Source organism: Ornithodoros turicata, chromosome 6 (assembly GCF_037126465.1).
Source record: "Ornithodoros turicata isolate Travis chromosome 6, ASM3712646v1, whole genome shotgun sequence".
In the NCBI taxonomy this organism is placed as follows: Eukaryota; Metazoa; Arthropoda; class Arachnida; order Ixodida; family Argasidae; genus Ornithodoros; species Ornithodoros turicata.
The window spans coordinates 18,526,939-18,598,742 of record NC_088206.1 but is presented as its reverse complement, the minus strand read 5'-3'; the positions used below and the strand labels follow the sequence as shown (position 1 = coordinate 18,598,742).

The 71,804-nt window shown below is 48.3% G+C and overlaps 4 protein-coding genes and 1 long non-coding RNA gene across 5 annotated transcripts; 1 reads left to right on the top strand and 4 right to left on the bottom strand.

Moving 5' to 3' along the window:
- Positions 1–29,165: 29,165 nt before the first annotated feature.
- Positions 29,166–31,205, bottom strand: LOC135397683 (uncharacterized). The gene is made up of 2 exons (XR_010423695.1): positions 31,053–31,205; positions 29,166–29,349 (listed from the first exon to the last, which is right to left on the bottom strand). It is a non-coding gene; the product is annotated as an uncharacterized LOC135397683 (long non-coding RNA).
- Positions 31,206–34,514: 3,309 nt separating this feature from the next.
- Positions 34,515–35,297, top strand: LOC135397514 (uncharacterized). Its single transcript, XM_064629118.1, has one exon. It carries the CDS (start codon positions 34,515–34,517, stop codon positions 35,295–35,297), a length of 783 nt encoding a protein of 260 aa, XP_064485188.1.
- Positions 35,298–64,951: 29,654 nt separating this feature from the next.
- Positions 64,952–66,589, bottom strand: LOC135397513 (uncharacterized). Its single transcript, XM_064629117.1, has 2 exons — positions 65,649–66,589; positions 64,952–65,285 (listed from the first exon to the last, which is right to left on the bottom strand). The coding sequence occupies exons 1-2, from the start codon at positions 66,587–66,589 to the stop codon at positions 64,952–64,954; spliced, it is 1,275 nt and encodes a 424-aa protein (XP_064485187.1).
- Positions 66,590–66,640: 51 nt separating this feature from the next.
- On the bottom strand, positions 66,641–67,939 carry LOC135397512 (uncharacterized). Its single transcript, XM_064629116.1, has one exon. It carries the CDS (start codon positions 67,937–67,939, stop codon positions 66,641–66,643), a length of 1,299 nt encoding a protein of 432 aa, XP_064485186.1.
- Positions 67,940–68,060: 121 nt separating this feature from the next.
- Positions 68,061–68,703, bottom strand: LOC135397511 (uncharacterized). Its single transcript, XM_064629115.1, has 2 exons — positions 68,466–68,703; positions 68,061–68,401 (listed from the first exon to the last, which is right to left on the bottom strand). Exons 1-2 carry the CDS (start codon positions 68,701–68,703, stop codon positions 68,061–68,063), a joined length of 579 nt encoding a protein of 192 aa, XP_064485185.1.
- Between the last annotated feature and the right edge of the window lie 3,101 nt (positions 68,704–71,804).

Below are 71,804 nucleotides of genomic sequence, written 5' to 3'. Positions count from 1 at the left end.
TGCCCACCTGAATAGACAGTATACAGGGTGTCCACACTAAGTGTGAATAGATTTTTTAAAAATATATATAACACTTTTTCCAAGATGAAATCAATTGCAATATAGCATATGCTGAAGGGCACTCCCTAGCAGGGCATTAGAAAAGTCCAAAGGCAATGTCTTAATTAACTTTCATTAATTAACTTTTTAATTATAAAAGCTACAATGTTGTCTCAATGAGAACATCTGTTCCTTTCGGTCACCTGATATCGTAGCCGTTTTCAGAACAAAAATCCGTTCGATAGATCGCCCGCAAAAAATTCGTGAAGGAACGCCATTTTTTTCTTTATTTTGTTCATTACGCTTCTTAGAAGACGCATATTTCCTTCATCCCCAACGGGAGAGGAGGAAGGAGCCCAGTGCCGCCTCATGCGTCGAAGATGAGCTTTAACTTGCGGAAACAAAACAAACACAAGTGTATCGGGTGACTCTATCGGAACTGGCCTTATCTCGGGTGGCATTTTGTTTCCTATTAATCTTTTTCCAGGACGCGAGAGGCGATAGTGTGCTCTTTCTTCCTCTCCCATTGGGGGTGAAGGAAAGACGCGTCTTCTAAGAAGCGCAATGAACAAAATAAAGGAAAAAATGGCGTTCCTTCACGAATTTTTTGCGGGCGATCTATCGAACGGATTTTTGTTCTGAAAACGACTACGATATCAGGTGACCGAAAGGAACAGATGTTCTCATTGGGGCAACTTTGTAGCTTTTATAATTAAAAAGTTAATTAATGAAAGTTAATTAAGACATTGCCTTTGGACTTTGCTAATTCCCTGCTAGGGAGTGCCCTTTAGCATATGTTATATTGCAATTGATTTCATCTCGGAAAAAGTGTTATATATATTTTTAAAAAATCTGTTCACACTTAGCGTGGACACCCTGTATAGGTTAAAAAGCGATAAAAATCGTGCTGTTTGGTGGTACCTCCTAAAGGCGACAAAACCCCGGTGCAGGGGACACAGAGAGCCAAAACAGACGAAGCACTGTCTGCACAGTGCTTCGTCTGTGTTGCCTCTCTGTGTCCCCTGCACCGGGGTTTTCTTATGGTCTATCATGCACTAATTCAGTCTCACATATCGTGTGCCTTAGAAATATATGGTCTCACATATTCATCCAATCTTCTCCCTCTGCACCGCGCCCAGAAGAGAGCTCTGCGTATAATGCTGTTTTTACCCCCTACCGAATCCATATCTTTTGCATTTCAAAGCTTGTCTGTCCATAGGACGGCAGTTACCTAAACCAATGATATACCTGAGACACAGTGCACAGGACAGGGCACTCTCGCGGAGAGCGAAATAAGTGTGAGTAATTTTACGGTTACTGCTGTTTGGTTCGTAATGTGCACGAAATAATCGCGTTTGTCAAATGAGGAAATTGTTTCACTGTCGTTCGTTCGCGGATATCATGTTAAAAAAATATTGTGTAAATGTACTGTTTCAATATAACGTGCCACAGCAATATAGCGAAAAATTTACTTGTCTGATAATTATGGGGCATCTCATCATTGCCTCTTTATATGTGCGCGCGTATGTGTGTGGAAAAGGGGGCATCGGGGATTGCGTCAGCCCTCACAGTCCCAGATACACCGGTGCTCGCAGTTCCACATTTGACATTGGCATTGTATGCGTTGTCATTGCATAAAAATATTTTGTAATGATTGATTGAAATCGGGAGACATGGTGATACGACTGAACGCTGCTTGAACTTGACACGCTGTGAAGTTCTGACTTTAGGTGAATATACGTCATCTTTATTCCAGGACACCGTACTGGACGACGTTCAGTTTTCAACGTTCATCGAAACCTGTTGCTCCATGTATCTCTTTGGAACCATGCAGAACATCATGGTACTCCTAATGTCTCCCGCTGCACCCTTCACCATCACCAGTTCAGAACCAGTTGAGCGGTTCAAAGTAGTTGGTCCATCGTCAGACCATGGCAACCATTGCAGGATCGTTCACGCATCGTTTCATATTGGAGAAAGATCCTCATGCCCGTACATTCAAGAAGACGACGTTGATCCCAACAGGATTCCTCAGACGCTGCCCAAGGTAGATTGTAAATGCAGCGGGCAACGCTGCAGCTCTTTCGGTGACTTCACATGTCGAGAAGTTACATACACTTACGAGGTGACATACCTTCTTCTGCCGAAAGTTGCAACGAGCTTCTCTACGAGAACGTAACACTGCCCGCGGCTTGTGTCTGTGCTGGGACGAGAAGTTATCGGGCTAATACGTTGCGGCAAAGAACGATAGGAAAATAAATAGTGACAACGAAAAAATGGCTAGGAAGCAATCGAGCTGGTGAAGATGATGCATAATGTAAAACCCCGAGACTAGGGAACACGAAGGGACAGACACAACACGAAGTCTCAAAGTCTCAAGACTTCATGTTGTGTCTGTCCCTTCATGTTCCCTAGTCTGGGGGTTTTACATTATGCATAAATAGTGAGTTTAAGTAAACCACTTTGCAACATATCGGTACGGTGTACGGTACGATAATCCGAAACGATATCACAATACGCGAGACTGGATTTTTAGTGCACAGTGGAAGGAGACGGTACGGTTAATTAAAGGAGCTATGAACTGTAGCAAGCGAGCCCGCCGACTGTGTCGGCTCCAAACGGCGATTTCAACGTGTTGTCTGTGACACCTTTTGTATAGGTGAATTGGATAGGTGCGTATCTTCAGCACATAGCACGCTCCTCGCCAACCACCTTCCGGAATGACAACGTTCTCGCCCATGATTTGTTGATAACGAGAGGCGGAGCCTGTTTTGTGTTCATTATGCACGGCACAGAATAGGCTCCGCCTCCCGTTTTCAACAAATCATGGGCGAGAACGTTGTTATTCGGGATGATGGTTGGCTAGGAGCGTGCCATGTAGTGAAGTTCATCTTGAAGAGGGTAAAGCAGCACGTTATGTGTACCTCCGCGTTGGCGTCTGATTGGGTGCTACAATTCTTTAGATGACGTCACGATGGATAGAGGTACCTGGACGGCGGTGCGTGTACACGCCCGAATACGAAAGAGAGTGCGTTTTTGTATTAACACTGCACAAGTTATGAAGTGGAAGAATTGAACAATAGATTGTAAATAGAATTACGAAGCGTAGAAGAACAATATTACATCTATTAAAGCCATAACTAAATACATGCAGATAGGAGTTCTTACCTCCTTTAACGTCTTTGCGCCCCGACGTGGCAAACCGTGAACCGTGCAGCGATGTTACGCTGTTGAGGAGGTATATAGCCATTCTCACCATCCATGCATCCTTGAAAGGGTCACTCGCAACCACCATGATCAGCACGATAATGCTACGCGAGTCCGCACCGCCGTCTCGATTCTCGCGTACTTGGCCTAGTCATACTCCTCGCGGAGCCCATCATCCCGCGTGACGTCTGTGCGCGTGCGCAGGACTTTGAGGTGGCGGAGAGGGTTATCTCCGTCTCCACTAGATGGCGCAATATGGGAAAGGCAGAAGTGGGGACCAGTGGCGAGACCTCACGAGCGGCGCGAGCTCATCTGTCCCAAGAGAGAAACTGATCCCTACAGCTGGCTAACCTTTTCAGTGACTTTCATCTTTCATCATCTGTCCCACTCCGGACGGGTTTTGGTTCTTTTGTGCTACCCCGTGGACTTGTTTTGGAGCGCACCGAGCGTGGTTCACTGAAGAGCCGCTAGGATACGATGAGTATGTGAAAAAGCAGAGCCGTTTATGGGGAGAGTTTGGCCATTAGGAGGAGCCTAACTTGAAGCGCGTCATGTGACGCCACGGCTAAGCGACCTCCCTCGCCGTCCTCTATATTGTCCCATCGATAGCCGGTCGCCGACGGCATATTGATGCTGATAGCGTTTACGATATCAGCAACGAGAGAAGACTAGAGACACTAAATAAGCTTCGCTTCAGAGTATCGACACTGAGGTCCAAGGGAGAGTAGGAGCGCCATCTTGTTTCCGCACCACACCGGTATCCTCCCCATTTGAGGATCAAAGACGACTAACAATGCTCCCTCTGGGATAGAGAAGCGTGTATGATTATTGGGGGATAATCCATGTATTGTCAACCAGAGCGTCCCGGAGATGTCAAGATGAGCTCAAGGTCGTCAACTGGTGCTTGGAAACGAAAGGAACATCCCGCCCGCGCACGACACATTGCATCGTGCGCCAGGGGCGGATCCAGACCCTCGGTTTGGGGGGGGGGGGGCGGTTTCTTTGTCGGAGCGCGTAGTGGGGGAGGGGGAGAGGGAAATTCAATGTATAAACTGACGTTTGGGGGCGATCGCCCCCCCCCCCCCATGGATCCGCCACTGTCGTGCGCGTGAGTAGCTTGGCGCAGAAACAAGATGGCGCATGCTCGCTCTTAAAACTCAGTGTCGATACTCTGAAGCATAGCTTATTTGGTGATAACGAGAGGATAGAGAGGTAGCAAGCGAGCTGGTGGTATAGATCTATAACTTAAAAACCCGAGACTAGGGGGATTTAGTGACTCTAGGGAAGACATGTGCGTACACAGTAGTCCTTCGAAAGACTTTCGTCCTTGAACGCTTCCAGTTTGGCAACAAAGCCCCTTTTATCACAGCCGGCTATGGGTCATAAGCCGGTTATTCCTGTAGATTACATTCATTGCGATAACAAAGCTGTCGACCAGCTGGCGGACAGCCTCAAAATATCGCGCACTAGAGTCACTAAATAGGGGTCACGTGGTTTCTCTTTCCACGAACGCGTTCATGTTGAGTCCCCTCCATCCAAAACCGGTTTCCTCGGTTGCGAGTGGGCTCGACTGCGCGCAGTTCTCGGGAGGAGGAAAAGGACGAGATTTGCGTCGCGTTGCTAGGCGACGCAGCCGCGCCGGACCAAAGATGGCGACTAAAGATGGGGGTGGCAGCTGTCACGCGATCCAGCTCGGGCGGCGACCTAGCAATTTCCGGGCGATGCCGTTTTGCCATGAAGTGACCACCGGATTTCATGGGAACGGCAATCAGGAAACTTCATGTAAGTGATATACCCTTTTCAAGGGACGTCGTCATCTTCGACAGCTGAGTGTAGCGCGAAATAGAGGGTTTTTTTTACTCTTTATTTCTTTCATTTTTTTCAATAAGATTTTTCTCTACATGCGCAGGGTCCACTTACGTTCTAAATGTGGTTACGTATATATTGTTTCAGGGACTCAGGGACGTCCGGCTAGTGCTCTCGAAGCACAGCATCGTATTCAACCAGTTTCTTGAGGATGAATGTCGCTTATTTTTCTTAGATTTTTTTTATGTACGTTCCAGTGAGCAACAGTCCTATATTGTTACACCTCTGCAATTTCACATCTATGTTCCATTAAAGGAGTACAGAGGGCCATCCAAAAAAAATTTCAGATTAAGACATCTGATGAAAGTGTGTGTGTCATTATACCGAATAGCGCGAAAGGTTTTCATGTGTGCAATTTGTTTCCCAGAAAAAAACTCACATAAAAATATAGCTCCGCGCCTTCACCCTTAACTCGCCACTCCAGCTATAACGAGGATGAGGAGGTATGATGGCACGTACGTCACCGATGACGGCATAAGGAGACTCGTTCTGGTTTGCCCGTCAGTGGGGGTCAGCGCCTTGTCCCTTTGCCGCCGTAAACCTGTTTGCCAGTTCTCCCGGAGAATTGGGGATAGAAGGAGCGGCCGAAGCATTACCGAGCAAGGAGAAAGGCTTTATCAGAACCCCGAACAGCCGAGTAGCAGACGACAGCGGAGTAGCAGACAACATTTCCCTATGCGAATCAGCGAGCGTTCTCCTTATTCGCCTCGAGATCGAGCAGCGTCGCCACCATGCGGCTGCTCCGTGAACTGCCTTTAGTGGGGACGCGCCGCTGGAGCCGGTGCTTTCGCTGTGGTCATCGTGCTCGAAAACGTGCTCAGAAGGATCAATTTCTGGACATTTGAGCTTTTAAGACCGCTTCAAAATGAGTGAAAATGACTTGGTGGAAACCTTTTTCAACTTCTCTAGTTCTCTGCACCAGCGTGATTAGCAGAGAAGAAATCAACAGAGAGTGCATACGTTCCAGTATACGGATTCCACTCGGCCTTTGTTATATTATATTTGTCACTGCTGTTCTGTGTGTCAAACAAAATGTACCAAGAGCTAAGGTCAATGCTGTAACAGTTTTTTTTTTTTTTTTTTTTTAAATCATGAGCATACAACTACGTCACAGTTATTTATAGAATGGCTTCTGTACTAGCGGTTCGAAATTACTTCATAATGCTGAGTTAGGATATTCTGCACGCTCTAAACACGAGTTGCATCGAATATATGAATATATGGAATATATGAACGCATGAATATATATATATAAATATATATTTATGACACGGGTGTTTTTAAATGTGTGAATTTCAAGCTTTAGACTCATTTCATCTGATCGTATGACAGGCTAGACTTTTATCTTTCACATACGTAATCATCGAAACTCACACATTCAAGGTAAAATGCACCATCCCTGAACGTTCTATGTAAAATACGCGTGTTTTGGGGGGTATGAAGCACGTCTGCAACAGCGTGTTTCAGAATATACCCACCACTCGAACCAAAAACTCAGACATGTATTTAGTTCCTGACCGGTAGCACCTCACACAAAGTCAAAGCCACCACACAGGTGTGGTCATCTGCTAACGTATTTTAGCACAATTTAATGAAATACCCGCATGCAAACGAATCAAACCTGGAACCTCTCCAGGACTCGCACGACCTGAATAACCACTGCTGTTATTCGACGAAAAAATTGTAGCGAAGGGCCCTTATGTTGGATTGGCGCACATTTGTACATTTAGATTCATTGTTATTGTTGATTACTGCATTGTACTTTGAGATCAGTAGAGACAGGAATTTTGAGTTATTTTATTTTTTAAATCCTTGTTGTCGCGATGTAAGATAAAAAGGTACAGGGAAAGACAGCTATACACAAGCGACAGATAAACATTCGAGCGATAGCAGCCAAAAGACTAAAACAAAATCTCGCTTGGAACAAAGGAGGCAGTGTTTCCCTTCAAAAGCACACAGGAGATTTTCTTTTCACAACTTTGCGACTTGAGCGTTTCGCAGTGAAGCACTTTTGTCGACTTCCATACCATATCAGCATTCTAAATGTGCATTTCAACACATCCACAAAATGTGAAGCACTGACAGCAGCATTTCATCCAGAAACACTGCGATATCATCGTAGAATAGCCACAGCCTGCTGCGTCCGATCATGCCGTATCCCCACTGGGGCATCCGTCGCAGCGCCACCTACAGTTCGATCTCGAGGCGAATAGCGTCAGCGCGAGGTTCCAGGCAGATCACAGGCTGGTACTGCTCTTTACCACCGTTGCGCACGGTCGCTTTTTGCGGCGTATTTTAAATTCAATTTCTGCGATAATTATGACTCCGTGGTGTAAATTACTTCGCATGGTGCATCTTCCTGGCCTACTTAGCAGTTTTATAGGAAGAAAACTGGGTGTTAAAAATGACTTATGTGCTACTTTAAGAATCACGTTTGGCGTGACATGTTTGTTTCTTCTGTCTTTTTTTTTTAGTGCTTTGTCACATTCGACGTGGCGCTTCAACAGCCCATAATCCGTGTAAAAAAATCCCCTACAGTTAAAATTAGAGTTATAACGCGAGTGCGAGTTAATTAAGTGCGAGACAGTGCGCATGCACACTGTCACGAAAATGGCATACACGCCTCCTGTTTCCAACAATCATCATCATTCACCATCTTCTCCCCCTCTAGCAATGGGATATGGTGCCGCCTCAGCGGCGAAACGTCTCACTACACACCATCACTTATTTGTTGTTGTTGTTGTTCTTCCAACACTCGGAAGACAACGATATCTATATAAGCGCTTGGCTGGCTTCGAGCATGTGCGTCCAAGTTTTCTTTGTACAGCGCAGGCGGATTCGAATGCATCGAGGTATCCTGGTTTTCTTACGGCGACCTAAGTGCCAAGACAACCCCCGTTGACGGACGTAAACCTTCCTGGGAAAGTCTGATACTGCGGCGCACGTTCAGCTGAGGGTATTTCCGCAGTCCCTCGAGAGGAAGGGATGTGTCGAAGGACGGCAGTTACCTATCCAAAGATACACCCGAGACTAAAGTCCCTCGATCGCTCTTTGAGAAGTAGCGACAACCCTTGCGGCGCCGACAGGGAGAGTTCGTTGGTCGAAGGTGCTCACGTGGTAGTTTTGCGCCACTTCCGCCGTGTCGCTTTGCTTCCGTCCGCCATGATCTTCCCAAGTTCGCTCCTCGCTCAGTTCGTGCTCTTTGCGCGTAGTTTTTGAAGGCCGAACTATCGCGTTGAATCGCCTATCATAACCGACTGAAAATGACTGGCTGCTGTGCCTTCGTGTGCAATAGTCGTCCTGAAACAGGACAGACAATGTTTGCCGTTCCAATGGGGAAAAGCAGTAAAGAAGTAGCAAGGCGGAAGGCGTGGCTGCACAAGATTGGAGGAAAAAACTTCAAACCAACGAAAAGCACAAGTGTCATAGTCTTCATCCTTGTGACCCAAGCCGCCGTCTCTACTTCTCTGCTGACGTTCCCCACGTGTTAAAGAATTCGAGAGACCATTTATCACACGGCCAACAGATATATACAGGGTGTCCCAGAAAACGTGTCATTGAATTATGATAAAAAAACTACACCACCTAGAGTCATGCGGTCAACAGCATTTGTTCTTATTAGGTTTTTGTCACCTCCTAATGTGAATGTCATGTACTCCAAGTTTAATTATGTAAATATTTGTGAACTGAACTCGGAAATTTGCCAAGTAAAGGTCACTATTTTACCTCACCAATATGAAGAGCGTGCCAAATTCACTCAAAATCATGATAATTCACAGTGATATTCACGAGCTATCCCATCGGAAAAAATAGCCGAATATCATGCTTTTCGGAGCACCGGACCATACCGGCGATGACTTTTTGAGCGCAATCGCTCTGAGTGCGACGAAAGGAGGTTCCGAAGCCAGCCCACAGAGTGATAGTAGAAAATGTAACAGTTCCTAAAATTGGGAGAGGGAAAGCATTATCCCAGCGAAAGTCGGACGTGATAAGCCGTGCCTGTTAATTTGACTAAATTAGACACGCTCTTCACATTGGTGGGGTAAAAAAGTGACCTTTACTAGGCAAATTTCCGACTTAAGCTCGCAAAAATTTACATAATTAAACTAACGTTACACGACATTCACATGAGGAGGTGGCAAAAACCTAATAAGAACACCTATAGATGGTTAAGATTACCTATGAAGACAACCCGATTGTGACAACCTGACAAGAACAACCTGACATGACAACACGCGCTGTAAAAAAGACCATTTTCAGGGCCGTTCCAATTAGTCAGCATGAGGCTTGCAGCTGTGTTAGCAGGAAATCCAAATTGTGTGTTTTTTCCCTCATACTTGAGAGTGGGAAAATTATAGTAGCCAGGCATAGGGACATTAGTGGGAAAAATTACGGTAAACCGGGGCATTACTTGGAACAGCTACCTCCTTACAAGACGCTGTGCAGAAAATGAAATAAGTTTGGTGTAGCTGAGGTTGAAGTTTGTTTGATTCTGAAAAAAAAAAAAAAAGAAACGAACGAAAGGGTTAAGTTGCAATTCCCTAGCAGATGCATTACAGAGAGTCACTATCGGTCATGCTTGTGCAGATGTTTTGTCTTTTTATCTTCCTAACAAGCAAACGGAGTCGTGCAGGACAGGCAAACAGCACTTCCGAGAAATAGATGAGAAGTCTTCCTTCGAAGACGTTTTCGTTTGGTTTTCATTCAAGCGTTTCACTGCACAGCCAAATGGTTCTTCATCATGCTGTAACACTAAGCGGCATGCTCCTACTTCTGATTTGGGAGTTCAAAAACAAGCCAAGGACGTTTAGCATTCAAAACGCACGCACATACACAAAATTTCGGTCTGCTGAAGTGAAATTAGCAGGCGGCTAGCAAGACGATGTATCAGCGAACCGAACCGGCGTCGATACCTGGGAAGAACATGGCGGGCGGAGGAGTGAAAGGGAGAAAAATAAAGAGGGCGAGGGAAGGGTTGTCGCTACTTCCCAAAGAGCGATCGAGGGACTTTACCCGAGACAAGGTGCACAGGACAGGGCACTCTCGCGGAGAGCACGAAATATGCACGAAATAATCGCGTTTGTCAAATGAGGAAATTATCTTTCACTGTCGTTCGTTCGCGCTGATCATGTTAAAAAAATATTGTGTAAATATACTGTTCCAACCTATATAACTTGCCACAGAAATATATCGAAGAATCTACTTGCCTGAAAATTATGGGACCATGTCATCATTGTCCCTATGTGTTCGTGTGCGTGTGTGTGTGTGTGGGGGGGGGGGGGCATCAAGGACCGCATCAGCCCTCGCAGTCAAAGATACACAGGTGCTCGCAGTTCCACATTTGACATTGTCAATGTATTGTCACTGTATAAAAATGTTTTGTAATGATTCATTGAAATGAGGAGACAGGGCGATATGATACTCTTGAACTTGACACGCTGTGAAGTTCTTGACCTTAAGTGACTTTGAAGTGACTTTGAAGTGACCTGAAGTGACTTTAGAGTGAATATACGTCATCTTTCTTCCAGGACACCGTACGGGACAGCGTTCAGTTTTCAACGTTCATCGAAACAGGCTTGTGACAATTAAGAGGCCATACCAGTCGGCGAGCAACTCCGATTCACGATTTTCCCGATTCTAGATGGCGCCACGCTCGTCCTTATCACGCCGTTCGCCACCGACTCACGAAATAATCCCCATTGTGCATGGTTGACCTCGGGAGTTTAAGGCGGGAGTGGTAAAGTGTCGGACTTTGCCACGAAAGGTCCGTAGTTCGAATCGAGACATTCACGTCTTTTTGCTTGTCTCCTATTGCTACATGAGTACTTTATTTTTATTTTTTTTTGTTCTTATATATTCATGCTACAATTATTGTTTTCACAAGTCACTACCGCCTGTACTGACTGATTATGGAATTTTTAGTTGCTCTTCGTATTGTTTTACTAGTGCATACTTACTGCATGCCGACGTACAAGTGTGATCGGATAGTACGGATGCCGGTATCTCGGAGGCTCTCAATTGGCTCAATCTACCAGCGGCTGTAAATTAGGCTATAAACATTGCCTACACACTGCGCTTACAATGCCAGTCTGGAAGATCTGCTCGAAACGGTATTCCTTTTTTTTTCTGCACTCGCTTACATAATAATAATAATAATAATAATAATTTTACTCAAGAAAGCAAACTACAAATATAATAAAACAGGCCCGTCTAAGCGGAAAAGCTTGTGGCACTGGGCCTGAAGCAGTCAGCGGCATACAGTTTGACAGTACATGAACATATAAAACCACATCCCATGATAAAGTTGCCGTAGCGCTTTTTTTAGTTTGCACTTCGATTCCAAAGAAAAACTGTCGAAGGGGAGCTCATTGAAGATACGAGGTACATAGCATTGCCTGCGACAAAGTCCATATTTTGTGTGTGAGAAATGCACAACAGGGCAGCATTCGCTAACCGGGGTCCTATATGAGGGGTCCCAAAAATGTTTTTACAACATGCAATTTACCTTGATAATAACTCTAACCTAATCGCTCTAACCTAGGTTCCCACCGGGGACGATTTTTCCGTATCCCGGAAATTACAGGAGCGCCGTTGTGAACAGCTGAGGAAACGGATCATAGCCGATCAAGTGCTATCACATTATTTGTTTAAATTGGGAGACGGGATTTTTTAAATTAATATGCATGCTAATTCACAGTAAAACCACTGAACAAGGAACATAAATGCGCTTACACCCACTGTGCCGCTTGCGTTGCGCCGATTACATCTGTTCTTTCTGTTCCTCTCTCGCAAAGTTTGCTGAGTGCAGACAATGCGGAAAGATTAGGAAGGGATTCTCCAACAACAAATAAATATTGACTATCACACGAGGCGATTCATCACTGGTGATTTTCCAAGGTCCTGCTACCTTCTACTTATTTCTGGCAGATATGTAAGCCGCGTTCTTTTATAAAGGGGAGTACTACAGAATACTGAGCGCAATGACACATTACCTTCTGTATTCGTATCAATGAAATGAAACGCAAATGCCCACAGTCCTGAGGCTCTGACTTCACGCTCGTTGAACGTGGATATCGTCGGACGTAGTTCGCAACTCAACTGGAATACTGGTATTTTCATATATAAGTTCTGTTTTGTTGGTGGTGGCGGTCAGACAATGATGTTGTAGTTGTTGTCTCATACTTTCTATGTTGATGAACCGTATTTTCAATGCAATCAAACCGCAATGAAACACCTGAATAAGTGGGTGTAGAGCTTTTATAACCCATAAACATCGGCCCAGAAAAAGATGTAAGGACAACTGTAACGCCTGTGTCTGACTGACAGTAGAGAAATACTATAGAATCCAGCGAACGATATCGCTAGCGAACTAATGCAGCAAACTATGTATATCCATTTTATGTTGCGTATTGAATGGAATGTAGATTTAACTACTCATTATTAACACATAAAAAAAAAGAAAAAAGCACCCTATGTCTCCCAATTTCAACAAATCCGCAAAGCGAACGATAACATTCGGTCGGCTGTGATGTATTTCATCGGCTGTCTAGATTTCAGTTCTTACTTGCATCTACAGTCAACCCTCGTTTTATGAACCCTCGATTTACGAATTCCCTCGGTTTATGAACCCTTGATATCCGAATTGTGAACGGATTTTCAGGGAACGAACCGCAAAATCATGTGTGTTCTGACCTCGATTTATGAACGGGGTTGCGAACGCACGGGGAAGTACTGGGATCGCGTCAATAAAGATGAATAAAGGATGAAGGTCAAGCACCCGTGCAGTGTCCCACAGCCACAAGAATTAGAGATTGAGAACAGAGGATTGCATTTCCTGTGCTGACGGTGAACACATATGTGAGCCGCTCGATGACGGTGCTTTAGTGAAGTTGTCAAATGATGGTACCCAGGGTGATCATAGTGACAGTGAAGATAACTAGCAGGATTGTTCTGAAGCTGTGACAGTTCGCTTAGCGTGGAATCACATCTACAGTTCGAGGACCAGGCGGACGAGTCAAGTTCCAAACTTCGATCGTCTCTTCCGTAGAGGATAAATACAGCCGAATGTATGGTGCAGAGCACAACGAACTGTTTTCACAAATAAACGTAATCTAGTGCATTTCCTGTCCCATTTCTCTTCAGCGCACCTTGCACCTCGATTTATGAACGATTTTTCGACAAACGAAGGCTGTTCATAAATCGAGGGTTGACTGTATATTCCAGGGGCTTTTAATGCACAATTATCCTCACTTTACCCACCACACACTTTCTTTTCGTAGTAAACATATTGTAGATTATTGTTTTTCATATTCGCTGGCTAGTCTATTTGCGAGCACCAAATGCTATGCATTCCAGTTATTTGATTTCTAATACAATAGCCACAAAACTTTTTCATAATCTACACCATCCCATCCAGTGGTCATTCACTGGAGTGCTCACCCGGTGTCTCTTTGGCCTTTCCATTTTCAGCCTTCTGACAGTTCGGTGTTATGATTTTTTGGTCTTTTGGCTGTCGGCCTTCTGATAGTTCGGCGTCATGATTTTCGGCCTTTTGATAGGCTCAATCAGCCTAAATAAATGCATTGCATTTAGCAGCAGCTATTCAAAAAAATGGAAAAAAAGGAGAAGGAGGAAGCTCCTAAAACCCCTTGGACTCCATCTTTATGTATAAATGAACAAGATAAAATCAAAGGAACTTGACGCGCGAAGAGGTCTCGGAGCACGATTTCCGTCTCATGATTGCGCTGATTATTACACGGAAACTTCAGTACTATATTTTTAGACACTGCTTGGTTTTCACAGGGTACTTCACATTACATTTACACCAGACCTTTCGTTCAGCGTAAACACTAGTTCAGCGGAGAATCCCCAGTGACCCGAAGCTTTTCCTTATTTTCCTCAGAAGGCCTCCCTTTGTGCGCCGTGCAAAGACAGACGGGTACAGGTTTTGGGTCATCCAACGTGCAACTAGCAAGGATTGTCGAAAGATGGAAAATCCAGGGAACCGGTCTCGAAAGATTGGCCGTATCTCAAAATAACGTGATCGAAGTCCCCGTTGCAAAATAAACTAGGGTAAATAAATGTTATCTGACTGTTTCTGCGCGGAAACTGCCAAAGCCTACTTAGACTAACCAGAACATGAAAATGCAAACACCGAACTTTTACTAACCTAATAATCAACTAACTAACGTGCTGTTCCGTCGCGTCCGTTTCATTTATCTCCTATTTGTTAATTTTATTTATTTATTTATTTATGTATTTTTGGAATAGCAAGCCGACGTCCCGTTTGGCTGACCTTTAGCCTGTTTTTCTTTTTTTTTCGTCTAATAAATATATCCCCCTCCCCCGTCGCTGTCGTTGGTTGTCGTTGGTTTTCCTTGCTACGCGAACGTGAATTTGGGTTCCGGAAAAGACTGTTGCTCATTGCGTGGGCGGAAATAATTGTGCAGCGGCCGCTTGATCGATTTTTCTTATTGGTTCACGTGGAGCGTTCATGAAAAAAAAAGAAAAAGAAAATAATAAAGATAAAAATAAAAATAAATTGATCGATAAAAGAAAGAAAGAGAAACAACAAATAAAGCTGCAGTTCTAAGTACCGTTATCCTAAGAAACATTTATCTGTGTGTAATCCGCTGGCTGGCTGTTTCAACATCACGAACATTACAGGGCAGTCCTGTTGAACGTTACTGGAATGTTTGTGAAGTCGGCCTTCCACTAACCGTAAATACGAGAGATTCTCGTTAGCCTGATGAGACAGTTGACTGAGTAAGCACAAACCCGAAACGGCAAAATCGAGCAAATTGACGTTTCATGTCAAGCTAACAAACTCATCTCACTTCTCTATAAGCGCACCGAAAAAAGAAGAGGTTTATTGGTCTCGGTGGTCTCTTACACGGGCCGTGACAACGCTGACTCGTCCACCCAACGTCCCCCCCCCCCCCCCGACAACGCTGGCTGACGATAATCCCTTTACGAGCAGCTAAGTAAGCTTTTGTTCTGGTCTCCAAGGCCATGCTCTGTCCGCTGTCCATGAAAGTAAAGAGGAGAGAGGGAGCACTACAGTGCGCGTGCGCATGGCCCATCCGCATGGTCGGCGGATGGATACGGTCAAAATGTTCCGCGCGGTTTTTCCTGTGCTACGGCTAGAGGGCGACACAGAATGACGCGGTTTACGGGGCTTTGAGACGGTATTTATCCGTACTCACTTTTCATGCTTTTTTATAAAAACGGAAAGTGGTAGACATATAAATTTGATGTCTATCGATTCCTGAAATAATTCCAGAGAAAGTAAATGCAAAGTTTTTTTCGAAGTGGCTATAGAAGTTTAATAAAACCTGTTCAAAGAGGGAGGAGAAAAATTGTGTATTTTTTTCGCATTCGTGACGTCGCCGTAAAATACATACGACATATATGAGAAATCCTGTAGCGTAAATAGTTTCATCTCGTCTTCCTCTTTATGATGAAAGCACCCGCGTCAAAATCTGCGCGGCGGTTACCGAGAGAAAGCATAAAAACTGTTCCATAGGAAATACATTGGGACGGAGAGCTGGTATGCCCTCTTAACCGACCTGTGTCGCCAGGTCTGTGGCGCCATGTATCTTTTTGTTACTTCAACCATGCAGAACATCATTATACTCCTGATGTCTCTCGCTGCACCCTTCACCATCACCAGTTCAGAACCAGTTGAGTGGTTCAAAGTAACTGGTCCACCGTCAGACGATGACAGCCAATGCAGTATTGTCCACAGATCGTTTCATATCGGAGAAAGATCCTCGTGCACGTTCATTCAAGAAGACGACATTGACCCCAACAGGATTCCTCAGACGCTACCCAAGGTGCATTGTAAGTGCCGCGGGCAAAGCTGGAAGTCCTTCGGTGACTTCACATGTCAAGAAGTTACATACACATACGAGGTGGCATACCTTGCTTCTGCGGAAGGTTGCAACGAGCTTCGCTACAACAACGTAACACTGCCCGCGGCTTGTGTCTGTGCTACGTCAAGGAGTTATCGGGCTAATAGGTTACGGCACAGAACGTTAGGAAAATAAATAGTGAGTTTAAGTAAATCACTTTGCGACATCTCGGTACGGTGCACGGTACGATAATCCGAAACGATATCACAATACGAGTGTTGAATCTATATATGAAGAGGACAACGATATTTACCTGCCTCCCACGCACGCGCTTTAACCTCATTCATTCCTTTTGCACTCGTTCCAATAAACCCATCGTCTACCCGTCTCTCTGTCTAGTCTTCCACAAACTGGTGCCGAAACCTTTGGCGCTGACCGTACTGTGACAGGGAGAACTACAGAAAGGCAAATCGATACCGACTGCATCATGGAAAGGCCCCAGCTCCTCAAGAAGAGAAAGGTGTTGCGCACACAGGTAACGACCCTCGTTCATGACATCGAACAGCGTATAGCAACAGCCAACTGCAACCTTACCGAATTGAAGGAACGTTTAGATCGTCTCAACAACGTCAACGCTCTTCTTAAGGACGTAGACTCCGAAATTGATTGATTGATTAACAGAAGAGGAGTTTGAAGAGGAGTATACTCGACAGATAGAATATCAAAATCGGGTTGGAAAAACTACGTTTCAGGCGAAAGAGTCGTTGCTACTCAAGACAAACGCTTCAGCGACTGTACAAAACGCAGCACAGCATGATTCAACCGATCGAACGTCTGAGACGAATCGAGATGATGTTCAACCATCACAAGCCAACAATGCACGAGGTACGGAACACGGTGCTGTACGACTTCCTAAACTGTGCTTAATGAAGTTTGACGGAAGACGACATAGATCGCAACAGTTTCAGAGCCAGTTCCAGTCTACGATACATGAAAACCGCGGTTTGTCCAATGCGGACAAGATGAATTACCTGATGGCGGCATTACAAGGCGAGGCCGCAAACGCGGTGCAAGGGTTTCAATTAACGTCGGGTACCTACGACACTGCACTCAGCATATTACGTGAGCGGTTTGGCAGTGACCATCTCCTGGTACAGGAGCATTTACAGAAACTTGCCGATATAGAACCAGTACGATCCAGTCGTCAAGTGTACCTACTACGCAAGTTACATGATACGATCCAGGCTCATATCAGAGGACTGCAGTGCCTTGGAACAACGATGGAGTCATACTGCTCTATGTTATACCCGGTACTGCTCAGAGCACTTGCGAACGATATGGCGCTGCAGTTCCACAGAATGCTCAACGATAAGCTCCCGCAAACAAAAAGCACTGCTGGAGAATCGTCGACATCCACAGCTGCTTCGTATCATAAACTCATCACCTATCACGGGAATGAGGTCAGATATCGCGAAGAGCTCAATGAGCGAACTTCCGACCATGCCACAATGCAGAATCTGTCGAGAGGGGATAAATACAATAGAACTAGAAGGCAAACGGAAGCTCCCGTAACAACATTGCATAGCGTTACCAAGCCTGGAAAACGACAGTCGTGCGTCTTCTGCAACGATACAGCGCATAACACGGTAGAATGTACTAGCAGCAAGTCGCTAGATGAGTAGAAGAGAACGCTAGCAATGCGGCATCTATGCTTTAGATGCACGAAGCCCAATCACTTCGCAAAGCAGTGCAGAAGTAATCCAAGATGCGCAACATTGCTGAATGCGCAACAATGCTGAATGAAAGAAAGCAGCCGAGGCAGCAATGCAAAGTGTAGCTGTCGTGTAGCACATCTCTTTTTACACCTCGAGTCAGAAAAATGTACAGGAATGTCGCGAACCTTTTGGAGGTGGGGCTGTAGGAGGTGAATGGGCTCACCACTTCTTGGTTTGTCAATTTGTTATATCCGCTCTATGAATTCGGCAAGATTCCGAGCGATGCAGGGAGGTGGTGCGCGGCAGTCGCACGCCGTTTTTACCGTCTGACGAACCGGTTACCGCTTCATATTTTTTCGGTTCAGTTCCGGTTCTTTCAAGGGGAGAGTAAAAATTTTTACGGTTCGGTTCGGTTTCGGTTCGCCAAAAAATAACTGTTCTTTGCAGTTTTCGGTTACGGTTCAGTTCCGGTTTCGACCCCTGGTTTTTAGTGTACCTTGTGACCAACAAATTTGTGACCTGCTGTAACAAATGTGACAAACTGAAAGCTATTATGGTGAACTGTATGGTGTGAACCGAAGGTGACCACCAGATGGCACAGCCACCGAACTTTGCACTGAACGTATCATCGGTATAGGTGCATTTTTGCTTGCACCTCCTGCACTACATCCGAGCTGGGTTATTTCCGTGCTGCACTTTTCTGTTGGAAAGAAAGACATTACTAATAAAGTTCCTATCATCTGGAAAGTGCAGCTCACGAAAACCCGTCTTGCGTGCAGTTCAAGTTAGTGCAATCCAGTGCAAGCAAAAAGAATGCGCCTTATGTGTCGTGTGTCTAGTTGATGTGTCCTGTTTTCTTCTTTTTTTTTCTTTTTTTCGTGTTTCCCTTTCTTTCTTGTCTTTTTCTGTAGCTCTCTGTGGCAACTTGCCGCCCGTCTCGGCAGGCAGACCGCCCTCCCTTTCTTGTTTTTTTCTTTCTTTCGATAACGATACCCCCCCCCCCCCCCCGTGGAAGGAGACGGTACGGTTAATCAACGTCGTAGCGCTCCCGCATGGCAAACCGTGAACCGTGCAGTGATGTTACTCTGTTGAGGAGGTCTATTGCCATCCATTTCGTTGCATCCATGAGAGGGTTACTCGCAACCACATTGATCAGCATGAAAATGCTACGCGAGTCCGCACCGCCATCTGGATTCTCGCGTGGTTGGCGTAGTCTTCTCCTCGCGGAGCCCGGCAACCCGCGTTAATCCGATAACACGGTACGCTATGGACCTTTTTCTCAACGGCGCATGCGCACGACTTCGAGGCGCCGGAGAGGGTTATTTCCGTCTCCACTAGATGGCGCAGTAAGAGAACGACAGAAGTGGGAACCAGTGTGGAGACCGCACGAACGGCGCGAGCTCATCTGTCCTACAGATCCACTAAATAGGGAGCAGAGTAGAGACACTGCGACACTGACAGTAGCCTAGCTTGAAGTACGTCATGCGATGTCCTCCATCGCCGTCCTCAAGACCTGTTTCTGTGCGCCAGCTGGCGCGAGTAAGCAGCTATGTCGGCGCCCCAATATATGCAACGCGTGGTCCTAGATCCACTAAATAGGGAGCAGAGTAGCGACAGTGAGCCACGCCTTCGAGCGAGACCGCCATCTTCGTTCCGGCGCGGCTGCGTCGCCTGGCAATGGGACGCTAATCTCCCCCTTCTCCGGCGGAGCGCGCAGTCGAGCCAGCTCACAACCCAGGAAACCGGTTTTGCATGGAGGTGACTCAACATGGGCGGCGAGTTCTTGGAAGGAGAAACCACGTGACACAATCGGCCCAATCGTGGACACCGGACGGTGGCTCCGGCGCGGAAAAGGAATACGACACTCTGCCCCTATTTAGTGACTCTAATCTGTCCCACTCCGGATGGGTTTTGGTCCTTTGTGCTACCCACGGGGATTTGTTTTGGAGTGCGCCGAGCATGGCTCACTGGAGAGCCCTAGGATACAATGAGTATATGAAAAAGAGCCGTTTATAGGGAGAGTTTGGCCATTAGTAGGAGCCTAGCTTGAAGTGCGTCATGCGACGTCCTCCATCGCCGTCCTCAAGACCTGCTTCTGTGGGCCAGCTGGCGCGAGTGAGCAGCAACGTCGCAGCGCGCCAAAATATGCAACGCGCGGTAGTTTAGCAGACGACATGGTACTTTCAAATACACGGTCTCGAGTTGCTCGCACTTGGCAAGATGCATCGCTTTTTTTTGTCAAGTTCTTACAGGTTTTGTAGCTCTCCTAGACGCATACTCCCCCGAAGAACCGGCTGATGAAACTCCCTACTGTTTGCATCCGTGGCCGCTTGGGACTGAAATGGCGCTGTGCAAACTTTGCTGCAACAGCTCCCTATTGTCCCGTCGACAGTCGTCCGCCGACGGCACATTGATGCTGATCGTTGTTTACGATGCAAGAAGGGAAGACACGTGCGCACATCGTCCTTCGAAAGACCTTTGTCCTTGAACGCTTTCAGTTTGGCAACAAAGCCCCTCTTATCACAGGCGGCTGTGGGGCATAAGTCGGTTATTCCTGTAGATTACATTCATTGCGATAACAAAGCTGGCGGACAGCATCAAAATGGCGCGCACCAGATGGCTGATAAGGGGATTCTGCTTGGATTCAGGCTTTTTGGGCGGCGCAACGACGGCTCTGACGTTAAAGTAGGCTCCACTTTTGAGGCGGCAAAAGGTCAGAGAATGGCCAAACTCTCCCTATAAGTGGCTGTGTGAAAAAGGTCCATTCCTCGGGGAGATCCGTACATGCGATGCGCTAGTGAAGCTCCTCTAGCGTCACGCGTGCGCCACGAGACGAACGCTTTAGCGGGTATCGTATCGGAGATGCAAAAACGGTTTACTAAAACTCTATCGCCGTTACTCTCACCCTCCGCGTGCAGGCGGACTTTGCACGTTTCACGAATAATTTAGGGTAGATTTACGAGTAAATTTCATGAAAGAAACTGCGCTTAAATTATCGTCAAGTAATTACGGGATCCCCTTTACGCTCGAAAGTTTTAATAAAGTGAATTATTAGGTCGCTTCGTTTCATGCAAACTCCGTTCGTTCTGCGATGTTCACGCGTTTTTTAATGGTGCTGATGGAAGAAGCTCCACGCACCACATAACCCCGCCCAGGGTCAACCGTTATCGAGAATGATACCGTTCTGTCTCCCAAGCTGTTGATAGCAGGAAGTGCATACGCCATTTTTTTTCGCATTACACACTGTAATACGAGGTGTCCAAACTAGGCGGATCCAACCCATTTTCAAAAAATGAGGAGACATATGTTCAATTACTCTTAAAACGAAGGTGGTGAGGTGGTGGTGGTGGGGGTGGTGATGTACTGCCTGTAGCGGACGCTGGACGACGACAACGACGACAACGATGGCCACGCACGTGGAGCACCCGCTTCTCAGTTCCGCCGGCGCGGCCATGGAGATGGGCCACCGTCACCGCCTCTCCGTGGCATACCATCATCGCCGGTCGGGGCTCATGTAGAGGAAGACCACTGTCCTCTACATTTGGTGACCCGGACGAAGAACACCACGTCCGGAGCAATTCGGCCCTTCACCATCCCAAATTTCTGACGACACCATCGGGCAGCACTACCTCCGGCACACACGCGCTTCACAGATTGAGCCGCCTTCACTCCTACCGCGTCGCGGTACTCCTCACTCCTCTTGTCACGCTCCTCACTGCCGGCCGCGACACTCGAGCCTTGCGCTCACCTGCCGGTCGCGGCAGTCGCGGCAGCCGACGCCTTGGCACGCTTCAGCCCGTCTCGGCACCTCACTCACTCCACCTCTGACTCTCGAGCTTCGGCTCCCGTGCCGGTCGCGGCACCCCAGGACCACGACACCGAGCGCCTCACTCTCTCTCGCTCGTCTGTACCTGACGGATCGTTTTTCCCGTCCTCACCATCTGTGACATGCCGCCAACGTGTGTGCCATTCACCTGTTCGACCACACGTCACCACGTCTGCACGTCTACCACGGTCGCCCTCAACTGCAGCTTTTCCCAGACGCGTTACCTGGACTCCAGCTCTTCCGATGCGTCCGCGACGCATCTGCCGGCCGGGGGACCCCTGTAGCGGACGCTGGACGACGACAACGACGACAACGATGGCCACGCGCGTGGAGCACCCGCTTCTCAGTTCCACCGGCGCGGCCATGGAGATAAGCCACCGTCACCGCCTCTCCGTGGCATACCATCATCGCCGGTCGGGGCTCATGTAGAGGAAGACCACCGTCCTCTACATTGCCTGCTGCAGTCGGCCACGCTTAGGCGGGCAACGTCACGACTATCGCAGGGAGCGCCGGTGCGTCTTGGGCAAACTTCACAGGGAACTGTGCCGAATCACACTGGACCAGTTATTTTCACTGTATAATTTTTCATTGTAGTTTCATTGTTTGTGTATGACTGTTTGTTTGACCCTTGTTTTGCAATCTTGGGCAAGTAGAAGATTTCAGTGTTATATACTTTACATGAAAAGTGAGGCTCGCAATGATAACTAATATAATAAGCTAAACTAATAAAACTAAATAAACTAATAATAACGGATAACTCAAAGCAAACAGGCCACACTTTTCTTACTTTTGCTGTTAATCTTGAATAGAAGTGGATGACTTGGAGCTGGTTACATACGGGGGGGGGCAATAGGGGTGGACGGGTAGGTGGAAGGCCTTGAACAGACTGTTGAAACTAAAGAACATTGATAAGACACATACCGTCCACCCCTATTGCACTCGACTTTCAGTACATTGTGCTGCTTGGGATATCGATGTAGGGCGAACCTTGCGCATTCTCAATGCACAAGAAAATCGCATTGCGAACTCTTCCCGATAGCAGGGGACCGCTCGAATCAGTTGAGGCCGAATCACGTCACGAAGTCAGAAGAAATGTCGTAAGAAAGCTCACATCAAACGACATGGTGTACATACCCTTTGGCACGCTGGAGACAAAGCACTTCCCCCCTCTTTTTTTTCTTTACGGTTCCTCGACCAAGCCGATACCCAGACCAGTCTACAGGCCACGACATTAATTTCATCTAGTATTCACCAATAACAATTAGACAGCTTTTTTCTTTACACAGGGTGCGAGGAACCAGGCCGTATTTGGCTAAGAAGGAACTTAACCTGATAGTCACTAGCGATCTACAGTCGGCAGAGTAGTGCCTACGACGTCACCGTATAGTCTCCAGGGTACACACACAACATATCCAGCGAAGATTTCATTTAGCGTTTGCCCCGCTATTCCAAACATGTGACCTCAAGTGACCTCAAGGGACGAAGAAACGCGAGCAATAGCTTACCAAGTGGATGAAGAGAAAGAGGCCTAACCTCGGACGCGGCGCTTGATATACCTAGGAGTGTTCGACGTCATCACCCTCACTGACAAATCATCGGTTAGGGATGGGACGGGGGGATGGGGAGTCCGTGGAAGATGCAAAGTAAGGGGGTGTCCGCGAGGGATTGAAAGAAAATGTTTAAAAGGAAAGGGGAGCTGCTATAGATATCACGTGTAACGCATCGGGCTGTCGCAAGCGCGAGAATTTTTTTTTATTCCGTGTTAGCGCCGCGAAGCAGCTGTGGCTATGAGCGGCGTACAGACGTGGACAGATGGAGAGAGGACAGCAGGAAGGAGTGGGGGGCAGGGGGTTAGTATGCATCCTGTGCCGACTTCAGGGGGAACTGTGCCAACATTCGTCTGGAAAGTCTTCAGAAAACCAGTCAGGGAAAAACTCACACAGCACAGCCGGCGGTAGGATTCGAACCCACCACCTCCCAGTCTTCAGCACGACCTTTACCAACGAGCGGGATGCCTTAACCTGCTCGGCCATGCCGCTGGTATAAGCGCGAGAAATGCTGTCAAGATGTGCCCTTACCAGTGTGCTTTGTGTGTGTGTGTGTGTGTTTTACTTGGAAAAAATGGTTGCAATCTTGATAGCATATGAGAAAGCATACGATGAAAACCAACAATGACGCGAAGCCTACAATCAGGAAAAGCGCACAGTCAGTTTATCCACTTGGGTAAGGGCCAGCTTTCACTTGGCGACGGCCGACGTGACGTCATTTGCGGGCGGCGAAAGTAGAAGTAGTAGTGTCATGCCATTTCAGCACTTGGTTTCGCTTCTGTAATGCCATATTCTCTGAACCGACGGTGTACGATACCGATCCAGCGATGCCGGAAAACTTGAGGCGAAGGATCGAGGAATGCTGCGCACAGATAACCGTTGAGCAGCTACGAGGAAACGTGTAATCAATTGAAAAGCGGCTCCGTATGTGCCTTGCCGCGGAAGGAAGGCATTTTGAACACGTCCTGTGATTTCTGTGCCGCAATAAATCAAATTTGTGTTTTCCTAATTTTGTAGTTTGAACTTAAGAGGTTGCCTTCATTATAAGTAAAGAACGAATCTTCATTGCGGTTGCAAGCACAAGAATACATCGTGGCGGTGCATAAGGAGCACATCGCTCTCTGCACTGTCACACCACCGTCGATACATCGTCCAACGGTCGCCTACGGACATTCAGAGAATATGGCATTACAGAAGCGAAACCAAGTGGGGAAATGGCATGATACGCATAATTTCTCCTGCTTCGAGATTGAAAGTGAGTAGAAGGTCAATTGGTCAGAAGGCTTGTTATTTCATGGTACGAAAGCTCAGGACAACAACAGAATCCCCGCTTCACTCCTTTGTTTTGCTTGTTTGTTTTGTGCGTACATTCTTTGTTTTGGTGATAAAAGCACGTTATCTCGACTACACGACGGCCCCGTAGAGCGGACTGTACATCAATCAGATAAACAGGAAGGAAGGTTGGCGAAGCGGGTTCTGCGGCTGTTACTTTTCTATCAGCACTCCCTGCTGCCAAACATGCGGAAGAACACGTAATTCCGAGGCGGATAGCAATGTGAAAGAACTTGTGTTTGCGGTCCTACGCGAGGGAAATATGTAAACCGAAACTAATTAATTACTCGCGAAAATGACTAGACCCGATGATTTTTTTTCCTCTGAGGGGTATGTACTCAAGATCCCCAATGGTGTACTAGATGTCGCGGTACCGTCGGACGCGTACTTTGAAAGCTGTCATTTCTGGGTAATTGATTTTTATTTTTAGCTAATTAATGAAAGTGCGCACATCAATTTCACACTGCATGGCTGGTGGACGATATCTCAGAGATGGTAACGAAAAAGAAAGTTTCCCGATAGATGGCGCCGTTCCCGAATTATTCAGCTCGGGGATTTATCTGAGACACCCTGTATATATATATATATATACAGGGTGTCCACGCTAGGTGTGAACATATTTTTTAAATATATATATATATCACTTTTTCCAAGATGAAATTAATTGCAATATAGCATATGCTGAAGGGCACTCCCTAGCAAGGCATTGGCAAAGTCCAAAGGCAATTTCTTAATTAACTTTCATTAATTAACTTTTTAATTATAAAAGCTACAAAGTTGTCCCAATGAGAACATCTGTTCCTTTCGGTCACCTGATATCGTAGCCGTTTTCAGAACAAAAATCCGTTTGATAGATCGCCCGCAAAAAATTAGTGAAGGAACGCCATTTTTTTATTTATTCATTGCGCATCTTCGCAGACGCGTATTTCCTTCATCCCCAACGTGAGAGGGGGAAGGAGCACACTATCGCCTCTCGCGTCCTGGAAAAAGATTAAAAGAAAACAGAAAATGCAACCCAAGATAAGGCCAGTTCCGATAGAGTCACCCGATACATTTGTTTTTGTTTTGTTTCCGCAAGTTAAGGCGGTGCGTCAGCACCGACGCTCTATGGGAACCCCCATACATTTTTCAACTCTCGTAGCGCCGCGAACATTTGGTTGATCTCCGTGCAACTGCTTTTAAATGGGAGAGGAGGCTTAGATCTAGTGCATGATCGAAGCAGATTTTGGGTTTTAGACTGAGAAATTTTTATATCATCGTCGAAAGGTTTGGGAAAAGCTATATTTCGAGCCTCCGCTCGCTTACAAAATAGGACCGCAAAAAATTGAAAATCTGGCTCGATCACGCACTAGACAAACATATCAAGAACGAACACCAATAAAAAGATTTCATCTATGTTAAGCCGTTGACTCGGCACACGAGTTTTTGTCAGGTATGGTCATCCGTGGAGTACGTCCCTTCAGAATGGGAAGCGCAGTGCTGCCATCTATCATCGAGTGTGTGCTCACAAGCAACAACAATCTGACCGCTGGAAATGATATACCGCTGCACGTGGCCGGAAGAGGAGGAGGCCGACGTTGACGATTACGCCGGAGCACGAGCACGGGCAGCGTAGCCCAGCCCCAAAATTTTGTTTATTGTTTGTTCAACGACGCTCATTTTCTCGGGGGAACAGTAGATGGAACTTCGTCTTGGAATTCCCAGTCGCAGCCACAGAAATGTGGAACGATCATGCTTGTAAAAAAAATAGTGGCGCTGGATAGGTTATACAGTGAAATCTTTTCTTTTACAGTGGATGCCGGAAACCTGGCAGCGCTTTTAGCACTCATCCAGTAGGATGTCATCAGGAAGGGGGGTCTATTGTTTCATGGGACAACTTTACAATAGTTATTTGAGCCGCACTGGGTGTCCCCTCGTCCGATGACGTGGTTGGGAGCGCGGATCAAGTGTGGTCCCCTAGACTCTAAGCATTTGAAATTTCGGGCGGCGGATGGAGCTGGTTGGGGCAGATTTCAGACACGTCCATATCGTTTAGTGTACAATAAGGTACAGCGGACAATTTGATGGGCAAGTGTGCATATATGCTTCGGCTGAGAAAAGTTATTCAGGATCGAAGTTGAATCAGAATGGAAGCTGAAATGGAATCGGAGCATTTGGGACCCAGGTCGAATAAATGGATAGAAATGTTGGCTCCCTCAGGTTGGGAAATGAATATCAGCGTTACGACGTCATCAGCGAGCACTGGGATGGCAGAAGTGTCAAAAACTGGCGGCACGGCAAACCCACAGTGCCGTCTTCCTCACACCGTTACACAATGAGGGTGTCAGGGCGGACACTGATGAACGTGAGCATATGATGCCAGTAATACCTTAGTTGTACCTCAGAAAGTTATACATGTGTGGTTGCTCGCACGATGAAGTAAAGATTACAACACCTGGATGCTCACATGCGGATCACTAGCTTCAAGGCGCTCGGAATCTATCACCCATTCAGACATGGAAGTCGTTTCTGAACGCAGAAAAGGACTGCGCCGTGAACTAACACTGCAGTGCAAAATGTGCACACTAAAGGGTGTGCTTGACACTGAGGTTCCACCAAGCATCGGACAAGATCATATGGACGTGAACACCGCTGTAGTTTGGGGAGTCCTCTGTAGTGGAACGGCATATTGACCCGATGATCAGTTATGTGCCGCAATAAGCATGCCGTGTATGGTGACCGGAACATTCGCGATATATCAGGACCAACTGGCGGACGGTAGCAAGTGTCAGAGCAAGGACAGAGTGACGTACCGGGACTGAAGTACGCGCATGTCTACTGGTACCAGATCCACGGTCAACTCCACGTATAACCAACCGGCAGTACTGCCTCTTCTTTGTAGGTACTGGACGACGCCTTTCGGAACGAGAAAAGGGTGGTGTACCTTGCCGAATTTATAACGACTACCTCCTGCCAGAGCCTGTTGACCCTCGCTATCCTCGAAGCATGAGATTTAGGGCTCCCGACTACAGAAGGAAGTACGCTAAGCCAGAGGAATTGTAATCAGTGTACCGTGCGCCTTTTGCTAATCGAGACAAGCTCATGTGATGTCGGCAGCCTCGACGAGGACGAGAAAGAAAGCTAGAGTGGATTTCTGGAAAGTTCCTGCGCGGATAGGCAAGGTGACACTCACAATGACAATTTGTTATGAAATGCTCCCACTCCGAGATCCACGAGCTGAAGGTCATCTCCAGACGAATGGGACATCAAAGACCCGGTTCACGGTGTGCTGATCTGTACATGGGCGAAGTCTGGGGCCGTGGTTAGTGACGACCAGGATGAGCACAACAGACCCGAATTATATACTCGACCAAACTAGAAACCTCCATTCGCACTTTACATTCCAAGCAGCTGTATGGTCCACGCACACACATTTTTCTCCTCTACCCTGCTTTTCTTCCCTTTTCTTCTTCTCTTTTGCCTTTCTCTTCCTCCTCCACTGATGTCTAATGATATGGGAAATGCTATGCAGCCTCTTTGCAGTTTTATTTCATTTCCGTTGACTGTGCAAGTAAATGAAGCGTTTTGCACCACCACAACGTGGTCTGAAATTTGTAAGCCCAGGGTGACAGGAAATAAAGAAAACAGGTTGCGGTTTCGTTTCGCAATTTCCGAGTACTGTCGGTAGGCTATAACATGTCGACACAAACTTGTTTCGACCGCGTCCTCTCCAACTTAGGTTTTTTGTGTTACGAGAGATTTCATTTATTATATGCACAAACATTGCAGAAATCACGCGAAACGACTGGTGACTAACCCTTCGCCCGACAACAGCACAGCACGGAACAGCAACAGATCAACGAAGAAGTTGAGGAGACAGCTGGACAGCCTGTGCGCATTCAAGAGCCACGCCACTAATTGTTCCGTCTGGCTGAGCGCAATATGCGTGTTTACAGTGTTGGACTTGGCATGGGTGAGCACGAGCGGTCATATGTTTGCACAAAATTTCGCTTGACCCGTCGCGCGCCAAGAGAAAACAAAAATAACACAAAAAGAAGACGTTACATCAGCGGTACTGCATTTCCAAGCAACCGCCACAATGTTTTGAAGCGGTGACTGCGCAAACCATTTCGCTCGCTGCGCCATCCCTCGACTGTAGACGACGAAGTGCCGGCTATGATGCACCGCCTTAAAGCTCATCTTCGACGCATGAGGCGGCACTCCGGAGCGCCGAAGAAGGTTCCCTACATATTCAATACATGGCGCCAATATGGCGCCGGGTCAACTTTGGAGCGCGCCGATCGTGTTCCGCTGGACAGACGCTAGAATACGACGCGAGTGTGAAAAAGGTGCATTCTGGCATACTCTTAACATCCGTCGTCTGCTCTTTTCATGTATTCCGGCGAATAACATTCGAACTGTCCACTATTTTCACTTCCAAAAGGAACAAAATGAAACTATAGTTTCAAAATAGAAATCATGTTTTTTACGGAGCCAAAACGAACCGACAAATACGATCGTGTGAAACCGGCCTAAAGAGAACTCGTTCCTTTCACTCTTTCGTAATGAGCAACGTTTACAGGCTGGCAAGTGCAACAAGTGAGGGTATTTAGTTCATCTTCTCCAGCCAGGTGTATAAATATGGTGATTAGTGATAACAGTATCATTGTGTGTAGAGATAAGGGGCAAGGTTCTGCTTAGGGTGCGAACCTGCAGTTATGAAGGCACTTTCTATCGCCAGAGATTCCGCGTCGCATTCATATAATGCATAACGCTGTTAACCAATGCGAGGCAACGTCCATAATGTTTACTCGTTTAATTAAACCTGTTTCTTCCACCCATGTCGCAGTCGATGTCAGTGTACGACAGTTCAGACAGCCGGCTTCCATCAGAGCACCTGAAGTCCAGAAGCATTCGCCTAACAATGTACCTCGTGTTTCTGATGAGCCAACCATAGTCTTAGCCATGACAAGAAAATGGGTTTCCTGAAATAGAAAATTTGCCTTAGGTGAGCCGAACGATATTCGCCTGTCTCTTGGGATCCCTGAAAGGTGTTGAAAGTGAGACACCTGGCTCTGGCTCCATAAAATAACTGAATGAGTTAAATTGGAAGTAAATCTGCTATTACTGACATTGAAATGTGGAACATGTGCAATGAGCACTGACCCTTAAGATATGCCGGTCTCATAGCTTCGAGTACCGCGTCGTGATCGTGTCCATGGAAAGCATGGAGTGTTCAGGGCGTGGCCTCGGGCTCGCGCCGGCATACCTCTTCCATTTCATCATTACGTGGAAAGTTTGTAATTAGGTTTTATCTGTGTTACACCTGTCGCAAATCTGTTTTGGATGGAAAAAGGTACGCAAGTCAATTACGATCCGTGTACATGTGACATGAGCTGGTTGAATTCAATTCCATTAGTGGACGTCTATTCATGACACACGGAAAATGATAATGGCCGTTGCGGGTGTGACGGGGCGATTGTCGGGGTGTAGGTGGCAGTCCAGTAGCGCAGCAGGAGTGTTTTTCCGACTGATCCACGACGTGCGTCTGACATCGGGAAACACCGCGCGCTATGGAGTCTGTTGCCTACAGATATTCGCGTCTGTCCGGGAGCATTTTACGCCGAGTGGACAGAGCGATCGACGCCATGCGGCATAAAAAGTTGCCGATGAATAGCTCACACAAATTTCTGGGACAATATCCACCGCACTAAATATACTTCTACATTTCATCGATATCTGGAATGAATTAACTCAGGAACCCTAGAAAATAACAACATCGCACATTCCAACAAACGCTTGTTGTCGACGAATATGGTAGCATTGGTGCGCGTCACTCGCTCTGTACGCGTTCTCGCTCTGTACGCGTGGTCCTCGCCACGTGTGCAAGGCCATGCGCGCGACGTTTTGACGTGGAGGAGGAGGAGGAGTGTCCTTGGGAGGAACCCGAGAGGTCTGCCTGCCTGATTAGGCGGCATGTTTCTCGGGAAGGGAAAGATGGTGGAGAGGAGGAAAGGGTGAAGTGGAAGACCAAGCGGAATCCGCTCGGGGGGAGGATAGCTGCGTCCATGGGCCGACTTCAGGGGAACTGTGCCGGCATACGCCTATTACACATCTGAGGGAAACCCAGGAAAAACCCCAGACGGCACAGCCGGCCCGCGGATTCGAACCGCAGACCTCCCAGTCTCCAAGCGCACGCGTTACCGCTGCGCCACCGGAGCTGGTGACGTTTTGACGTTGAAGAAACGTTCCATGCATTTTAGATTTTGTGGTTAACGCGCTACGCCGTCTACCCGGCAAGGGTCAATACTACTCGCTTGGAAAAATGATGACCACAAAAAAAAAAACATGGAAAAAAAACTTCCGATATCCCAGATTAGGAAATCCAGAATACCAAGCCAATTACACATCAACAAAGTAAGTGCATAACAAAAAGGTAGAGAGAGTGAAAAATACACAATTTGATAGACATCAGTGTGAGCAAATCATACAATGTAAGGGATTAATGCCAACAATATGATTGGAACTAGGACAACAGAATACATACACTTCTACAATATACAACAGTCGTCAAGAAAAAAAATGTTAAGAGGTGACTATATCATGGATGCAACCGACTAAAACAGACCGTGAGAAATAAAATGATGCAACATGGGAAGAGAAAATAAAAATGAACAGTCTATCTCACCAGCAGTAAAAATCGACCCTGCTTTGCCATCAGCCCTGTTCTTCATATCTCGTAGCATATTCCCCACCAAGGTCAGGAAAGCATCTTGAGCCAAAGAGGTCAAATTGTTGCGTGCTAGGTTCAATTGGTGCGTGCTAGCTGCTAGGGGGGGGGGGGGGGGGGGAGAGGGGGCACGACAACGTGATTAACGTGACAATCTCTCCTCTTCTTCCTTTTCTTCTTTACGCGTTGTCCTTACCTTGAGGTCGATACTGTGTGAAACCACTGATCTCGATTGTAAAAGGCTGGATCGCGGATAGGGAGCGCGAGCGTGAAGAAACTGGCCGCCATCTTACTGTACCCACAACAGTCGCCGCAGCGATCATGGCAACTTCTTGCAATTACGGTCGTACCAACCGTACTGGCAAGGTTACAGGGCCTAAATTTATACAGGTGAGTCACTCTTTATCAAGGAATAAATAGGCGTCCATTCTGTATACTTAATTGACCACTATGAAGTGTTTTTTTGCCCAAAACGAGCACTGGATGCAGGTTGCTTGATCGCTCTTCCGACGTTCAATCGAGCACACTTGCATTTTACCCGGCGGCAAATACAGTTTGAGTGCATAATATGCTTGAAAGAACACGTTACACTACACAGGTAGTGTTGTCATCAATATATGCGCGAGCACTCGAGCGCTTTTTTTCATGCATTGCTAGCATGGTACACCGTGTTCTCTGCGGAAGCAAGTGCCACATTCATTTCTTTGAATTTCCTTCGCGCACAAGTTCGGTATTACGTCATAATGAGACCACGATTGTCACCTTTTTTGATGTATTGGTATCGTTTTGTGCCTTGGTTTGATTTGTGGCAAAGAATCCTACGTAATGCTGGTGTGGCGCGACTTGAATAACGCCTTTGTGTCTGAGCTGTATCGTCAGCTTGTTACGATAGTAGTAATTTGTAGCGTGTCATGCTATTTGTAGCAGTTTTTAAGGCAAAAGTGGTCTCTCAATACAGGTTTCGTCATGAGGGCTACCCAGTGAATAATTTGTGCAGTGTGATACGGCTGGGTGTACAGGTAAGTATCACGTTCCTCATCCACTGGTTTCTACTTTACAGGAAGGAACAACCTCAGTGCACGCACTGTGGTTAGCCTCTCTCAGTTTTGCATATTTTCTTACATGTTCACATCAGAAACACACGTTACACTTTAGGCTCCTTCACCCAGCAATATAATAATTAGAGATTATAATTCTTTTTAGAAGAGTTCCCCATATTCTTTTCAGACTAGTTTTTAATCTTTTTAATTTTTAGAAGATACAGGGATTGTAAACCATGTTTTAAACTGATGTTTTAACATTTGTCCAATGCATTTATTAAACAACATATTCATTTTTAACTGGTTGCACCCAAACCAATGTTCTGATGTATTATTTCCTTTGTTGTCGATGCACCATAAAAATTGGAATAATCATCATCAATGCAGGTTACTTCACAGCTGCCTCGACATACTCAAGAAATGGGTGCAGAACCTGCGTAATGCCCACAAACTTTGACCACCACAGCACCTTCAGAAAGTAAAGGCATATGTGTCACATGGGATTTTTAAAGGCATTCACAGTATATAATACCTTGTATGAACTGTTGTAGATCTAAGCAGCCTCTACAGTACACTCTCAGAAATTAAAACGTGTCAGGGAACTGTGATAATTGTTTCAGTTAATAGGCATGCACATATACGCTATAAGAGGAAAGTTATTTATTGAGAATGCACTTCTCTGGCTACTCATGTTGTTTACATCTACTGCTTACCACATTCATTTATCACATATTATATTCTTATATATTATTATTATATTATCACATATTCGATCACATTAAATTTAAAATTTAGCATATATGAGAAAATATGAGTGGGGAAGTTGCTATTCATTGCTCATTCCAACCTAAAATTGAGTGCTACAAATTTAGGGAGCGTACCTGACCATTGTCATTCCTAAAATATATATTGCCATTGTATCAAGGTCACAAAACAATAAATGTAGCCTTTTGCGACCTCCCTGCACGTTCATTGTATCCTGAAACGCATAAGTGCAAGAAATGAATCTTGAACTTGAATAAACTCGATGTTGTATAAACTAGACATAAAATGTTGAATAATATAATGAATGATATAAAATATTGAATAAACTTGAACTCGTATATTCTCTTTACTCATCATCAGTGATCTTCATTACACAAGCATATCGTGTTAGACTTTTTTGTTTGCGTTTCACAGACTGGGTACACGAGGGCCAAAATGACAAAATCACAACTGTTTCAACCTCCAAATAGTCCTGTTGCAATTTGAAGACCATACGTGGAGCTGCATTGTTTGGAACATGCTCCACATAACAAGCATGACAAAGTCAGCACTCGATAGCAGGACCCCGTCCCCAAGCAGCTTTTCTCACGCTGCAGTTGTATTCAACAAAAGCATGTGAGTGCTGGAGAAGGACATTCAGTTTGGCACAACCGCGCCTGCAAATAATCGGAACAAATAAAGGAAGAAGCAAACAAGCATAGAAGGGCTGTGCTTCAAAGGGAGATAAGTCCTGTGTCTCAAGGAGGTGTTACCACTTTCTAAGTAACTTAATTGATTAAGCTTACCTGATTAACTGTCCTAAAGAGTGTGATCTAATTGCGTGAAGTAATTATTTGGGCTGCTTCGGTGTGTCCATATTTGCGAGGCAAAGCACCGCTGTCGTTTACTAAGAGACTCGTGCTAAGGCGATGCTTGATATAAATCATACTAAACGCATACACGGCTAAAACAACGGCTGTGATTCTACAGAACGATCTCTTTCTGCCATGCGAGTATATCTTTTCCCGGACCGTTCTTTATGGAACAATTTTTGTCCAGAACGCGGTACGGGACAATATATACATGGTTGTTGTTAACCTCAAGTTGTTTCTTATTGAAATATTGGCTGGGAAAGGTGCTGTAGTACAATCCCCAGCGCTGCACTGCAGTGACGGTCTAGTTTCGGAATGCAAAACATAACGTAATTAAGAATCGAACGGCAGGACACCTGTGAAACATTAGGATACATCAGTATACTGGCACCTTACAAAATTGTGTGATGACAAACAACGATGAATGCTAGCAGCGCAATAAATACTCACAATCTCTGTTGCCTAGCTCCCACTGTTTTCTATGGGCACACACAGCACTTTAGGGCCCACCAAAATGGCGGCCCGAAGGCACGCCTCTCCCCCACGAGCCCCTCTCCCATGCGCGATCCAGCCTTTATACATAGAGATCAGTGTGTGAAACCAAGCCCAAAGCGTACGGACCCAATGTTGCCAGCCTTGTATGTGCCAAGTGTAGCATTTCGAGCCTGGGCAATTCCGAAAACGCGTGGCGTCCCAATGACGTGATTGGGTTGTGTGACAGCGCGAGCGTTCTTAACTGCTGAGCGCGAAAAGCTCGTGGTGGAATGTTGGTCAGCCTGTTTTTGGCCAGGTTGAGGGTAGAGGTTACCTCCGCCGGACGTCGAATAACTTCCCAGCTTTCAAAATTTTCGTATGTCGTCTCGCACTTGCCACCCGAGGCCGCTGCAGAAGTGCGCGACCTTATTCTTCAGCCACCCTCTGAGACTCCGTACGACACCTTAAAGACCGAGCTAATCCGCCGCACGGCCGCTTCGGAACAACGACGCTTGCAGCAATTGCTCACTAGCGAGGAGCTCGGAGATCGTAAGCCCACCCACCTCTTGCGCCGCATGCGCCAACTCCTGGGAGATACTTCCGCTGATGATGTCATACTACGTGAGCTCTTCCTACAGCGCCTACCCCACCATGTCAGGCTCATATTGGCTGCTGCCGAACTCACATCTCTCGATGAACTAGCCAAAACGGCCGACCGTATTATGGACCTGCAGGGCCTTCCCGTTCTTGCTGCGTCGAGCCAGACCTCCCAGTCAAGTTATCCCACCCGGCTGTCATACGATGCTGCCCCTTTCCCCCTACCAGATCCCACTATCGCGACCTTGACTTCCACTGTCCAGCATTTGCAAGCCGCAGTTCAGGCGCTTCGCGTCGAAGTCGCTGCTATCTCCCATCCACCCAGAGCTTATTCTCCTACATATCGCCGCCACCGATACCACAGCTCTCCTTCTCCTGCCAATGGGTACTGCTGGTACCATGACACCTTTGGAGTCGCTGCCCGCAACTGCAAATCGCCGTGCTCATTGCAGGGGAACGGAAGTCCCAACCATTAACGGCTGGAATGGTTGGGGACCGCGACAGCCACTTGTTCTACATCACGGATCGCGAGACTGGCAGACGATTCCTCGTCGACACCGGCGCCGACGTTAGTATTATTCCTCTGACACGTCACGACAAGATGCGCCATTCCCCGGAGTATACGCTACAAGCCGTTAATCAGTCGAAAATTGGCACATATGGGCACCGATCGCTCACCTTAAACATCGGTCTTCGCCGCATTTTCCGCTGGCTCTTCGTTATCGCCGACCTTCCCTACGCGATCATCGGCGTCGACTTCTTGAACCACTTCGACCTACTGGTGGATATTCGTCGCAGTCGTCTGGTGGACAACACCACACTGCTTGAGGTCCGCGGTTTTCCGTCTGCTATCCGCGCCCTCAGTCCTACGCTCCGCCTGCCCGACCCCAGCCCTTTCGCAGACATCGTCAGTGACTTTCCTGCCATCTTACGCCCTCCAGCAGCAGACGCTCCTTCCAAGCACGACACCGTCCATTACATAGTCACCAAAGGACCACCCATACCCGCCCGTCCCCGCCGGCTGGCGCCCGAGCGCTTGCGTATTGCGAAGCAAGAATTCGACCATATGTTGGACCTAGGTATCATCAGACCATCTTCCAGCCCATGGTCCTCACCTCTTCATATGGTTCCAAAATCTACCGGCGACTGCCACCTCTTCAGGGAGCTCTGCCACCTGCTCGGCATCAAGCACATACGTACCACCGCTTACCACCCCGTCACCAATGGTATCATTCAACGTCTGCCCAGGCAACGCAAGGCAGCCCTCTGTGTCGCGAACGATACGCGACCCTGGCTGGATCGTCTTCCCCTTGAGCTCCTAGGCATCCGCTCCTCCGTGAAGACAGACCTGCGCTGCTCTTCAGCCGACCTCGTGTACGACTCGCCCCTACGGCTGCCCGGAGCTTTCTTCACACCCGTCGATTCGTCAGCTGTGCCCGACCCCTCCTCTTATCTCGACCGCCTACGTTCGATATTCCGCGACATGGTCGCAACACCTCCTCGGACCCCTCGCCGTTCCCGCACCATATCTGTAGCCCTGACCTGGACACGGCAACACATGTTTTCGTCCGACGTGACACCCTTCGCGCACCCGTTCAGCCACCATATGATGGCCCCTTTAGGGTACTTCACCGTGCCGACAAATACTTCGAGATGCAGCTGCCGCGCGGTCCCGACACCATTACCTTGGCCCGGCTGAAACCCGCCCACCTCTCGGACATCGACGCACCCCCGCGCCCACAACCCACCTTCCCTCCCCTGCTGCACTGCCCATTGCTACCAGCGGTCACCGACGCGCGCGTCCGCCAACACGCCACGTTCGCTGGACTTCACCTCTCGTTCAACCCTCCACAACCCGGACTACAGGACAGTCCCTCCGCCGCAGGGGGGAACCCTTGTAGCGGCCAACTTCACTATCATTGACATCGCTTGTTGCCCCGCGAGTTCTTACCTCGAGCGTTGGTGTCGAGCGCACCCGCAGTTCATTAAAATATCATTCTTCCTTTGGCCAACACTTGTATCGGACCTCGTTTATTGTAGCGCAGCTACAGTGTAATTCGCTGCGCCGGACTCACTACCAGAACGTGTTGGTGGCCGAGCTGGGTGGGGTCACCTGAGAAATTTCAAGGGAGGGGGGGGGGTGTTGCCAAAATTCAGGGAAGGTGTACACCCTCCATAGGGAAATGTAGGGAAATCCCTGATATCGCCGGTGGCGATTAGACACCCCAATGTCAAAAATAAAGTTGTTCATTAGCAGATTTGGAGATAACGCTAAACAAGTTCTACGCGCCCTCGAGTACATTATGTATTTCTCGCTTAAAGGGACTATGAAATTTCCCGAACCCCCATACTTTTTTTCGCTGGAAACTGTTCTTCCCGCAGAGAAACTAATATGCCACAAATTTTTCCGGACGAAATCGCTCCACTCTGCGAGGAGCGCGCGCTGGAAATGTCTCTTCCGCGTTCCCCCTCTCCCGCGCATATTTCCCTGCCGATGGTGTAACTGTACGGACCGCTCTTCGGTTCCCCGTTACGTCACCGGTGTTGCACAATGGCAAGTAATGCCGCGAGCTCGCGCTGTGGCTGCCGCCACTGCCGAAATCTGCCGATCGCGCGAAAGCTGCTGTCATGGAGATTTCCACTCCCGATGAACGCATACGCGGGATCCTACGGCGCATGCTCCTGGCGGGATTCCTCGGCTCGGCAACACGTCACGATGACGTGTTGCTGAGCCGGCCGTGGTCGCGTCAAGTTACCCGTTGTGTCTCCGCTCGGCAGCTCGTCACGGCGCGGCGCCAGTTGTCCTCCCTTCGCCGCTACGTTTAAATTCGCTCCCGAGAAATCCGCTCGCGCGACGAAAGTAAAATTTCGGTTCTAGACTCAGAAAAATGTCTTCTTTCGAACGAAACGAAGAAAAAAATCGTTTCATAGTCCCTTTAAGATGAAGGAATGCTTAGATCAGAGTAATCAGGGCTCTCACACACGCGGGCCGCATGTGCATGGCTTGCAATCATCTTCTGTGCCCCGAGGGCTCTTGACCACTAAATAGAATAAAGCTGCCCCCCCCCCCCCCCCAAATAATGAAGAATTCGGAATGAAACCAGGTTTTCAGGCATTGTTTTTACCCTTGCTCGATGTAGTGCTGCTCCTGTCGACGTTAGGAAGTACACATTCGGGCAGTTCTTGTGACTCAACCTCAACCTCAGAACCTCAACAAGTAGTTATAGCGATCTGGTCTGAACGTGCATTTTGATAAACTACACTGTAACTAATATGATATTTAAGAAGTAGTAGTGGAGACAAGTGCAGAGAATGGCATCATCTTAATCTTACACTAACTTTATGGGCTTGCAGCATAGCAGCAGCCTCTCCGGATATTATGCGCGAAAAACTATATGGGCACAGAGAGGCGCAGAGAAAAAGAAAAGGGGGAGAAAAATACAGATGGAGTAGTTATGCACGAGGGTCATTGTGTGAAATATTTTAGTTTTTTCTCTTTCCCTGATTTTTTCTTTTTCACGCTGAAAATGCAAGCAAAATCAACAATACAGTGTGTAAACAGACAATTTCAGTGCTCCTGCACGTTGCGATAATCGTTCGTGAAGAACTATGTACGAAAAACTTGAAACGCCTTTCAAACTTTCAGTGTCTCATTTGTTTCTGTTTGTGTGTCAAGTGAAGCTTTTCGTTGATGAATTGTATATACGTATATGCGAATGCCTAATAATACCAGTCAGCTGTTTACGCTAAGGTACTTTGCTATAATTGCGGTCCTTTCCTGGGGTTTCATTACCCCCACCCCCTGAATTTTTCCAACCACCCCCCTGTAATTCATGAGATTTCCTGATACAGCTTGGCACCCAATTCATATACCCATAGATATGTATCCATAAAGATATACCCCCCTATGGTTCACTCCACTCGAAATCCCGTAGACATCTTATCACACCGGGTACCGCATCTTGGCTTCTATGCGTATTGATGATAGTGCCAGCCGCAACAACAATGACAAAGTAGAAATTGTCGTTGCTTTTCGGTGCTGATAGGAGTTGCGCGATGGACTAAAAGCTGATACCTGCCGTTTGGATTCAGCATGAGAGAGCCGCGATGGCAAGGAAAAAACTTGCCAAGATACGGGGCACAAAAGTGAACTTGCACGGCACATCGCCGGCAGTCCGAACATTTACACGGCAGCAGACGCCTACGAGCACTGGTGCTAAAGTCTGAGGAAAAGATATCATAGATGAAAATAATACATATCTGTTACGAAGCCATTTCAATTTCACTGTTCATCGTAATCAACCAATTTTTCTCGAAGTCAGCACGCATAGAGAAGTCCATGATTCGCTTACACGTCTACCTGCAAGAAATGACCCACAGTCTCCTTCTGAAACATTGCATCACATTAACATTTCTTTGAAAAAAAGTAACCTTTCTGCGACCCCGATGATGGCAGGGGCATCCAAGGAATACACCACAAAGAGTCACTGGTGTATTCTGCATAGCGAAGCCATTATCAACGACTTCTACTGGCCCTTGTACTGGGATTTTAACAGTGGTGACCGCAAAATTTGGAAAAGGCGCCGGCAGAGCCCTTTAAAACGGGCGAAACCCTTTGTATCATGGTGCCAAAGGCATATTCGAGACGTCTTATGCTATTGCCCTTCCCGCTGGGATTGTAACGGAGGCGAACACAAAATCCGTAAAAGACCGCAGCAGAGCCCTAGAGAACGGGCGAAACATCTTTAATCATGGTTCCAAACAGATATTATCCACGGCTTATGATGCTCTTCTACTGGGATTGGAACAGAAACGACCACAAAATTCGGAAAAGGCAGCAGCAGAGTCCTTTAAAACGTACGAAACCCCTTGTATCATGGTACCAAAGGCATATTCATGACGGCTTATGCTATGTCTTTCTACCGGGATTGCGCAAGAGGGGACCGCAAAATTCGGATACGGCGGCAGCAAGGCCTTTTAAAACGGGCGACACTCCCCGTATCATGGAGCGAAAGAAAGAAAGTTGTCAGTGGCTTGTGCAATGCTATTCTGCTGGAGTTATAACACAAGCGATCGCGAAATTCGGAAAACGTGGCAGCGGAGCCCTCTTAAACGAGCAAAACCCCTTGTGTCATGCTGCCAAAGGCTTATTATCAACAACTTATACTATGCCATTCTACCGAGATCATAACACAGTCGACCGCAAATATCGGAAAAGGATGCAGCATAGCCCTTCAAAACGGGCGAGACCCCTTGTATCATGCTGCCAATGACATGTCATCAATGACTTGTGCTATGCCGTTCTACTGGGATTGTAAGAGGCTACCGCAAAATACGGAAAATGCGGCAGCAGAGGCCTTTAAAACGGTCGATACCCCTTGTATCATAGTTCCAAAGTCATATACCTATTCGCAACGGCTTATGCTATTGCCATTGTACTGGAAGCCCGTACCTTGCTCCTCTGTTGCACCCTGAGAGGTCGCGTTTGACAAAATCGCTTGCAAGACGGCACACGAAATGGCCAAATGGCCAATTTCATCAACTTCGGGACTTAATATCATGTGATATGACAATAATATTAAAGATGTCCTAAGCTGATTTTGTAACATGTATATGTGAAAGTAAGATCACTGGGTTTGAAGCCCGTACCTTGTTCCCCTGTTGCACCCTGAAAGGTCGCGTTTGACAAAATCGCTTTCAAAACGGCACTCGAAATGGCCCATTTCATAAAATTCGGGGTTTAATCATTTGATATAACCATAATATTAAAGATGTCCTAAGGTGATTTTGTAATATGTATATCTGAAAGTAAGATCACGGGGTTTGAACCCCGTACGTTATTCCCCTGTTGCACCCTGAGAGGTCGCGGTTGACAAAATCGCTTGCAAGACGGCACCCGAAATGGCCAAATGGCCAATTTAATAAAATTCGGGGCTTAATATCATTTGATATAGCAATAATATTAAAGATGTCCTAAGCTGATTTTGTAATTTGTATATCTGAAAATAAGATCACGGGGTTTCAACCCCGTACCTTGTTCACATGTTGCACCCTAAAAGGTCGGGTTTTGACAAAATCGCTTCAAAAACGGCTCTCGAAATGGCCAAATGGCGAATTTCATCAAGTTCGTGGCTTAATATCATCTGATATAACGATGATAATAAAGATATCCTAAGCTGATTATGTAATATGTATATGTGAAAGTAAGATCACGGGGTTTGAACCCTGTATCCTGTTCTCCTGTTGCATCCTGAAAGGTCGCGTTTGACAAAATCACTTCCAAAACGGCACTCGAAATGGACAGTTTTATCAAGTTGTATAGTTTAATATAAAAGCGATATAAAATACAGAACTGCATCATTTGTATATTACTCACTCAACATAAAGTTGTCTACTCTGTCAGCCCTTTCTAGTTCTGAAAAAAAAAAAAAAAAAGACCGTCCTCCTTTCGAACTCCTTCAGACCGGCCGTACAGTCTCAGCGCATGCGTATTACGATAATACTTGGACTTGGTCCGTCGAGCGCCTAGGAGGGGAACCCTGTCTGAGTCGCAAGTCGCACGAAGGCCCTGTGTGCATCAGGATTAACACTCACGCATCGTGCCGTGGTTGGTATGTGGCCTGGAGGACGTACTGACTAAAAATAGGCGATGACATTTCCAGAATTTGACTGTCATTGTCGAAAAATCGCAGTCTAAACATGGGCTCTGTGCAAAAATCGACGGAATCCCTATAGGCGCAATGCATTAAAATTCATTTGGCCAGGGTGCACTAGGTCTATATTCTGCTAGCGCCTCTCATGTCTCCAAGGGTTCTTTGCATATAGTGTTCTTCTGTATTAGACGATCACATCTTAAAATTTTTATTCTGTTTAGCTGTTAATTGGCATAAACGCCATCTCCCATTGAATTCACATCTGTAAGGCCGCTTCCCGCATAGCGGCTGAGCATAGTGGCGGAGCGCGCCGGCTGGGGGTGGGGGGTGGGGGGGGCCACGAATTTTGGGATTTAAAGGTACGTCGTTTGGATGAGAGGGGGGAGAGGAGGCAACCTGGGGGTGTAGTCTCGTTCTGGTATCTTAATGTTTGTTCTTGATTCAATAGTAAAGCAGTGGTTGAAAGTGTGCGACATCGTCTGTCTCGTCCTTTGTTTACCGCGTCGCAACTGTCAACAACTGCTGCACCTGTAGAACGTGTTTAATTGATTTGCACAAATTGTTGTCAGAGTTGTCAGAATTGTTGTCACTATCAGAGATATCATTTGTCAACCATTAAAAAATCAGAGGATTAATAATTAAGTTCCTTAGTTTTATAGCAACTTTTCATGGGAAACTCGATGAAATGCTTTAGACAACAGAAAGACGGCATCAGTTTGACCCCGAAAATTAATTACCTGGGAAACATAATGTATTGTCTCTATTAGTTGCGTCACTGTTAACACCCCTGCCCGGGATCAGTGAGGGCGCCTCTAGGTCGCGGAGAGGTCTGAGATCGCCTCGTGGGATGCTTTTTCTCGTTAGCGTCGTACGTGTCTGTACAGCAAGGAGCGTAACACTGCGCTCCACGGAACATGGTCATGTCTGCACTGGCACTGGTAAGCGAAAGTCGGCGTATTTACGCCTATAATACGAGGGGTGTTCAAGTCAAACCGGAACTTTCTGTCTCCTGAGTGCAACATGTCGCCACACTGCGCAGACAAACGTTACGTGTAACATCACAGTACCATTATTGAGTGTACAAATGGCTCGCGCTACTTCTTTTTCGTCATTTTCACACGCGACAGGCCTCCGCGTTCACCACGTGGTGGTCCAAAGTTTGTGCAAAACAGAAGACACGTGCTGGACAAGATCGCCGACAACGAGGTGAGCGCGCACATCGAACAGCGAATTGTCATGAACTTTCCCGTCAATGAAGGCATAAAGTCATCTGAAATTCACAGAAGACTTCAGGCTCAGTATGGCCACGATACACTAAGCCGCAGCAAAGCGTTTGAGTGGTGCAAACGGTTCCGAGACGGCCGTACATCAGTGCAGGACGATCCCGGCCGGGGCGGCTCAGAGCACGTGTCAGAGTTCCTGAGAACATCCAACTTGTGGAGCGCCTGATCCTCAAGGACCGACGGATAACATGTCTCGAACTGGCTCGAAAGACGGACCTTTCTGTGGGAACGTTGAACACTATCATTCATGAACACCTCCAGTTTCGGAAAGTTAGTGCCCGTTGGGTCCCGAGGCAGCTCTCCGTGTTTGACCGGCAGAGAAGACTGGAAATCTCCCAAGAGCTAAGGTACCGTTTCGACACTGAAGGACAGCCGTTCCTTGATCGGATCATCACGTGCGATGAAACGTGGGTGCACTATTTCACTCCTCAGTCTAAAGCGCATCAAAACAGTGGAAGCATCCGGGCTCGCCAGCTCCCAAGAAGTTCCGAAGCACCCCGTCTGCGGGTAAGGTCATGGCCACGGTTTTCTGGGACAAGGCTGCCGTTGTTCATGTTGATTTTCTGCGCAGTGGTACCACCATCAATAGTGCATATTACTGCCAGGTTCTCAGGGATGTGCATAAGGCGCTGAAGCAAAGGCGGCCGGGCCTCATCACCAAAGGAGTCCTCTTTCTACAGGACAATGCACGCCCGCATACCACGCATCTCACGACACGCACCTTACAGGAACTTGACTGGGAGTTGCTGCCACATCCCCCTTACAGTCCAGACCTCGCCCCCAGCGATTTCCATCTCTTCGGGCCACTGAAGGCGTTCCTTGGGGGCCGCCACCTCAGCTGCGACGACGAGGTCAAGAATGCGGTCCGATCATGGCTGCTACGCGCCGGTAAGGATTTCTACGCTGCAGGCATCCAAGCCCTCGTGAAACGCTGGGACAAGTACATTAGTGCAGCTGGAGATTACGTTGAAAAATATAACTAATTCCTCGCCTGTAAGTTCATTTTACTTTTGCGAAAAATGAAAGTCCTGGTTGGACTTGAACACCCGCCGTATGTTGCGGTGCGAACGCGATCGAGGCACATCGCCTGCGCTGCACTCCCATTCGTGTGTTCGGTATACGTCATTCCGTCTTAGTTGCAGAGGGAGTGCGAATCTTTAAAATAGCACAGAAGTCATTTTTAACACTCTGTTTTCTTCCTATTAAACTGTTAAGTACACCAGTAAGATGCATCATGCGAAGTAATTCACACCACACAGTCATAATTATCGCAGAAATTGAATTTAAAGTACGCCGCAAAAGAACCACCGTGCGCAACGGCGGTGGAGATCAGTACCAGCCTGTGATCTGCCTGGGACCTCGCCCTGACGCTACAGGGATCATGACCGCTGATTGGTCTAGAGAAATGTCGTCTGCTACTCCGCTGTCGTCTGCTACACGGCTGTTGGGGTTCTGAAAAAGCATTGCTCCCGGCTCGGTCGTGATTCGGCCGCTCCTTCTATCCCCAATTCTCCGGGAGAACGGGCGAAACTGGTTTACGGCGGCAAAGGGACAAGGCGCTGACCCCCACTGACCGATGAACCAGAACGAGTTCCCGCTGTAACGTCATCGGTGACGCGGCATCGTACCTGCTCCTCCTCGTTATACCAGGAGTAGCGAGTTAAGGGTGAACGCGCGGAATCATGTTTATGTGAGTTTCTTTTTTTTTTTCTTGTGGGAAACAAATTGCACACATCAAAACCTTTCGCGCTATTCGGTAAAATGACAATCACACTTTCATCAGAAGTCTTAATCTGATATCTTTTTTTTTAATGGCCCTCTGTACTCCTTTAAAAGGCCCCGTAAAACTCGTTTATTTAATAAGTACGCTTTTTTTTTCGGAAGAGTACATTGGCCAAGTAGACTGTGAAACCATGCCGAACATTACTACTTGGTCTCATACCCACCTTTCCGGATTCGATAGTCCCTTTAAAGGAGCGTGGAAAGACTCGAGAACAAATATGTCGGGATAACTAGAAATTATGGCACACACATTTGCACAAAAGCTACGAGTCCAGCGCGTAGACCTGGAGCGCAAGAGAGCTATGAATCGCGCGGGTCAGAAAACCTGCTCCCTCGGCTGCCAGTCTGCAACGTCATGTGCACCAATACTACTGAGGCGAGCGCCCATTTTTTATTTCTTCTTGCAGTAGCATTTAGCCCCGCTCTTCCCGCTCTCGCTAGCAGATGATTCTCAGTGGTATTTTGCGGGACGGTTCCTAAAGGTACTATGCTCATATGAGGCAGTAAAAAAATATATGTTCCAAGTGCTTCTCATGCTCCTATAATAAAAATGTCTGCACAGTTCCCCGTGAGAGTAAGAGAGTAAGTCGGCTCAGAATCCCCCCTGCGAGTGACGTTGCCCACCTGAGCGTGGACGACCACGGCAAGCCAGACACCATCAGATGACACCATCAGTAGACACCATCAGTTGACACAAACCCCTACTTCAGACAGCGGCAAAAATCAGCAGGTCACACTGCGCCAGGACATTGGGCATCATCTCTCGCGTGTCCTGAATGAATGAATTGAAACTTTATTTCACATTGTAACAAAGTACAATGTGGAAGGCCCAGTGCACAGTGCTGCAAGCGGCAGCTTAACAAGGCTCTGGGTTCCCACTCTGACCGTGACAGCTCTCAAGAAAAAATACACAGGAAAAATACACACAAGGCTATATTCATTATGTGACTTATCAAATCATATTATCTACACTAATGACTACAAACAAAAGAAAGAGTAATTAACATAATAGACACACTCAAACAAGTAACATTTGACGAATTCACTTGTTGGAAGTTTTTACATCTATTTGGAGCCCTTGATAAAATAGTTTTTATTACCGCAGTTCGTTCTTGAGAATAATAATAATTGGGGGTTTACGTCGCGAGACAACTGAGATCTCTTGAGAACGGAATCTTCCATGTGTCGTTGTGACGTGTGTTAGCACTGGCATAGGGGGCTTCAAACTTTGACAAGTTAAGGTAAGTGCTGTTATCAGTTTTTCCCGCATTTTTGTACACTGTGAGTATAGTTGATGGTGGTATAATTTCGGAGCAGGTATGATATTAAAGTTGACAAAGATATTCTCTAGAGGGTCTAGAAATGACAAATGCGCTTTGCTCCTAAGGCTCTTTTTCTGTAACTTGAAGGGAGACTCCGCACCAAAAGCGCGTGTTGAAAGTGCGACATCAATCCATACCATATGATGTTTCAGTGGACACAAGTTTTCATCCCCAGGTTTCATATCTAATTAGGAAACGTATTGTCCTTTTGGGCGATTCGGTGTGCCACAGGGAGTATCTTAGGGAAGTGTCCTTAGCCCTCTGTTATTTAACATTGTCTTGATGGACCTCAAGGGGTCCTTCCTCGGAGGGTGCATCTGTCCATCTATGCTGATGATATCTGTGTCTGGACGGTTGGCAAGTCCCGCCCTGCAATTCAGCGTCGGCCCCAGAGCTCACTTAATGCCATACATGCCTACTTCCTGAAAGCAGGGATGGACATCTCCACTGTGAAAAGCGCTACCCTTCCGTTTACCCGGAAAGAGATGCGCCGGTTCCAATTACACATCGGGGGATCCCGCTTAAGGCAGGTCAGGCACCACAGGTTCATCGGTGTTGTGTTGCACCGCAACCTGTCGTGGGCAAGACACATTGATTATCTCATTTCAAAGGCACAACGTTGGGGAAATGGGATACGTCACTTTGCCGGCTTGCGCTGGGGATGTACTGAGTGGGACCTTCTTGCACTCCACAAAGCGCCTGTTCGTGGCTCAGTAGCCTACAGCCTTCCTGCGTTGCACGGACTATCACGTACGTCCGAACACAAGCTCCGTTGTGTCTTGGCGCGCAGCTTGCGGACCTGTCTTGGCGTTTCGCGTTGCGCTGAGACGAGGATGGTGGTAGCCAAAGCCAGGGAACTCCCAATTGGCGTCCTCCGTCAGAGAGAAACTTTCCGCCACTATTTGCGATTGCGCGCTCACCATCGGCGTCACCCACTGGTACAGAAGCTACGTAAGCGGAACCACAGCAAAATCGCGCTGTGTGCGCAAGAAGTAACGGGCCACATACCTGCCTTCACTGTTGCCCCAACCGCTTCTTCAGTAGCACCATGGACACTGCCGAAACCATCCATCTCGACTCACATCCCGGGGGTCAAGGGGCCGGAGCGCAAAACCCCTGCTCCAGTCCTCGAGCAGGCTACTCTGGAGTTGATGAACGCTGCATACGGAAACCAAACCGCCGTATATACGGACGGTTCCTCCACTACTGGCGGCTCATCTGCTGCATTTGTAATTCCAGAGGAGTCAATTTCACGTGGGTTCCGCCACCTCTGCGGAGTTGTATGCCACCCTGTTATTCCTGAAGTCTATTTTGGCTCACCATGCCCGCCTCTCGGTGATCTACACAGATTTGCCGGCAGCGCTGCAGTGCATAGACAACATGGGCATCCGTGGCTCCTTGGCTCCGGTGGTAGTGAACATCTTGACGACGCTCAAGGTTTTAGAAGACAGGGGCTACCGGCTGACCCTCCAATGGGTCCCTAGCCACATTGTAACAAGAGGCAATGAGGTAGCGGATCGGGCAGCTGCCGCGACCCACCATAGCCGCTCAGCAGTCTCCATCATACTTTCGAACGGGGATAGACGCTCCCACTTGTCCGCGTTGACATCGCCTTGGGCCCATCAGGAATGGTGTCATGACATCACCGGTGATCGCTTCTGTATGCTGCAATTCCAGACCTTGTTTAAGATAAAAGATGCTTGCATGCGGAATCAACCGGGAAAATACAACTCGGATTGGATTGGATAGATGGAATGCGAAACGTTGCTGCTCTGTGAAACTCCCCATCCATCGTCTCACAATGAAGCTGTTGTTGTTGTTGTTGCTGTTCTGTTACTGATTCACCCTAAGTTTAGCGGTGGAACTCATGGGGTTAGTGGTGGTCATGCCCACGACCTACTAGATTATAACGACCATGTCATAGGCACCCCTTCCCAGCGCCGCATTTGGAAGCCAGCGGTGGCGCTATACTCATCGGCTCGGTTATTGTTACTTAAGAGTAATCAGACGTGGCCTATCGTCACCGTGGCTGCAGAACAACTGCACGTTTATTGAGTCATATCCACGAGCGGGCTCCCCGCCTTTCGTCCTCTTTCTTAACATCCTCCGCGGGCCGCGGGTCGCTCCATGTCCCCCTCTAGGCGGTGTAGCAACTGGACCGGACAGTGGAGGACAGTTCTGTTGGCGAGCGCGACCGCGCAGGCACGAATGACGCCGTCGTGCCCGGGAAGTGCTTGTGTGACGCGGCCGAGTTTCCACATCAGGGGGGGGGGGGGGCTTTATCATGGATGACCACCACATCACCGACTTGTAGCTGTGATTCCGGCTTGTGCCGTGCCATGTCCGCCGATCTTAGCTGAAGGAGATACTCCTTTCGCCATCTACTCCAAAACTGCGAGCGGAGCCGCCCTTGGACCTTCAGATATTGCCGGAGGCCCTTGGCACTCGGTGGCTGGGCGACTTCGCCCGGCGTTGGGAGAAGCGTCAGGTGTTTTCCTACGAGGAAGTCCGCCGGTGTCAAGGGGTCCAGGTCTTCGGTCTCGGACGTGACGTGACGTGAGTGGCCGGCAGTTTACTATGCACTCAGCTTTGCAGAGGGCGGTGGTGAGTTTTTCGAAGGTGAGGCGCTGCCTTCCCAGACACCGTTTCAGGGCGTCCTTGACGGAGAGGACCATCCTTTCCCACCACCCGCCCCACCAAGGGGCTCTCTCCACAATGAATTTCCACTGGATGCGGTAGGTACCGGCGAAATTCAGTACATCTTCCGAGGAGAGCAGACGAGACACCTGATGAAAGGTGCGGGCATTGTCGGACATCATGAGTGATGGTACTCTCTGGAAGTGAAACGCCGGAAGGCACTGAGGAAGTGTTGCGTGGACATTCCGGTCGCTAACTCGAGGTGCACCGCACGTGTGACGCCGCAGGTGAAAAGGACTGTGTACGCCTTTTGCGGCTTGCCGTCTTCGTGCACGTACAAAGGGTCCGCGAAGTCCACGCCCACCACATCAAATGGGTTCGTGGGAGTAACTCTTTCACGCGGGAGAGGAGCAACAGGTGTAGTCTGTGAGGACAGCCGTCGACGCCTACACTGTAGGCACATTTGGAGCACGCGGCGAACCGTCTGCCGGCCCTTGACAATCCAGTACTTCAGCCGCAGTTCGCAGAGGGTGTCTTGCACACCGATGTGGTGGAGACACGGGCATGTCTCCGGCCAGTCCTGTGTCCGGCCAGTCTCCGGCGAAAGCGGTACAGTACAAGGTTCAGATGAAGAGGCATCCTAAAGTGATCGTTATTAAACGCAACGGGGAAGATGGCTCGGAGTACCCGGTTACCACAGGTCGCTGCGAGATTGGAAGCGACGCTGACTGCGACGTACGCATGCACATACACGGCGTGGAACCGGTGCAGTGCGTCCTGCTCGTGGACTCAGGCGGTGCGTCCCTGAAAGTGCTCAACGCAGAAGGACACCTGGAACTGAATGGCAGGGCGCTCGCCGGAACGACGCCTTTAGAACATGGGGACGTTTTCGTCGTGCACAACAGGAAATTCCGGTTTGAATGGCAAACGAGTCGCGTGCCCGAGTCGTCTTCAGCGACTCCGACAGCGAAACAGAAGAGAAGTCCTGCGTTACCCATGCGCCTAGGTCATGGCCAGGCTTCAGGACCGAAACCAGCCAAGAAGAGCCTTGGGAATAACAAGACACCAGGGTCCTCACATCTCCAGTGCTCAAGAAGAAAGAAAGAAACGTGCCCACCCCCGTACCACACGAAGTATCACAGGGGGGAGCACCGATAGAGACAGAGAAAGCTAAGAGAAAAAGAAGATACTAGAATGCAGGACAGAAAGTAGATAGCATCGAAATAGGAAAAAGATAGGAATCACCCCTACCAACAATCCAGCGGGACCACAACCAGGGGAAAAGACCAGGCAAACAACGGCTTTAATTTCCATTTTTCAAGTAGTAAACAAAAAGTGCCATAAGCAAACAAGTGTTGGATAGTCTTCTCCTCCGGCTATCGTCCGGTTATATAAACTTAGTTAGAACTTGAACATGACCGCCTCCGGCCCTCCACCCAGCAGGTGCCGTGCTACATAACGTCGAATGAACACCAGTCCTCAAAGGAGTTTGGAGTTTGGAGTTTTCTGGCGCAAGGATATCGAAGATCAAGCTGCGCCGTATAATGGTATGTAGGTGTATCGTAGTCGCTGTGATGTCTTGTGGTTTTACTAAAATATGATATTGTTGGGTTTTCCTGCAATATTTAATAATGTATACACGTACTAATGTCAAGTAACAAGTCACACGTCATTGTCCGTAACATTGAACCACAGGGATGTGATCCCTTATAGGTATATATAGTGGCCAATGTATAGACAAGTAGTTCTACGTGATGTATTCAAGGCAGATAGTCGAACTTAGTATATTAAGGGTACTGAGCTGCGGAACTTTGGCGAAACACCAGGCAAGGGAGTTGCCAATATTCCTCTGCTTCGCGTACGAAACTTCGGCGGTTCTCCTGGCCAGGGGATCACCCAGCCCTCTACCCCGAAGGGATTCCAAGGGTGCTCCAGGCGAGGGAGTCACCAATATTCCTCTGTTCTGATGAACTTCGGAGCACACTCAGGCGAGGGCCTACGTCCCTGTTCCTGCGGGTTCAGTGTTCAGAGCGAAGTTTATCTACTGGGCGATCACTGGGTTGAAACAATGTCAGATGTATTGGAGGAGCTTGATGTCCTTAAGGAAGTTTAGTACAGAGTCAAACTCCACAAGCGGTCCATCTCCTATCAGGAGCGCAGGATGAAGTGGCATGAGCATATCGTAGATCTGTTTAAAATGCTTTCGTCGTAGCCGTTCATATACAGGGCATATCAGCAAGAAATGAAGTACTGTGAGGACGTCATCGCAGAATTCGCAGCGAGGCGGGTCCTCTCTTTTAAGAAGATATGTATGGGTAAGAAAGGTGTGACCTGCACGCAGCCTGCACAAGGTCACTTCTCTTCTGCGATCCATTCTGTTAGAAACATTTGTCAATGACAATGTTGGCTTTATCATGTGCAGCTTGTTTCTGACTTGTTCATTCCAGTTTCGCTGCCAGTCACAATGCAGAGCTTTCTGCACTGCTCTTTTGAAGTCATGCAGCAGAATTCTTTGTTCCGTGATATTCCCTAAAAGTGCCTGTGCAGCCTCATGGTCTGCAAGTTCATTTCCTTTATTTCCTATGTGACTTGGAACCCACATAAATTTCACTGCATGTCCCATCATCGAAAGTGTTAGAACACTATTTTGGATATTCTTCACCAAATAATTATTTGTTTGCTTGGTGGACGTTATAGCTAAAAGTGAGCTCAAGGAGTCCGTATATATGACAGGCGATTTAACACTGTGTTCCTTTATGCTGTCTAACGCCATGTTAATCGCATACAGTTCTGCCGTAAAAATGCTGCAAAGCTTATTTAATTTCGTCAATCGCTTAAATGTACTAGCAACGAAAGCACACGCAACTCCAGTTTTGCCTTTTGCACCATCAGTATAAAATTCATCGTGCTTCCTGTAACTGTCCTTTATGGCAAGAAATTCTTGTTTGATGGCCTGCGGATTGACCGCTTTCTTATCATATTTAGTTAGTGCAAGGTTACATGAGAACCTCTTTCTCTCCCACGGAGCTGTACTGGCAACTGCTCCAAAGAGGGGGTTCTGGAAGTCCAGGAAGTTCACCTGTTGAGCATTTTGTTCCAATCTCATACTTAATGGGGGAATTACTCTTGGTTTATTTGCGAAGAGTCTTTTGTATCGGGTTTCAGTAATGCATCCATGTGCAGGGTTTTCTGGTTGACTCCTTATTTTCGCAGCGTACATGAAAGAAAGGAATTGTCTTCGCCTTCTAAGGCTGCAAACGCCTGACTCTGCGTAAAGACTCTCCACTGGAGTGGTACGGTATGCTCCCGTCGCCAGGCGAAGAGCTTGGTTTTGTATGGGGTTAAGAATTTTCAATGCTGATGGTCTAGCTGACCCATAAATTGCAGCTCCATAGTCAAGTATTGGACGTACAGCGGATTTGTAAATTTCCACCATTGTGTCTTTGTCCGCTCCCCATGATTTACGTGATATTATCTTCATTATATTAAGAGCTCTATTACATTTCTGTTTGATGTGTTTGATGTGTGGTATGAATGTCAGCTTATGGTCGAAGGTAACACCAAGAAACCTGTGCTCTGTTCGTATTGGGAGTTCACGCTTGTTTAGCTTAAGGGTCGGATTTAGGAGCATTCCCCTTTTGCGCGAAAAAACCATACATGTAGACTTCTCAGCCGAGAAACGAAAGCCATTTTCGTCCACCCAGTTGCAAAGTTTGTTTATAGCACTCTGCAATTGTCTCTCCGCCCCGCGGAGGTTAACCGAGCTGTACGGCAGTTGGACGTCATCCACATAAAGTGAAAATGGGATGTTTTGAGGTATAGCCTTAGATATAGAATTAATTTTCATTATAAAGAGCGTGACACTTAAAACACATCCCTGCGGGACTCCGTTCTCTTGAATAAAGCGTCGAGAGTATGTGGTTCCCAGGCGTATTAGGAACGTACGATCTTGAAGAAAGCTTTCCAGGAACCTGATCATACGTCCACAGATTCCGTATGACCTAAGATCTCGTAGGATTCCATATCTCCAGACAGTATCATATGCTCTCTCCAAGTCGAAGAATACTGAGATGCAATACTGGTTTCGTATGAACGCTTCCCGAACGCTTCCCGAACGCTTCCCGAATTTGTGTCTCCAAACGTACTAGGTGGTCTATTGTCGACCGACCCCCGCCGAAGCCGCATTGGTATTTATTAAAAACGCCCTTATCCTCTAATACGTACACTTGTTAACCATACGTTCCATAATTTTTGCTACCGAACTGGTCAGTGCAATCGGTCTGTAACTGCTAGCTAATGATGGTTCCTTTCCAGGTTTGAGTATGGGTACGATAACTGCTTCTCTCCATCCAGAAGGTAACTTCCCTTCCCTCCATATCTGGTTGAAAAATTTTAAAAGTGTAGCCTGTGACTCAACTGAGAGGTGTTTGATCATATCAACGTGTATGGAGTCCATCCCAGGGGCTGTTTTCTTAGCAATGCACAGAGCTTGTTCAAATTCGTCAAACGTGAAATCTGTGTTATAGGGTTCAGTATCAAATGTGCTAGGGACGATACGTTTATTTTCTTCTCTGCTCTTGTATTTTAAAAAACGTGGACTGTAGTGTGACGAACTAGATATCTCTTGAAAATATTCACCCAGGGCATCTGCTTGTTCGTCTAGGTTCTTGCAAGGTACTCCATTCACATGAATCATAGGCATCGTAAAACCTCGATAACTACCTCGGATTTTGTTTAGCCTATCCCATATAACTTTAGATGGGGTGTTGCGATTAAGAGATGTAAGAAATTCGTGCCAAGATTTTCTTTTGGCTTTTCGTTGAGTGTGCCGCGCTGCAGCACGCTTCCTCTTGAAATCTATAAGATTTTCCAGCGTTGGGAACTTACGAAATTTTCCCCAAGCTTTCCTCTGTTCCTTAAATGACTTTTTACATTCATCAGTCCACCAGGGTTTAGGACGTTTAGGTAGGGAGGTTGTTGTTTTTGGAATAGTTTTTCCAGCAGCGTGTATTATTGCCTCCACAATGTTTTGATTCGCCTCGTCGACTGTCATACCAGAGGATAACGGTCCCAATAAGCATATTTTTTGGAAAGCTTCCCAATCTGCGCGGGACAGTTTCCACCTCTGCGGCCGCGTTAAAAGAGAATTACAATGTTGTACATACTTCAAGTTTGTCGGGAAATGATCGCTTCCATAAGGATGGTCATTCACTGACCATTCAAAGAGTTGAAATATCGATGCTGTGCAGAACGATACATCTAAACACGAGAAGGTATGATGTAAAGCATTATAATAAGTAGGTGCTCCCATGTTCAGCACGCACAAAGAATGGGCATGTATTACATTTTCAATATGTTTACCACGTGTGTCATATCTGTTGCTACCCCACAAGGGGTTATGTGCGTTAAGATCACCGAGAACCACAAATGGTTGTGGGAGTTGCAACAGAAGTCGCTCTAGTTCCAGGGGATCAAAGTCAAAATCTGGAGGGATGTACCAGGAGCATAGAGTAAAAACTTGATCGATGCAGATCTGCACTGCAACTGCCTCAAAACCTGTGACAAGAGGAATTTCTTTTGCTGGTAAATTTTTCTTTGTAAGTATTGCCACGCCTCCAGAGGGGCGCCCTGTGTTAGTCCTCGCTTTAGAGAAAAGATTAAAGTATTTGAATGGGTTTATGTTATTTCCGGGAAGAAAAGTTTCTTGTAGGCATATAGCCACTGAATTGTACCTTTCAGTTATGGCATATACGTCATCCAAGTTGCTCCGTAAGCCTCGGCAATTCCACTGTGTAATGGAAATGCTCATTATTAGAAGTGTGCCTTTCTAAAGGCAAAGTAAATTTGTTAGGCTATATTTAAAATTTCAACAACTTATTCAAGTTGTTGTCGTGCCTCTTCCTCTGCCTTTTGAACGTTTCCCTTTTGAAGCCTCTGTTTGGCCATGGAAGCTAGATGTACTCGACACTGACTTCAGCGATGCACGGTCATCTGCATCCAAAAGTTCCATGGGTTGTTGACTTCCCTCTACTGTCACCATTGACTTCCCCCCAGAAGATGGGGTGGCGACAGCCTCCGAAGAGGTTTCTTCACTGGACTCAGTTTGGCAGGCTACGGAGACTGGCTGCAGTCTCTGCGTACTCCGCCTAGTCTTTAGGGGAATGTTGGGTTGAGACTCCGGCTTAGAATGTGTCCGAGTCTCAACGCACGTCGGGGGTGGGGCCATTCCCCTTCGCACCACCTCCGCAAGGGATCCAACTCTTTGGAAATCAAGCTGTGATTTTGCCGCTTTATACGATATGTTTTGTATTGTTTTAATCTTTAGAATTTCTTTCTCCTGTTGCCATCGAGGGCATGACCTTGAAAAAAACTGGGTGATCGCCTGCGCAGTTTAAGCATTTAACTGCATTAGTACAAGATTCAGGTACATGGTCTTTTCCCGCACACTTTGGGCAGATGGCTTCGCCACGACAAGTTTGGGAACCATGCCCAAAGCGCTGGCATTTAAAGCATCGCCGTGGATTTGGGATGTATGGACGTACTTGGCAATTAAGGTACCCCGCTTTAAGTGTAGGTGGGAGAGAATGCAAACAGAACGACAGTATAATGTGTTTTGTCAGGGTTTCTTTGCCTTCCCTACGGATTTTTATACGCTGTACCGCGGTGACCCCTTGCGAAGACAAACCTTCTAAAATTTCGTTTTCAGAGCTTGTAAGTAAATCATCATCTGAGATAACACCTTTCACGGTGTTGAGCACACGATGTGGGGTAACACAAACGTCCGTTCCAGCGATCTGCTTGGTGGCTTGCAACGCGTCACTTTGTTTCTTTGTCTGTACCTCAACTTGTAGATCTCCAGAAAAAAGCTTTTTGGCTGAATAGCCCTTTCCTACAATCTTTTCGATGTCTTTTGCAATCACGAATAGAGATATTCTGCTCATTGGCCTCTCGGCGTCGGCTGAATGTACCACCAGAACCCTCGGGAAAGAGAGCTCTGATAGTGAGTGTTCTACGTGTTTCTTGTCGACCTTTAGCGTGACCTCGGTGCGACTCCTTTTCAGGGGTCGATCTTGTTTTTTGTGATTTTCAGAACCCATGAAGTGGAATAGAAATATTCGGTACTCACGTTATGCCGCCCACCACCGAGCCCAACCGGGGGACGCATTCAACGCGCCAGCATTTCGGCAAGTACTATACCCTAGAGCAGTGTACTCAGAGAGGTGAAAACGCTGCTCAAGGTTGGTCCTTGCCACTGCCAAGACTTGGAGAGGGAAAGAAAAGGGGGTATAGAAAGAAAGGAAAGAGGAGTAGGAAGGGAGGGAAGTGTAGAGGAGAAGGGGCAGTGACTGAACTGCATAGTCCTGGTCGGACCTCCCAGGACCTCCTGACTACGAGAAGTCAGGGGCCAAAGCGGTGTGTTGCCTTCCCAAAGGGGCCCTTACGGGTCCAACACAACCTCCGGGTTGGCTCAACCGCCAGGACTCCCATTTCCCCGGACACGGGTGAGCTACGTACAGTTCGATGTAGGGGTCTCAACTCCCACGGCGACCCAACCATAATGTGAGAGCGGGCTGCTGCGACAGGTCGGACCTACCGGGCGATGGGGGCGCCACGTTCCCGACACCGGGCAGTCCTCAAAGGGATCCGGGAAGTAAACAAATGCGACAAAAACGACACAAGTACCGGATAGCAAAAATTAATAAGCAATGTAATGCTTATTATAAGGTATCAACAATTAAAATTTTAACCTAAGTAGCAGCCTGGTAGAGAAAAAAAAATGGCATCAACAAGTAAAAATTTAACCTAAGTAGCAGCCTGGTAGAGAAAAATAAACAAAAAGAAAACTGGCATCAACAAGTCAAAATTTAACTGAAGTAGCAGCCTGGTAAAGCAAAAAAAAAAAGAAGGAATTAATTGCGGGCGACCTCACGCCCACCCCACCCACAGGCCACAGCTCACGCGCAACCACCACAAGGGGGGACCCGACCCCCCGACAAAAGGCACAATAGCATAGTCCAGTGTAGTGGCAGTAGTATATAACGGCCACCCGTTGAGGGCATCATCCCCGGGACCGAGTAGTTAACAAATCCCACTGCGTGACAGAAATCCGGGAACTGTCTGAACGACCGAGGATACATGTAATCACCATATATTACCGTATAACTACACCACCGAAAAGGACACAGCGACCGAGGATACATGTGGTCACCATATGTCACCGTATAACTACACCATCGAAGAGGACACAGCACGAACAGCGGGGACGTCCCGCCCCCCCCCCCCCCCACCCACGGGCCGCAGCTTACATGTAACCACCCGCGGGTGAGGGAGACCGAACCGCCCGCAACGCCGACTATATTGCCCGAACCCCCAATCCTAACTTACGTTGTAACAAAAGAGACACAGCTACTGACCATCAACAACCCGCATAATCCCCCCCCACAGGGGTAGAGCTCCCTGCCTCAATAGGACCACCCATTCCAACCGGTTACTACCACAATGTTCACTACTATAGACGACAACCTATTCCCGAGCGTTACCAATACTCATTCATGATATCCCATGAAACAGGTGTAAACCTCACCCCAACGGTCCAGAGAAGTCCCCCACATGAGCCCCCTGAACACAAAGGCTTCATACCACTTAAAAAAAAAGACACCTGATATAACGAAATAGGAGGTGGGAATCGCTGTCCGGTCGCTGGCATAGTTTCACCACCTAATTCAGGCCACCAGCATTTCCCATGTCAACGAACACTACGGACCACCACCCCACAGAAGACCAGATCGGGCCACGAGTCCGGAGTTCTCACCCCACGAACCGCTCGGTTCCTATCCGTGCCCCCTCACGGGAACCCGGCGGCCATCGAACTCGGTCTGTAGGGGAACGGGCTTTGACCATTAGCTAATAGTGGCGACCTTCCACCCTCTTCACCCGACGAACCGCTCGGTTCCTAACCGTGTCCCCTCACGGGAACCCGGCGGCCATCGAACTCGGTCCGTAGGGGATCCAACTTTGAGCAATAGCTGATAATGGCGACCTTCCACCCTGCTCACCCCACGATCCGTTCGGTTCCTAACCGTGCCCCCTCACGGGAACACGGCGGCCATCGAACACGGCCCGTAGGAGAACAAACCATAATCCTTTACAGAAGAACCCATCATACAAGGTGCAAGGCAAGGGAGCACCACCGGTGGGCCAACCCCATCCCAAGAAATGATTCAATGAGTCAAACCACAACAACAGCCCGGTACCCAACAGCACAAAGCACAGCACGGCCAACTCAGAACATGAGTGTGTCCATGACCCACCACCTAGGAACCCGACCCCGAGAGATACACCTGCGGGAAAGGTCCAAAAGACCACATGGACTGACAACCCGTTCCGGGGCCACTCACTAGACAACACTGGACCCAGACACGCCACTCCCTGGGGGCGGGAAGGCGTCTACCGAGCGCCGAAGCGCACAATGTGCGAAGTGCACACACAACACCCCGAGACTCAGGGCACAACACAATGAACTCACCAAAATGGGGTTCTCAATTTGCTGGGTCCCAACTCCCTGGCCCTCTCACAACAGGAGCCCTCGCCGCCACCCCCAACCTGGCGACGAGCCTGCTGAGGCCGTGGCCCCAACAACGTGACGTCCAACCGCCCGCCTCCCAGAAGCCGGAGTCCCCGGTAGTACCGTACCCGACACCACGAAGGCATCCTACTGTGCATTTGCTATCTCGACCAACTGCTTTAAGACCGACAAACAACTATCATTTCGTATGAGGAAAAATAACTTACAGGGAAGAAGTGGCCCACCAACCAGCGCCCCCAAAGCCGCCCTCTGAACCGCTGTTAACGGACAGTCAACCACGTAGTGACTAACGTCACCAACCAAAGCCCCACAACCACATACTCCTGAATCTCGAAGACCCCTTGCCCTCAAATCCTCCGGAAAACCTCCGTGCCCGGTAACCAACTGTGTAAGATGGTAGTCCGCTATAAACCCCGGCTCACTAGTAATCACCGGAATCCAGTGTTTCACCCAATGACAATACCCCTGCCAGCGTCCAGACCACATTTCCATTGCCCACTTTCTGATCCAGGATTTAAGAGTCACCTTTGACACTCCCGGGTCCCAGGTGACCGGGGCCTGTCTGGCCAGGTTCGCTATCCTATCAGCCATCTCATACGAAGTAGAACATTATCCTTATGCGTCCCATAACCTTCCTAATTTTTTCCTTAAGTGCCTGTACTCGAGGGTTCCCATGTATGGGATTCGCCAAGGCTTCCAATAAGGAAAGGCTGTCGGTGTAAACCCTCACCGGTTCACTAATTCGATGCGTGTCCAGATAGACACCCCAGCAAACATTGCCGCCAGCTCCGCCTCAAAAATACTGGCATGTGAAGGAAGACCGAGACGACCCTGTCCAAATAAATCATTATCCTTCAATATACAAAACCCCGCCCCAACGTTCTGTAAAGTTTTTGACCCGTCAGTAAACAAACTATACCCACCGGGCACGTCATCTCTCACTCGCCGAAATGGAACTCCCAACATTCCTATCTCCATTTAATCAATGGGATATGTTGGATGGCTTGCAATTTCCTAGTCATGTGGGAGTTATTAAACTCACGATACCAGGCCCCTACAGCATAAAGTGCCACCCTTTCAACACACCCAACATATAGTGCCCCAAACAGAGAAAAGAAATTACGGCCACCCCCACGCACCAAACGGAATAGGTCCAAAGTCAATTGTAATATTCTATCTCGTACCTCATCAAGGTGCTGGTTAAACGTCAACCTATAATCGATGGTTACCCCTAAAACCCCAATGGTACCCAGAGAACCCAACACTACGTCCCAGTACACGGATAGTTGGCGGTCGGCTCTGGTACTTATCACCCTTAGCCACTACAAGTCCCCTTGTTTTATCTGGATTGAGTGCCACTCCGACTGATGTATCCCAGTCCAGAAGCTGATTCACAGCCATCTGCCCCCTCGACTCAACTCCCGCTCGAGCCGTGTCCTCGACTATTAAGTTAATGTCATCTGCGTACAAGTAAACAGTGACCCCAGGCGGAAACTGAATGTCTAAGGCTCCATTCGCAACCACATTCCAGATAAGGGGACTGAGGGGTGACCCCTGCGGGCAGCCCACCACTGGACCAACGACAACCGCCCCACCAGCCGTCCGAACAGCATACCTTCTGTCTATGAGAAACCTCCCGATGGCAGAGGCCAAGTTAACTGGACATCCCATATTATTAAACTCTCTCCTTACCACCGACGGCATGACATTGGTAAAGGCATTGGCTATGTCAAATGTAAGTAATACCGCACAATTATCCTTCTTCCTAAATCTTCGTAGCCGTTCAATTACGTGAACCAACGCCAATGTGCATGACTTACCGTGTAAAAAGCCATATTGCCCCTCCCGAAAGAAATTACTAGTCGACAAGAACCAATCCAGCCGTCGGAAAAGTAGCTTTTCATAAATTTTCCCCATCACAGAAGGCACACTGATTGGCACCGGGTCCACCGGTATTTTACCCCTCTTAGGGATCAACACCACCCTACCTATTTTCCAAGCTCGTGGAAACCCCCCCAACCGGTAACATTGGCAGTACAGCCACCTCAAAAATCCAGCATGAGAGCTCTGCAGGGCCATAATGATGTCGATGTTAATGTGATCCATACGAGTCGCGGCCAAGACTACCAATAGCGACTGAGATCTCTCTTTCAGAGAAAACACCGTCTACGGACCCTTCATCGTAGGTGTCCATTACGTCCTCACTCACCCCTCTATGCGGTACAAATAGGGTTTCTAGAATGGTCCTCACTGACTCCTCGTAATTATCGGTAAAAGTACCATCTGCTTTCCTTATTGGCGGAATAACAACATTGTTTTTTTTTTCACACAAGCCATTCTGTATAGTTCTCCGAAGTTGTTTCTTTTTCCAATTGCGGATACGACCTCATTCCAGTATGCCTCCTTTGCCTCAATAATCTTACGCTTGTACTCCTTAAAGAGACCAAAGTATACATTCTTATATACCAAACGCACATCATTTCTAGACCGTTGGTATCGACGCCTGGCAGCCCTAACTATTCCTGAGAGTCATCAAGTGATCTGTCCACCACGGTACCGCCCTATGTGTTTGTCTAATCCTCCGCAGCTCTCTATGATGGTAACGTTCAATTCTACCTTGAGCAATGGTAGCCACCTGTTCTAGTTCCTCCGTATCACGTAATTGTCTCTTACAAATCAGTGTAAACCATTCATCCCTTTGGATGGATTCCTTGACTCTATCAAGTCCTTTCCTGGTTAATCTGATTATCCTTCCATCATCCTGATGAAAACCAACAAATGTGATAAACCTGTGATCTAAACACGATGGCTCCTCATGCACCGTCCAGTCTCGGAAAGCCGACGAAAACCTATCCGTAACCAGTGAGACGTCAATCCAGGATTCTCCGTTAGCACAACTAAGTTATGACCCAAGATGAAGTCCACCAATTCACTCCCCCGATTATCATTTATAGCCCCTCCCCAAACGACATTTTTTGCATTGAAATCCCCAACTATTACAACGGGATACTGTTTGTTCTGTGTTACAATCCCAGCTATGACATTTAAGACCCCGCCCAAGCCCAAACTGGGGCTGACGTAAACATTAACCACCACCACCCCAAATCCAGGCAAGGACATATGGGAGCCATGGCTCCGACCATTTCTGTTCATCCATAATCTAACTGCCACAACATCCCTTTCCATAACCAACGGGAACATGTCACATTCAATGTCCCCAATGACGGTGGCCACCTTCGCCTCAGCCCCACTACAGAGAACAGTAGCCCTACCAAAGTCACCATAAACCTGCCCTCTGACCAAATACGGTTCTTGAAAACAAATAATACTGACCCCCTCCCGAGATCCGAACGCAATAGCTGCATCCATCGCAACCTTACCCCTTCCCACATTAATTTGTAAGAATTTTAGTTTAATAGTAAGTTAAAATAATTATTAAAAAAATTTTACAAATAAAAAAGAACAAAGTTAACTATGCCAAATTCTATACTTCATATGCTCCCTCTCGTAATTATAAATAGGGCAATCAGGGGTATTAAACTGGTGGCCCACATCGAGTCGCTGTCCCCTCGTCGCAACCGCCATCTGGCATGCCCTGCAGACATCGCTACCCCGCGGTATCTTACAATCCCTAACCAAATGATCATCCTCCCCGCATCGGAAACATCTGCTTCTCTCTTCCCGACACTTTCCCATCGAGTGATCGTACACTAAACACTTCCTACAGGCCCTGACCACGACGTGCTCCTCGACAAAGCAACGAGACCACCCTGTGTATAGCTCCCTCAATGAGCACAAGGCCTTCGCAACATCACACGTGACTTCAATGACAAAAGTGTTCCCACTGCGTGTCGAGTATTCATCAAGTATTTTAAAATCCTCTGCACTAATGCTTAGCCCATTTTTAAGATTGATCACCGACAGCAACTGGTCCGCAGTAATCCGTCTTTCAAAGTTACATATCCTAACTCGGGGGTTTATACTCCTAGGGAATGATGCCCGCAAGCGGCAAGCCGGACACTCGTCTTTATTTACTCGCCCCATGAGTTCCTCTAAACCTTTACGAAACTTCGACCTAATGATTATGCCCCCATTTCGCATTGCAGTTAAGGTTGCATCGGGTATCCCAATCTCCTCCGGACTATACCTCTCTCGCAACGCTATCTTGATGTCCTCGGGCCTATCTGAACTGTTACTGTGTACAAAAAGTACAAATGGTTCAGGGGGTTCCCCAACAGGCTCCCGGGCCAACCGCTCCCCCCCACTTCGTTGGCCACTTGTGCATAGGTTTTGCTCGCTGCGACGTGACCTTCGAGCTCGGCAATTTTTATTTCATGCCTTCAACGTTCTGTGTAGCCGCCGTAAGCTTCTTCCGAAGGATTGCCAAGGCACATTCCTGTTCCGAATTCGCTTTACGAAGGTCCTCGACGAGTTCCTGCGACTCATGAAAAAGTCTCGCCGCGAGCACCCTAGCACCCTCGTGAGCTGCAGCCTTATCCGTCTCTTAACTCAGCCTGAGCCTCATCACCCTTCTTCACTCAAACTGTCTGACCATTCCCTCGTATTCCAAAAATATAGCCGTAAGGGCATTTTTCTTAGGTACTGTCAACGAGTGTATATGGCCAATGTAACCTGATCTAAGTTTCCTTAGTCGATGCTCGAGAGGCCACTCTCCCCATTCGTCACTCTTAACAAGGATGGTAATATCTATTCCCTCCTGCAGATCAGTAGTGGACCCTGATTTACTCTTACCATCTCCCTCTCCCTTCAACATAGTCTGGGTGGTCCTACCCGAATTTATCTCTACAGGCCTAGCCTGTTGTTCGGAAGGTGAGCCAGCATCCTCAACCTCCTTTACCACCACCTGATACGTTTCATTGTCGACTTGTGACCCAGCACTACGGGACCTCTCCCTGGGGGGCGGGGATTTAGTGATCCTACTTTTCAGAGCAAAAGGGTCCGGGACTAAACTCATGCTAATTCACCCACAATTTAAAACGAAACTAACAGAATAATAATAATAACAAAATTACATAACAAAAACAAAGAAAAAAAATTCACGACCAGGGATTGAACCTGGGACGGCGCGGGACTATACTACCAAGCAGTCCGATAGGCGGTTGACACAGGTGCATACTCTTTATTCAAATTATGAATTTCGCTTCAGTAAACCACAAAAACTTTAACTCTACGCATAAAAGGTGCTTCCAGTGCCATCAACCAACCCTCAGTCCACCTGAGGAGGCCCTAATTTAACCGCAACGACTACATACACTCACGCGACTCAGGCCCACCCACACATGTAAACAATGGTAATTTTCAAGAAATACCCCCTCCCAAGCCTGAAACTACATTTATTTTATGTTCTAAACGACCTAATAAGTATTCTCCTACAATTTGGCAACTCCAAAAGGCCCCGGGAACTCGAACGGACTCACGGCCTTCCAGCGACGGTAGGCATAACCTTCACTTGCTATTGGTGTTAAATTCCACGAAAAATTCGGGGAAACCTGGCGAAATCCTTCCAATCCTTCGCCCTCGAAGGTCCGTGAGCCGTCCCAAATCCCTCGCAGGCCTGTTGAAGAAATATGTGACAATTACTTCATCCCTAAAGAGTGGAGGCAGGAGCCGAGGCAGACACGTCCGCTCACTTCGCCAGCCGCTGGCGAAGTGAAGCTCCTGTGAAGCATTTCGCTTCACAGGAGGACGCACTCCTCTCATTCTTGGCACCCCCAGTGCGTGGTCCGCTTGGCAGATGCCACACCTGCAGGGTGTCCCACTTTAGGGCCGCCACGATTTTTTTAAGAAAGCTCTTCGTTTGTCTCCTTCACTTTCCGCTTCTGCGCCGTTTCTTGTCGACTCCCACTACCAGGAGGAGCGTCGAGAGCAGGAGGACACCTGGGTCTTCTGCGTCGGGAACGAAGTCAGCGATTCCCACAACCAGGAGGAGCGTCGAGAGCAGGAAGACACCTGGGTCTTCTGGGTCGGGAAAGAAGTCACGGTCGACGCCAAGAGCCAAACCCTCAGGAAGAAAGACTACGCCCGTGACGCCGGGCGCTGCCTCTCCCACGCCTCAGAAGGCCACCGGAAAGAGCATCACTCCCTTTCGCAACTTCTACGGCAGGACCCCCGCCTCTGGGCGGAAGACGGGGCGGTCCGCCGTACGGAGCTCCGCAGTTCACGCGAGAGTTGCAGCTCTCCAAGGAGAAGGAGCGGGCGCAAGCCCTAAAGGGGGGACACCAACTAGGCGAAGTTTGACGCAGCATGCCGCCCCCTCGGACCCCAACAAGTCTGCGGCTCTGATGTGCATCCATGCTCCGCGACGTTGGGCGGATGTCGTAAAGCAAGGGGTGCCGAAGAGGACTCCTACCTGCGTCCAGAAGCGCGTGGCCACGACTGCGCTCAGGCGCAGGAAGTTGAACATCGTGGCTGCTTCCACGGGCCTGTGCACTCCACGAGTACACACTGCACCACGCGAAGACGCGCCAGAACTCCCCAAGTCCGTCAAGTCAAGACCGGCAAGTCAAGATTCCACCGTGGTGCGGAGAAGCACGGGATGCCGGGTGCTGTCCTCTTCGTGGGCGAACTGCAATCTTCCTCCCACCCGAAGGAGCGAGTTTGCGTCCAAGTATGGGTTCATCGTCAAAAGAGCAGACGAACGGGAGATGGGTCGCGCCGCCTGAAGGTCAACGACATCTGCGCCAAAGCATTCTAGTTGAGTGCGGCGGACCCATAGAAGCTCTGCCGAATGCAGTTCATGTGCAGAGATGGGCCCGGTGAGCCTTGATCCAGGTCTCCGCGAGTTGTTGATATATCTGAGCACGTATGCTGTTACTCTAAGCACGCGGCTGAGTAGAATGTAGTCCTCTAACCGGAGGATGGGTCACCATGGCGGATCGCGACTGGACAGCACGTCTCTTCCGTCCGAGAGGACGATGGGATGCGGTTCGATGTTGGTTCGAGAGACGGGTCGACACTACCAGACAACCATGGGGGTCCAACCCACCACAGCTCGCTGCCAACGAGCTCGTCCGCGGAGATTCCTCTCGTGAGCAGGTCGGCTGGGTTATGTCTCCGCACGCGGCCTTCTACAAACTGCGGGCACCGTGAAGCCGTGTTCTTGACCCACTGCAGCGCAATCTGAGAGTCCGTCCAGAAGGTTGCCTTCCATGCCACGTTGGGCCTGACTCCGCGGATGCGGCTGTAGAGACGAGCAGCGAGAAGGCAGCCGGGAGCTCTAAGCGCGGTAGTGTTACCTGTTTCAGCTAAGCAGATTGCAGCTGATGCCTTCCGTGCCCCTGTCTGCTCTTATGTAGATGGCCGCTCCGTAGGCTCTGGGGCTAGCGTCGGCAAAGATCTGGAGATCTTGGACACTGCCGTTGGTACCGGCAGTACATCTGGGCACGTTCAACAGCGAAAGAGTGGGCAGGCCGTTCACCCAATTATTCCAGACTTGATGTGCTGTGTTAGTCATTGGTCGGTCCCAAGGCACTGCGTCTACATTGCTTGAAACAACAGTTTCGCGGTGACGGTGAATGGGGCTAGAAGCCCAAATGGGTCGTACAATCTGGAAACCGTCTTGAGCACCGTGCGTTTCGTGGGCTCGTTAAGCTTGGCGAACGCATGAACCGCGGTGACTGGCGCCAAGATTGTGTCCGCGTGACGATCCCACGGCACTCCCAGCACACGAAGCACGGTGTCCGTGCAACCGACGTTGTTATATGCCGTTCCGTCCTCGAGGAACTTCCGCTGAAGCATCATTGAGTTCGCCGCCCACTTCCGGATGTCCATTCCGGCCTCTTGCAAGATGGCCCTCGTTTCCGCATATAAGGTCTCTGCCTCTTGCGTGTTGTCGCATCCAACCACCAGATCGTCTACGTAGAAGCTGGTACACAAACGAGCCGCCGTGAGTGGATAGCGATTGCAGGCACCGAAATGGTGGTGTAACGTTGCTGCGAGTAGAAATGGGCTAGACGAGGCTCCGAACGACACTCTTGTCATCCTCCACTGCTTGACTGCTGGGTGAGGGTTGGATGCCGACGGCAACTCCTGGATCCACAGGAAACGTAGGGCGTCCCTGTCCTGCGGCCGGATTTGGATCTGCAGATACGCCTTGCGGGTATCTGCGTTGAGGATGATGGGAGAGGACCGAAACGTGATGAGCAAACGCAGAAGGTCGCTGTTTAGGTTCGGACCCTTCGCCAAGACGTCGTTGAGTGAGGGTTGGCCGGGGACGTGAGACGACGCGTAGAACACTATTCGGACCTTCGTAGTGACGGCTTCGTTGCGGATGACCGCATGATGAGGTAAGTAGTACAAATTGTTGGTGGGGTGTGGCCCAGTCACCGGTTCGGCGTGCCCTTCGGTAAAGTACTCGCGCATGGTGGACTCATACTGCTCCAGATCTGCGGGCGCCGTGCTGAAACGTCGCAACTGGGCCTTCAATCTCTTCTCAGCGGTGGCAAGGTTGCTAGCCTCGAGCGGGAGACCGGGCTCCTTGATCATGAGAGGAACCTCATATCGGTCTGTTCGCCACTTGATGTTGTCTTCAAACACTTAGAGATCTGCGGCTCCATCGGGAGTAGACAGCTCGGACTCCTTGATGCCCAAAGCCTCTAGTCGCCAGAGGTCAGCTGGCTCTGGTAGTCCCCCGTCGAGCGTGGAGCATAAGAGCGACGTTACGGCATGGTGGTCCTGCGCCGAGCCGGGTGGAGCTACGCCTTGGACGACCCATCCAAATATTGTCTCGATGGCCGTCATGTCATTGGGGAGGCGCTCTATCTTCCCTGACACGAGACGCCAATAGTGGTCCGCACCGACGAGGAGATCAACGTTCTGTGATGCGCATGCAGTCGTCGCTGGACGGAGACCGCGGTGCTTGAGTACTTCTGTGATTCGGGCATCTACTGGAGGGCTGAGCGATCTACAGATGTGCGGGATGGCGAGGGCATCCACCTCCAATGACTGGCATAAACCAGCAACGCACAACGAGACCCTGTCGTACGTTCGGAATGTGGAGGCCTGCGTTGAGCCAAACGCAAAGATGGACAGGCCTTCCGAAGACTGAATGGGGCAGCGAAGCTGTCGGGCAAGGTCTTCGGTGATGAATGTCCTTTGGCTCCCTGTGTCGAGCAAGATTCGCACCTCTGCAGACCCACCGGGACCGGATATCGTCGCTGTGGCTGTTTGCAAGAATGTAATGGTTGAGGATGTTGAGGCTGCTGTGGCCTGGACTGCTGGCACCGACACGGGCGCGGATGCTGCGCTCCGACCGCTCGCCTGAGGCTGTATATCACAGAGCACCGTCAGGTGTTTCCCCTGACATTTACCGCACTTCAGGCTCCCAGCCGAACGACAACGGCGGGCGAAGTGATTGCGCCTCGCGCACCGGAAACGGCGATGCTCTGAAGCGAGGCGCCGGCGCTTCTCCTCCGGTGTGAGAGATGCTGAGCATGCTGCAATGCGGTGATCCGCGGCCCGACAAAGGGCGCACGTTGGCTGTTCAGGAGCTTGCGACGATGGCGCTCCGGCGAAGACGGTGGCGGGGGCAGAGCTCACTGCAGTTGGGAGTGCAGCGGCCGACGGCAAGGGGGTTGGCACCTCATCATCGGCGTGGTCTTGATGGGAAGGCCGAGGTCGGTGAAGCGCAGCTTCCTCTCTCGCTTCGACGTGAACGCGCAAGAAGTCCATCAGCGCCTTAACCTCTGTTGCTGCTGATGGTGAGGCTGACATCGCATCCGTGGGCGGCGCCGTAGCGCTCACGTCGGAAGATGCGGCCAGTTGCTTCCTCCTTTGCCGAAACTGCACGAAGAGCTCTGGAGGCAGGCATCGAGATACGACCCTGTACAGCACCATTTCATAACTGGACAGCGGAATTTCCAGCGCTTCCAGACCACCTGTGTGACAGAAGACTTCGTCTAATAAGTGCCGGAGCTGTATCACATCGCTACTGTGGATCGCCCAAAGCGCAAGTAGCTTATCGATATGCTGCGAGAAGATCTGTGCGACCGAAGCGTTGCTTTAGAGCTTCGACCGCCAAGTTGTAGTTGGCACCGCTTAGGCTGATCCCGTCGATGGTACGCTTGGCGTCGTCGGTGACGTAGCATAGAAGGTATTTAAACTTCTCCACCGTGGCCAATGAACGGTTGTCGTGGACAGTCGCCTGAAAGTGCTCCCAAAAGCGGGCCCAGTCTTGCAACTTGCCCCCAAACTTCGGTATTTGTAGCTTCGGCAACGATACAGCTCGGCTCGTTGGGCAGCTCCGCGCCGCGTCGCCCTGCGCGACCGTGGGGGCGCCCAGAGCTGCCACCGTTACCGCTGACGTACGTGGTTCGTAGCATTCGTTTCGCTCTTGTGATGGCGGCCTCTAACTGCTGCTCACAGTCGAGTATGCCTTGCACCTCGTCGTCGTACTTGTCATCCTCCGTGAGCGCCAAGATCTGGAGGTCCAAGTCGTGAAGCGCGGCCTTTCGTGCGACCAAGAAGTCGAGGTCCACTTCAATGCCCTCGGCTGTGACCTCTGCGCTAGGACAATCTCGCAGACGATTGACGACGCGGGTCACTGCGCCTCTTGCGCCTGCTCTGCTGCGCCGGAGGCCGTCCAAGTGGTTCACAGGCATTGTGGAATTCAATTCCGGCTGACGAGAGGCGAAATCCCGGGCTGGCGTGCCGCCTCGTTGCCGAAGTGGAAGGTCCAGGCGTTGCGACGAGGGCAGTCGAAGGGGCCAATCTCCCGGGTTTCGGCACCAATGTTAGTTAAGAGTAATCAGACGTGGCCTATCGTCACCGTGGCTGCAGAACAACTGCACGTTTATTGAGTCTTCTTCTTCTTCATCCTCGGGGAAATGGCCGTTATCCACTAAGGGCGATTGGCCAGTACCAGATGGGGGTCATAGGCGTGGATTTTCCTACCTAAGGCTTCGACAGGTACCAGTACGCAAGAGCGGTGCTCGCTGGTCAGTCCACGAGCAGAGCAGAGCTGGCGACGCGTGCTGCTGTTCTTCTTCCTCGTCTTCGTTTATTGAGTCATATCCACGAGCGGGCTCCCCCCCCCCCCCCCCCCCCGCCTTTCGTCCTCTTCCTTAACAGTTATTGCTTCCTCAATTTCTGCAATACTTTGTACTTCAGCTTACCTTAGTATTTTTGTACAAGCGGTGGGTGTCCCATAGGAGATGCTTGTTTCTAAAGTTGATTATCATCATCATTCTACGCGGTTTCGTAGGGGCTGTTGCTGTCGTCTGCTACGGTCGTAGGTCCGCTTCTGCACGTTCAAAATTGAAATTTCCATTCTTCTTCATCTTCTTCATCTAACTGGATGGTGTCTGGAACTATGTGGTCTCCCTGGTGGGCACCTGCAGCTCCATTTCTTTTAAGCTTCAGCGTAGTGCGAAGACGTGTCTTGAACGTGCGACGCTCTCCCATGAGCGTCACTGTTTCCTGCATTCTCTCATTTTCACATCAGCGAGAGAACGGCTTAATAGCGGTTGACGATACCGCTGTCTTTTAAAAATGCGCAGAGGGCTTTCATTACTTTCACCTGTTGCTGTTTGCAGCGCCAGTAACCAAATAGTTTGCAGAAGCTGAAAGGTCGAGAGTCAAGCTTATCGAGCACAGCCTGAAGTCGTTCTCTGTGAGTCTCGTAAGATGGACACTGCATGATTATGTGAAGTGTGTCTTCCGGAGTGTTGCATGTGCGGCATAACGAAGTTGATATGAGTTTCATTCTGTAGAGTGTTGTCCGTGAATAAAGCTGACCTAGGCGGATTCTGTGGATGACTGTTTGCAGAGGTCTCTCCAGGCTTCTTGGGACAATAACTGTCAAATTGGGATTGATGAAAGAGAGATAATCAGTAGGCCGGAGGGATGACTTCCATAGTTCTCTGGATTTTTGTGTCGTCGTTTTCTTTAGATAGGCTTTCGAGTCAGCTTTCGAGAAAGGTATGGCGCTGAGCTTGGTCTTGCTTAGAGCTTCCTTGGCTGTTTTGTCTGCTGCTTCATTCCCTGATATACCATAGTGGGATGGAATCCACGGCAGTGTTACACTGTGACCTGACCGTATGGCATCGCTGAGAGTGGTGAGAATTTTGTACACCATATAATTCAAATCACTTCTTTTGATGATGGCTTCTAAGGAGGACTTTGAATCTGTGCAGATGAGCCAAGTTTTCGGATGAGATTTTTTGATGTGGCATAATGGTTTGAATATACCGTGTAGTTCAGCAGCGGTGGATGAGGATGTGCCATGTGAGAGCCTGTACCCCTTTCCGCATGGTTTCAGTGATAAAAGCACTTGCAGATCTGTCTTCTGTACTGGAACCATCTGTATAGATGGCCGTTCAGGACGAGAAGGTGTCCTGAAGGTATGCTAGGGACAGTGTCTTGAGCACGGAGACGTCTGTTTCTGATTTATTAGTGATTCCAGGAATTTCTCTGTGTACTTCAGGGTGCGGTAGGACCCATAAGGGCTGTTCTTGTTGAAGAGTGTGAACCCTTTTCTTAGGCAGATTTCTTTTGAGTTTCCGTACTGCCTGTGCAGCATTACTTTTGTAGCGATCTTCCAGTTTTCTGATGAGCTGATGATTGGAGTGCTGAGTTAGGAGTCGGATAACATGTCTTTGTGTTTCTTGGCATCTCAGAGCTACAGAAGGTGGTGCACGTCCTTCCGCCAGCAGGAGTGAAATCCTGGTTGTCCTTGGTACTCCGAGGGAGATTATAAGGCTTCTTCCAAGATGGAATTTAACTTAGCTTCTTGGTGGGAAGTGATGTTATGCATGTACGGGAGGCTGTAAGCCAGTGTTTGTTTAATCATGGCTTGGTGAACAGTCCGGATGGTCTTCCCGTTGCCCCATTTCACGTTGGCCATTATCTTCATAATATTTGTATAAGCCTTGGTTGTCTGCTGAAGCTTCTTGATCTGCTGCGCCCAGGACAAGTTCTGATTGAGAATTATTCCTAGGAATTTGTCGCTCTGTGTTCGTTTGATTTCATCCCCTCACACTTTGAGGTTGAAATTCTTCAGCTTCTTTCTGGTGAAAGGAATATGTACAGTTTTCTCTGGGGAGAGGTCCATAGGGCGCTCTTCAAAGAAGCTGGCGATTACTTCTAAGGCATGTTCTAATGTATTTTTGATAAGACTGATGTAACGTCCACCGACCCAGATGCATACGTCATCTGCGTAAATGGTAAATTTAACTCGTTTGGGTAGAAGCCTTGTCAGTTCGAACATGACAATATTAAATAGCGTAGGGCTGAGGACGCCACCTTGTGGTACTCCCTGCTCAACCAGCACCGGATTTGTTTTCCCGTCTGCTATTATCATCTCCATACTTCTGTCTCTTAAGTAGTCAGAAATCCAGTTGTACATGCGTTCTCCGACATTGGCATTCAGGAGTCTTTGACGCACGTGGGGATGACTCACAGTATCGAAAGCTCTCTTGATGTCTAGAAAGACTGCTACCGTGATGTAAGATAGAGCTCGGTTGTGTTCAATGTCTGACACCAGATCCATTACGGAGTCTGCGAAGCAGCGTGCTTTACGGAAACCTGTAAGTTCATCTGGGACGAGGTTCTGTTTTTCCAGACGCCACTGTAGTCGATTGAGAATCATGTGCTCCATGAGTTTCCCTATACAGCTGGTGAGGCTTATGGGGCGGTATGACGTGATGTCTGTCGACGGTTTGTTCGGTTTACGTATAGGGACTTTTGAGCAACCTTCCATTCC

Coding starts and splice junctions, on each gene's coding strand:
- LOC135397514 (XM_064629118.1), top strand. CDS start 34,515: ATGTTGGTCAGCCTGTTTTTGGCCAGGTTGAGGGTAGAGGTTACCTCC.
- LOC135397513 (XM_064629117.1), bottom strand. CDS start 66,589: ATGATCAAGGAGCCCGGTCTCCCGCTCGAGGCTAGCAACCTTGCCACC. Junction 65,286..65,648: donor CTCAAGACGGTTTCCAGATT/GTACGACCCATT, acceptor TCGTCTCTACAG/CCGCATCCGCGGAGTCAGGC.
- LOC135397512 (XM_064629116.1), bottom strand. CDS start 67,939: ATGGTGCTGTACAGGGTCGTATCTCGATGCCTGCCTCCAGAGCTCTTC.
- LOC135397511 (XM_064629115.1), bottom strand. CDS start 68,703: ATGCCTGTGAACCACTTGGACGGCCTCCGGCGCAGCAGAGCAGGCGCA. Junction 68,402..68,465: donor GGTGCAAGGCATACTCGACT/GTGAGCAGCAGT, acceptor CACGTACGTCAG/CGGTAACGGTGGCAGCTCTG.